The sequence below is a fragment of the Saccoglossus kowalevskii genome, chromosome 5 (genome assembly GCF_978046115.1).
Source record: "Saccoglossus kowalevskii chromosome 5, keSacKowa6.1, whole genome shotgun sequence".
NCBI lineage: Eukaryota > Metazoa > Hemichordata > Enteropneusta > Harrimaniidae > Saccoglossus > Saccoglossus kowalevskii.
In genome coordinates this window covers 17,333,657-17,405,745 of record NC_140645.1, presented here as the reverse complement: position 1 = coordinate 17,405,745, position 72,089 = coordinate 17,333,657, and the positions used below count along the sequence as shown (strand labels likewise).

Genomic DNA, 72,089 nt, shown 5'->3' with positions numbered 1-72,089 from the left:
CAGGTGACACTACACTTGCTGGAGTTTGTGACCATTCTTCCTACATACCGTGTGATAAAACGCTATCCTAAACCTATATGGATTAACAGAGCAACTCCCATTTACATTAGACTTTATTCACGTTGATGAAACACCGTGTAATATATAACAACCGTCAACCATTTGTGTTTCTACACAAATACATTCGGTCTCAAACTACTCTCGTACTTCGGGAATATTATCTCATCACACTTACAGTGCTTGAACCTGACCTTGCCATTATATAACGGTATATCCAGTGAACTGTAGAGACCACTAAGAAGATTGCTGGTAATTTGGTTGAAATATCACGTTGTAGGTAAGTTTAATCACTGATGTAATATACATATTATACATCTGTCACCGCACCGCTACAAGTTACAGCGTGTCGTAATTTTGCAGTATTTTACGGGATATTTTCATCCTAACATATTAGGAAATGCGAAATCCAAATATGGAATGATTACACGCGTAAGCGTCCTCTAACAATAAAACAAACATGGCTGCCACCGGGTGGTTTGACCGGACTCTGGCACACGAGGGCGTTCGCTAACTCTGTTCTAATTTTTTTTTGGATTTCGGCATTTCCACGATGTGTCATCAGAAGAAAAGATTATAATAGTAAGGTTATTACGAGGATACCACAAAGTATGCACTCAGACAGTACGCCGTCGCTGCGCGTCGGTGGATACTGCTGTTGTAGTGTCTTCGTGCATCCTTTGAGGTATCCTCGTAATAGCTCTTAATATAAAAGTCTGCGCTGTTGAATATTTACCAACCAACACGTTCGCTTTATTAGTCGATCTGTCCAGTCATCTGACGATAGCTTCGTAGTGTGTGTCTAATTTTGATACGGATTGCAGAAACGCACCAATAATAATAATAATAATAATAATAATAATAATAATAATAATAATAATAATAATAATAATAATAATAAATTCTTTTAAATAACTACGTTATAATAAGATACCGATTGAGGGTGAAATTGGATTCACTGTTGAATTATAATAGCAAATTGATGATCATAAATCATCCATTTAAAGACCACGAAGTTTTCCCCAGTATATTTATCCAATCAAATATAACATATTAAAGATATCAACACAATTTTAGAAATTGTTTTTTTTTCTTTTATATGTTGAAAAAGGACGAACCGTAGAATTGTAATGTAAATTTGTAACGATGGGGACATACTTCATAGACTTCCGTTATACTGTCTCCGTGTATACTTTGAGGTATCCTCGTAATTACCTCATATTAATAAGATACTTCAAAAAAGAGAGTATTTTACTTAATAATATGTCATGTCATATGAATGCCCGATGTTTCTTATGCACAGAAATGCAATGTAACAGTGGAGGTTTAAAACTCTAATTAAAGATATGGGCGTAATGACATGATATGATGATGCCTTTTTGATAAATTACTCAAAAATATTTATCCCCGAGGAAAAGCGCATTTTGGTAACCGTAGTTTGCATACATCATGCTTCAGGACATTTGTAACTTATTTGACATTCTTCTATTTCCGAATTTCCTGCCATATTGCACTGCCATATTGTGTCTGGATGACTATCCCCGCAGAATTCCTGGCTCGTGTGTCTTTAAGGACTCGTCATACCAGCCATGTGCACATTCGAAAGATAAATTACCAAATGCTGATGGTCACTGACTTTAAAACCTGTCGTTTCATACAGAAACAAATATTCAATATAAACACCTACTATACATAAAAATCTCAATTAAATCTATACTGCTTGAATACACTTTTATTAATTTATTTTATTTTTATTTATTTTTTATTTACATAAGTTGCTTGTGTTCTGCAATTTTACAGTTCGAAAAACACAGAATAATTATGTGTTTGTGTATGATTGTATGTTCACAATACAAGCCAGAGCAAAAAGTAGTTACAGTCATCATATTCGACACACAGATTCTACATTTAAATGATTCCTGGTAACATTCTGTGAACAAAGGCTAAAGGTCAAGATTACATCACGTGTGTGTTTGTTCTACAAAATAAACTCCCCTGAATAAATTAGCCAGTGCCTTTTTAATTAGCAAAAATTAACACCGTCCGATTTGCAAGACTTTTTTTTATTTTGGGATCAAATTATGTGTTTCGCACGTTCGATATTAAACATAGCCAGGGTTTTTAAATCTGGCACACAAGTGCTCCATGTGACTACCAACACCTGGTAACATTTTTGAAATAAGGGGTCAAATTTCAAGGTTGCAGTGAACTGCAATGGAAATAGCTATAGGCAAGAAACTTGTTTCGCATGATTTTGTCAACCTTAACAAAAAGTGAAATATCAAGGTCACAGTGAGTGTATACATCTTTGTGGTATAAACACAAGTGGGAAATTGACAGTGCCTTTCACTTGACACACATTAATTAAATCACATTTAAAGAAAAACAAGTCAATGACACAGTATATGTGTAAGTTTTTAGTAGATTGCTACTGACTTAGCACAGAGTTCAAGGTCGCAATATTTGTTCATATATCTCAAAAATAAAATATGCACCTTCACAAAGTAATGAAGTTTTCTGCATTTGACTTGTAAGATTTTTAGGTCAAAGGACAATACCACAAGATTATCAAACATATTTTCGGTCATAACTATAGAACCCTAAACTGTGGGAATGACATTCGATATTGAAGAAATGTTGTGCCGGTTAACATCTTATCGCTGATTCTGTTCTAAACTTTTTGGATTTCGGCATTCTCATGATGTATCGTCGGAAGAAAGGATGTATCATAATAAGGTTATTGCGAGGATACCTCAAAGTATGCACTCAGACAGTACGCCGTCGCATCGCAGTTTTGTATCGTTGTGTATGTTTGATACTATCTATTCACATGCCATTATTGCATTAACTATCTAATTCTTTTTGCCAGAGTCGAAAACCATGCAATAGAAAGTAATTCTCACAATAATGACCATACTCGTGTTGGCAAGTGTTGTTTATTTCTCCATATACGCTTCACGGGTAAGTACATTCTAGTCACAGTCGTTGAGTTGATAATTAGCCTCTTGTTGCGTACACTCGATCAACATTCAAATAATTTCCTAGTTTAATAAACGTTACTGCATGGATATGATATTAGTCATTGTTTGAAATTATATTTGTTAGAGAATACACAATTAAAATTGTATTCGGATTGCATAACTTGAGTTCTAAAACACAACAAAACAGATAATAACATGTCAAAATAATAAACGGCATTGCTTTCAGCCATCTACGTCACAACACAGTCAGACACTACTGACACTAAAGGGCGTGCATCATTCGAAAGGTTCATTATAATATATTGTTCAACGATTTTCTACATATATAGAATAATATACTGTCAATCCCTTTTTTCCAGACATTGAGTACTTTTGAACCGCCCAAACAATCAAACAGTCACGAAGTATTCCGTACTCTTTACCGATCAGTTGAGTACATCGATGAGGACTACGAGTTCAATCAGAAAAGCGACAATGTGTGGAACATGTCTGATGCATTTGAAGGAAGTCTCGGTAAAACCAGTGCCAACAAATCTAATCTGGTGTTCCTGAGTGACCTCAGTTCTATTCACAAAGGGGATGTCATTACCATACAGATTCACGCCCGTGACGAGAATGGCCGTGAACGTATGTTTGGAGGAGATATTTGGAGAGTTGATATTTATAATACCAAAAACCGATTCGCATCTACATGCATGGAGAAACTTATTGACCACGACAACGGAACATATACCGCACATGTATATGCAGGCAGCTCTGGAACTATGGAATTACGAGTTACGTTGGTCGTGCAAAGAGAAGCAGTCAAATTCGTGGAGCGAGTCATATGGCCATCTCAACCGCGAACAACATGGCGTGGAGTATTTGAGAGAGGCGATTTTACTGAATCAAGCTATTGTTTTCTAATTCGAGATGGACTTTGGAAAAACAAATGTGAATTCCCTCATCCAAAGGCATTGGGAAAGACGACATTCCTTTGCGATCCACCAAAGGTTTTAGATTGTAAAGATCTCATAGAAATTACGAACGGCCCTGGTCCAGTCGAACAAGAATACGTCGAGTTAAACAATTTAAAAACACAAGAACAAGAAAATAAATATTTGTTTGAAAGGTAAATGTAAAGTGCTGATTTTAGAATCTTCAGAATATGTTAATAAAATGTATTTTCATGACTGTTATTGCATTGTGAATGAAGTAAAAATTAGATTCTTAACAAAATAGCCGAATTTATATCTGAATACTTTGTTAAACTAAGGTATTGTCCGAGACGTGTAGCGTCAAATGTCAAAGAAATCCAATAGTTCATAATTTTCATAATTATTAGATTCCGCGTCCTAATTTGCATAGTTCTTAAATAATGATACTGGATAATATTGTATTTTGAAGATTCATAATTTATAGTTAGTATAATAATCCCCCTTTTCATCGACGAGATTGTCACCACTCAGCGACACTATCACGTCATACCGAGAAGCATTTACAAAGAAAACGTAAAAACTCGATGGTTTATATGTGTTATTATATGTAATATTAGGATTTGAAGGCGGCTGAGTCCCCCCAAAAGTACACTAAATAAACCAAAGAGTATGCGTTAGAGGCATATCTATGTAGAATTTGGTTTGATGTTCATTTAGCTTTTGAGTTACTTAAAACAGGCGTTCAAAATGTGCTCCGAATGACCAAAACAAGATTTGTAACATCTCAGCTACTCTTTATAATCTTTAATAATTTTTTTTTTATCTATGCAGTTCAAATTCGAAAATGACGAATGCTCCAAGACAGTTAGTCATTCTTGCAAAAATCTTTATAGTGGAAATAATTTCTTGGTTTCACTTCAAAGTAACAAATTACATACCTTCAGTGAACGACATGAGAAGTGACATTACATTTTGTAATATTGTCTAATTGTTCTCTAATTTGTTAAATAACAAATAAACAATGAAAACAACCATTTCACCCCATATTTGTTTTTGTAATGTACGAATTATGATTTCACTTCTAGGTCGCAGTGAACATGAATCTGACTATGCGTTGTTTTCTGTTCCCCAATGTGAAGCGAACATTCAAGAACCTGTGAGCGATGGTTACTGGCTTGGGCCCACGTGGCACTCGCTCGTTTGTCAAAACAGGCAATGGAATAACGTTACAGAGATACAACAGTGTCTACGAGGTAAAGATGTATATTTCCATGGCGACTCCACAATGCGGCAGTGGTATCATAAGATGCTGCAGATGGCTGAAATAAAGGTCGATACTAAAAATTGGAGAGACAAACCCGAATCGGTACCTGGAGAGTTTGTTGTCAGTGGGGACGATCCTTACGCGATGATGGTTACGGACGTTAAAAATGAAATCAACTTTACGTTCAACTGTCACGCGATATCGCGTCACAAAACACATATACCAATTCATCGTTTTAAGTTTATGGCTGATATTCTAGATTCAATGCGTACTCCAAAATGCAACTACGTGTTTGTATTCAGCCTATGGTCACACTTTCACTGGTGGACAGTCGACAGCTACACTGAAAGACTTGTGAATATTAGGAAAGCTGTAGAAAGGCTAAGAAAACGTTGTCCCAACTCAATCATGGCCGTCAAAGGCACGCACTATAGAGGTGGCTCGCCGTATTTGGACGTAATGTACCATTACATGAATCGTATCATGAAAGAGATATTCAAAGACCAGGGAATATTTTTCGTCGATATTTGGGATATGAATTTCGCGTACTCGATGGCGAAAAAAGAACATTTCAATATCCATATGCTTTTGGATTTGATACAACAAGAGGTGAACATGTTTTTGTCTCATGTGTGCCTGCATAGGCAATAACCGGTACAATTTTCTGCGTGTAATATTTGATGTTAAATAGAAGGGGTCGTCACCTGCGTACGCGACGATAACAACGCATGCTAAAACACATGAAAAATAAAATCCCAGTTTTGGCTTTTTTTTGTATATTTATTTTATTTTATTTTGATCTAGATTTATTTTTTGAAGTTTTGGTAATTGCGAAAGCCAACAAGGATCTGACCCAATGTCTATATAAATCCCGTTCAAATCTCGCGTAAGTAAGAGCCAGGCTGTCGGTTGCTTACTTTTCAGTGTAGCGATACACTACGGGCAATCTTTCTGTACATTATATTTTGCCCACTTGAATAAACCATTAATAGAAAATTACTAGTATATTTTTTATTTACAAAAGAGATTCCACAATTTATAGCATTTTATTCACTTCACTTCTTTTCACTTTTCACATCTTTGCCAGAAACGGTTTGTTTATTCAGTCATCGCTTCAATCAAACACTGGGCATATTTTTCTAGAATGGAAGTAAAAAATAAGTAAATCGTAACACCGTAAACAGCTATAGTAAACAATGCAAACAGTCACCGGCCCACGGCATCGACACTGAATATTGGAGCAAAAATATTTTCTGATCAATTGCGATGTTTTCCAAATAACAAATATTTTATTCCAGTCCAAATCAGCTCATTTACTTTAATAAAGAGTTATTGTATAATGTACACAAGGTTGATACATTTTGATGAATATTTACAGCCACGGCTTCAATACCGTAGACGATTTTGGCCCGACCGTCAACAAAACATCTCCAGGGCAAGCGACTGGAAAAAGATGTGTTCGGTCGAAACGGTGGGAAAAAATCGTCACTCCCGGAATAACTACGCAAAATAACGAGTAAACCAGAACCATTCAAGCCACAATATAAACATGAAAATAAAAGATGACTTTAGTTGCATTTGACAATGATAAACTTACCGAAAAACCGTGTTTTCCCGAACGTTTTCGTCGCTAATGACGGTATAATCCGTCATTTTATTTGAGTGTGTTTGCGACCTGACTCTGCCCGGTGACGTCACCGGGTGCGTCTGTGATTCATTGACTAAAATCGTCGACAGTGGGTCTCGTTGAAATCTCGATACATAGGCAGAGGCTCAGATGTGTGTAGGTCGGAAGTAAAATAAATCAAAATCAAAGTAAAAGAATAAAAATAAAAAGGCATTAATACCAAAAGTAATAAAAAATAAAATAAAAATAAGTTTATAGTCAAAATAATTAAAGATCACTACATCAGATAATTAGATTGGCTAAAAGGCAAAGGATCACGTTTAGAAACTTATTTCTAAATAACGACACGTTATGGCCGTCTGCCGCATGCGCAGGTGACGACTCCCCAGCTTTAAACAACGTTTTAGAACAGGGACATTTTAACTAGTTCGCTCTGTATTCATATTTGCTATTTCCCAAAATCTTTTGGTATGTTTTCTTCCGGGGGTCGTTATGCCTTAAATAATACTGCTATGCAAATATACTTGTAATTGCTGTAAGTTATAAAAACAATGATATGGAGTGCAAACATAATTTTTGTGTGTGAATTGTTGCTACCTGTGTTTGTGTGTTGAACATTTTTTTAAAGTGGGGATGTGCGTGCGCATGCGTCAGATGGCCATGACGTGTCATTGTTTACAAACAAGCGTATACCCATAAGCCTTTGCGTTTTAGCGTGTGTTGTTATCATCGCTTGGGACTCAATTCTCGCTCGTGCGCAGGTGACGCTTTAAAACTAGCGCAGTGACTCAGATTGCCTTATAAAATATTTCTTCGTCAATGACGGACCTAAATGTTTGAACTAAATTTGTAAATTGTATTCTGTTATGAATGATATTGTATTTCTTGTGATTGTGTTTTAATTTTAGTAGCGTTATTTGAATACGCTAATTACGATTGACATGGATTTTGGGTCGGGATTTTATTTTTTACTTCTTGAACAAGATGCTTGATAGGTCAAGGGTTCGACTGGCGATATGTTGGCGCACACATTTGGAATGCTGATACCTGAAGTCAGAGAAAATTGCATTATACGTACGTTAAAGAATCACGTAATAATATAATGAAAATAACGATAATATTTGTCGAGACAATTGTTAAATTATTTCACATCATTCCATTTTTAGGAATTCTGTGGTTCTGTGAATCAGCGCAGAAGGAAACAGTAACCATTGAAATATTGTGCTAGGGTTTACAGAAGACACAAACACCAAATTGGTGGCAATGTTCGCTCGACGTGAGATGTAGGTACACGTGTCTTAGAATTAGGGTTAGGTCCGGTAGGGGTTAGGGAAGAGGCAAACACCAAATTGGTGGTAATGTTTGCACCTGTCTTAGAATTAGGGTTAGGTTAGGGTTAGGTCAGGTAGCGGTTACGGAAGAGGCAAACACCAAATTTGTGGTAATGTTTGCACCTGAGATGTAGGCGCGCATGTCTTAGCATCAGGATTAGGTCGTATAGGATTTATGGAAGACGCAAACATCAAATTGGTGGTAATGTTCGCACCTGAGATGTAGGCACACGTCATAGAATTAGGGTTAGATCGGGTAGGGTTTGCGGAAGAAGCAAACACCAAATTTGTGGTAAGGCCACACCGACTTAATTTTATGGATGACATCCACGCGCGCATTAGTTTTTGCCTGTTCTCAAAAAAAAAAAAAAAAAAAAAAATCTCCGACAACGAGTCTCCACAGATCGGTTTTCTGTCCGGAACTTGCCGACTCATATTGTCGCAAAGCTCTTTTTGGACTATCTAAAAACGTGCCAATTTTGTCGTAAATGATCTTCTGCAAATGCGTATTGCGTTGCCGGGAATACGTGAGCATAAAAGTTCAGAAGAAAAACTGTGGGATTGTTGTAGACTGGTACGCAATTGACGTCGGCCAGGGAGATGTGGCGTTTACACAGCTATACGAGAGATTGGTTAAAGCTAACCCCTACTGCGTAGAGAAGAGCAAGCAAGGACATTTCTGTATCATTGCAATGTTTTGTTAGTTATTGTCATAAAGTAGTGATATGTACATTCCGCCTTGACTTGTACTGAAAATGATGTTCATGTTGTACCTTGAATGCAGTGTTTTTGACTGAAGGTACTTCACCATGACTACATGTACTAGAGCTTGTCTGAAATGGTTATACCTGTGACAGTAATACAGTACGAGATGTGTATATCAACATGTGCCTCCTACAAATAAAGACTTCTTGTTGTTTTTTGATACATTGTGTTCTGTGGTTCAATTCGTAATAGCAGCTCCGCAGTCCTGTGGTTTTAGCAGGATTTTTTTTTCGCCCTCTCGCATTAGTTTTGGGGTCTCCAGAGGATGTCATCCATAAAATTAAATCAGTGTGGCCGAATGTTCGCACCGCCATGGCCGTATGACGCATGCGCAGGTGACGACTTCCCCGCTTTAAGGTTCAGTGTTATACAATTCATGATAAATAAATGAAAAAAAATAGACATGTGTTTTCAACGATTGTTTATTAATATAGTCTTGTAAAGCAAATTTCTAAAAAAAATTAAAAATATGTATTAAAATATGCTTAAATGGGAAGTCAATGCTAACAACATAATACTACCCGATGAAAAAGCTCGGCAAATGTAAGAACATGCAATTTACAGTTTTTTATATCACTTCTCATTCTATAGATATTCAACTTTTCATCAATTTATGTAGACCGCCATCTTGATTCTTCAGCTAAGGATAATTGGTAAAGTATGACATCATAGAGTCTGTTGTCAGAAATATAGAAAATTATTTCATCTATAACTTCAAAAGTTGAACTTCAAATTGACTGAAAGTTTGGTAGCATACATGTACTGGTGCCAAACATGCTTATAAAATAGTTGTCATGAAAATAGAACTGAAACTATTTTTTATGTTTTTCTACCAAATGCTCAAATTTCTTTATATTGTATACAATTTACCGATGTGAGTAGGTTATGTAGGTGATATATTACCTGTTGACCACTAAAAGGAGACAAAAAAAGTGTCATTCTATATTTCACGATGAAAATAACGAATTTTATTTCTTTAACATTTTAGGCAGTATCTTAACTTTATGTGTATTTGTAACATTTTAATTTACATTACTATAATCATATACATGAGTAATATGCACAACGAAAATTTGAACTAATTCGCATCAGTATTTCTTCTGTTATAGATGAAATCATTTTCTCAATTTCTGACAACAGATTCTATGATGTCATACTTTGCCGATAATCCTTTGCTTGCGAATCAAGATGGCTGACTACATAATACTGATGAAAAGTTGAATATCTAGAGAATGAATAGTGATATAAAAAAAATGTAAATTGCATTCTTTTACATTTGTGGAGCTTATTCTTGGGGGTCATTGTGTTATTTGGCTTGACTTCCTCTTTAATTATAAAGATGATATGCTAGGAACTTCTCTAGTCGGTGACCACAAACTAACCTAGTAAAACAAGGTCATCCATAACAATTACCTGTATATTTTTATAAACAAAATGCTTCTATACACACGACTATATTTAAAGCGGGAGGGTCGTCACCTGCGCACGCGCGGGAATTGTGTTCCAAGCGATGTAGACGCTTATTTGTAAACAATGACTCTCTATGACCATCTGGCGCATGCGCAGATGACGACTCCCGCTTTAAACGATAATATAAATTTGTTTTGGCAAAGTAGCAATTTTCAGAATATCTCAGTTTATGGCTAATCTGTAATTAGTGTGTTATTATAAACTGTTATTCTTGTATTGAAAAAAAAAACACACTGCTCTACGGACAGGAAAGAAGGTTAAAAAAATGAAACATAGCTCACATAACTGTGTGCAAGAGTACATGAAAGAATAAAAGACAATCTCAATAAATCTCCATCAATCTTATTAATTCAGTAATTTATAAAATATTTGATTTGATCCAAATCTGCATTACAACATAACACTTAATAAATGATTTAAAATGCAAAGTATGCTGGCCTGAATCGTAAATCAAGACCAATCATGATTAAATCCTTATATCGGAAGACACACCCCAAGCAGTGTATTCAGAGCAAATGTGTTCCAGTGCACAGTCTCATACCTCCAATGAAGAACGGCTCTAAACCCTCACATGTATGAAACGCCATTGTTTTAGACATGTGTGCCTAATGATGAGGGTCCTTGTATCAAAACCGGAACCTCCAGCCAACCAGCTAATGCACCAACCAACGAACCGACCGACCAATAGCACGGCAGTCAGAATTAAAACAAATGATCGAGCACACATTGCATACACCGTTGAGGGTGCTAAATAATTACACTCAAAATAATGGGAAATTATACACTGGCACTTTAACCATGGCACAACCAGTTGCAATGGTAATACTTAGTGGCTTATTGTTTAAACAATTTAACTTCTGTACATTCAACTTCAAATACAATTTGGCATTACAACACTGACACACCATCGAAATGAACAAAATAACATGTTAAAATGCAATAAAGTTGTAAAAAAAGCAAAAATGCTATTAGTCATTGTTATAATAACCAGCATTATAATAATTGAATGAGTGACACAACAAAAGTCCTCCAATTTGACACCGGAGATATGTAATACAACAACATGAACAACAAGAACAACAGGGAAAAATTAACAAGAACAACAACAGTATCAGCAACAACAATATTGTATACAAATGTGGGTATAAGCACACAACCAAAAATTAACTCAAATCATTTCTTTAGTTACAGTTCTGTTTTCACTTATGTTCTAGATAACTTCATATTGGGAAAGTGTTGTCCATTTCCATTTAGGAATTAATATTATCTGTAAGACATCGCCGTAAACTGACTATCGTGTGATCTGATACTTTATATAGGTAGTCCAGCAGAAACGTCGACACGATATAGCTGTCCGGGAAATCAGAATCTAAACTCAAAATGCCTCCTTTATCAGCCAGTGCATTGTGGATAACAGCCAATGCCTTCGGTATTCTCTCAACATCTCTGTACTCAAAGTATGAACTGTATGTCAAAAGATTTTCTGCAACGAAAAATTATGTTCAAAAAATGAATTATTCAAGGAAACTATGAATACAATGCAACGATTTATTGTGTCTGTAAAAATATAAAAAATATGTTTTTTTTTTATATTTCTATCAGTATACCCCTAACTCGAGCCAACCTTGTAATTGTAAAAAATGGTGAATTTTCCATAATATATTCGAGCACACTCTCCTTTTTATATGTACATGGATACCGAGCGACATTATTACACCCGGCCCATAACTATGTACGTTCCCAAATCCTAAAATTCACAAAATATTTATTGTTTATTGTCATACATAATTCTTTTTTATTATAGTCATGAACAGTATATAAAAACGTAAAATTCATGCAACCTTGAAACACTGGTCTTGCTCACAATTTTATGCGGGTTTTAATTAAATATGAAAACAATCATTTTAAATATAATCATGTATACACTCACCATCTTTAGGTGGAAAACGAATAGTTGAATCGATTGGTCGAAGATTTCTGTCTTTAGTAACGGAAACGACGTTTTCACTAAATCCAGTTGGTAGAACATATTTTGCTACCAGTTTGAGTTCCATAAGTCTAGTCATGGCACTCACGATGGATAAGCGAAGGAGATTGTTGTTCTGCAATTCCCATAATCCGTTTGGCATTGGACTACTTCCTCGAATACCGATCTCGTAATGTAAGCTCCATTCCTTGATTAGCTCTGGATGCTCTTCAACAAAGTCACCATATACAAATAGAGTCAGTGGCACGTCTTTCGCATAAGCTTTCAATGTTTCCACAAGAAGACTTGCTGTCTTTAGATTCATACCGATCTCGAGAACAATCGAGACAAGTGTTTTTCCATTCATCGTAGGACACTTGTCGTTTATTTCGCCAACTGCACCAGGAATATTGTCTTCTGCCTGAGGTAAATGTTGAGAGATATACAAATAAGTGATTTCAGTTGAAACTTGATCGGCAGATTGTCAATTATGAAATGATACCTAAATAATGTTTACCTGTGAATGTGAGAAAAATAAAATATTGAAAATAAACGAAAAATAATGATATGAATAGCTCAATTAAATAAAGCTTCTGGTTCAACATTAATTACATAACATAACATTTAGAGGTTGATTAATTCTAACCTTGTGGATGTGGTATATAAATCAAAGGTGATTACCTGTAACTTGTACAATTCATCAAAATCGGAAAACGATTTTTCTTCTCCAGCCCATGTAATTTGCTTTACTCCTATATCTTTTAATTGTTTATATATCCTTTTCCTTGCTTCCAGGTCGAATCCAGTTGGCTGTGAAGAGTGGTATTCTCCGTAAAATCTGGAAATTAGAGTGACATGACAAACAGCAATTAGAATAACTGTGTAAAACTCATACTACCTTCAATCATTGGGTATACAGCAATTCGACTGAAATAAAACGACATTGAGGTTCAGGAAAAGTGGCATATTATTGCTCAATATTACTCAATGTGTATATTCATTGCTCGAACAAATGGAAGTGATTAAAATGGGAACACTCTGTATTTATGTTTTCACACCAAATACCGTTGATTCTGATCTTGTCTATATAATAAAAAGTAGTGATGCACTAAGAGATGTTATGACCTTATTCAAACAAGTGTACATGACAATGTGGGATTTTACATTTACGTTTTGCTTCTTGTTGGCCGTAAGACCATAAGTTTTTTAAATGCCAATGTCACAATATACGTAGCTCGCAGTACAACCACAAGAGACAGATAGCTATAGTTTCAAAACATTATGAATATATTCCTCATGTTACCCAAAATGATATATGTAATATTTACAAAAGGTTCCCCAGCATGAGTACCTAACACACGTTAACCCTGTGACCATGCCATTAATGGATGTTAGGATCAAAGGTCAATTAATATAAAGGGGCCACTAAACACTTTTCTGAGCATAACAGAGCAAGTTGATTGTAGGGTATGGATATCGATTTTGAAAAAAAGCTCTGGCATAAATTCATATCTCATTCTACTACTGTTAAGTTGACATGATAAATATATTCAAATAAATATTGACAATTGAACTGAGACTCGTATTTTTTTCTTGGGTTACAGACCTCAGGGCTTGCAGCCAAGGAGTGTTGTCAGTAACGTATTCGTCATTTATCATTATGATTCATATTTCAAAACTATTTTGTCATAAACCTGTGTATTGCTTTTGAAAATTTTCATTTAAAATATAATAATTAATATAATATGTTTTTATTGTTGATCTAAAATAAATACAATGTAATCGGTGTTCTAAGCAACTGTTCAAAATAGGTAGATGTTCAAGCAATGCACTTACTTATCAATCCACTCAAAAGTTTGATCCTTCAACATTTTTTGGATTATTTCAAATTCCGCGCCTTCAACATCCAATTTAAGAATTACGTAATCTTCTTTTCTTGTGTTCTTCTGAATCCACTGAGATAGGTCAACAGTAGGCACAGTCACACGATGGGATAGTTTTCGATATCCTCCATCTTCTGCATTTTTTTCTTCATCTTTTACGAACAAGGTGCCACCACCCCACTGCATGTCCTTTTTGTTGTTCAGTTTCCCTGGATACCAGGTTCCTTCTAAGTAGGCAGTGAATCCACCTGCAAATTGTGTATTTTGATAGCAATTAGTTAAATAAATATAGCATCAAGCTGCGTGAGTGAGTGAGTGAATGAGTGAATGGGTCAGTGTGTGAGTGAGTGAATGTGTGCGCGAGTGATTGAATGTGTGAGTGTGTGAGTGAGTGTGTGAGTTTGTTGGGTGGGTGGATGTAATGAGTGTGTGTGAGTACCACTTACCATTTTTGGCAGCAACACCCAATGGAATATTAACGTTAATGCCACTTTGATGTTTATATGCAGCAAAGTATGGCCCTAATCTGTCATCAATTTCGAAGGAATATATTTCATATTCCTTTCCGTTAGGGTAGATTTCTCTGAAGAGCATTACTGATGATGCCATATTAGCTCCACAGTCAAGAAAGATTTTTCTTTGATGTTTGCTTGGACTTCGGGTTCTTACACTGGAGCTACACAAATAGGAAAATGGAAAGTTATTCATTTGTCATCAGTAAACAGTGTGATAAGTAAAATACATTTAAATTTAAAGTTATGCTTATTTTAACAATTTTAATTGAAAGTTTCTTTTATATGCGTTCGAACAAACAATGCATAGAATACTTAATGAAATAAAAATGATAATGTTAATTTATTTGAGAGCACCATTGTCACTCAAGTGTTGTACCAGTTAATAGGTTACATATTACAAATTAATTAAACCACTTATAAAAACAAAAGCAGAAACATTTTATTTTATCCAATACTATTGAGAATAAATAAACATCTCGAATTTGAGTAATCAGTTAATATGAACTTACGAAGTCCATCTACGTCCCAATATATAAACTGCCACACAGAGTACCACTAAAATAAGCACGTTATACGTCTTGGTCCTCTTGATGTTCATTTTGGCACTTTTCTATCAATGTAAAATGAATATTTGTTATGTTTTACATCGACCCATCCTGGTTTCCTAATTTCCAGGTTTGCGATGTAAAATTGATTTCGAAAACGCTCAAATTGCAGTTTAGTATAAATGCACAGTAGCTTGAAGGGTGAAAATACAAATAAATCATTCAGTACTTGTTTCATTATTTCTGCCCGTTTTTTTATCGCCAGTACTATAATAATACTGAAGTTATGAAACTCTGTCGGCGTGAAATCGACACATCGATCATCATGACAAAGAGAGCATCTATAGAAAACTGTACAGTTGATTTGATTACTGCAATTACAACATAGTTTCTATTGACATAGAAGTCACGCTTTCATCTCATTGCATGTGACTCATCACAATGGCATTCAAATAGTAATTATTGGTATCATATGAACAAAAATGGCGAATTTGAGTGCAGCGCATCTCAACAACGAGACGTTACTTAGGTTTAACGACGTAATTCTAGGTATAAAGAAAAAGTCGTTATTTAGTGTCCATCGTGTTCAGGTAATTTGTTGTATACATGCTTGCCATTTGGAGAGCGACCCGACGACCTCCACTAATGAAGGAACTTTACTCCCTCTAATGCGCTATCGTGTAGATTTTAACGTTGTTAAAATAGTATAATGCTACAGTGACGATCGTGCAAAGCTTTCCAACCAAGGGTCCCATAATGTAATCGTGTCTCACGATATTGTGTTTACGCTATAATGCCAAAAAAAGGCTTCCAGACTAAAGTCCATTTTGTGCGTGCGTTGCATTTTTATTCCCCGTAATGCTATCTCGTGCACATCCGGACTTACATTTAATACATGGACATAATAGGATGCATAATATCTCACGGATTACTATAATTCACAGTGCCATGATGCATAATCCCATGGTAATTCCATATAACACAAATAATCGTGCACTTTAGTACTGCTGGCCACAGCCCAGTTTAAGGTAAGAAAACAATAGCGACGAAAACCAGACAAAAATAAGAAAGAAATAGTACTGATCGATTTATTTAGATTTTTAGCTCTCAGGTAATGTTATCTACATTCGGTGTTTCTTAATGTTCTTCTATTTTTAATTTAGGTTGACACCATTAAAACTTATTTCCTTGACTTTAACGATATGTTTTTTATGCTGTTGCTCACAAAATCTAGAAAACAATGTATGGCCATGAAAATTGACATCTATGAACCGTTTACCAATGGTTCATATGGTAAAAAAAGTTACGTCATATCTTCGAAATAAATAATATGTAGTTATAAGATGGTTTTTAGAGTTGTCCCGAATTATTGGGAAATTCCAACGAATACTGTTTATATTATCATGAAATTTAGGAGTCGATGACTCATGTCCTAATCAATAATGATAAAAAAATTAAAAAAAAAAACAAAAAAAAAAAAACGTGATAATTGCCCACACATGTCATACTACGTGCCCGAGCAGCGCCTCTATGCATACATGTCGAACAAGCAAGTGGTTTATGAATACAAACCGGGGTGGTTTTACTAATACAATTAAATATTTTATTAATACAAATGGCGATTTTACAAGTACAAATGAAAATTCCTGATAAAAATGATGGTTTCACGAATACAATTAGTGATATTACAGAAACAAATGTAAGTTTAACCAATACAAATTGGCGTTTCAAGAATACAAATGCTTATTTTTCGAAACAAATAGCGATTTTAGGAAGAAATAGAAATAATAGTTGTTATTACAAATATGGTAAATTGTTTTTAAAAATTATGGTTGTTATTACAAATATGGTTTGTATTACAGAAGGGTTTATCGTTAACAAATAGGGTTGATTGTTACTACAAATATGGTTGGTATTGCAGTAGTTAAATGGACATTCTACCATACGATTAGGATCAGTGTAAACTGCATTACAGGTATAAGACAAACGAAAGTAAATAACGAACGATGTGATGAAAAGATAACAAACTATAATATCACGATGAATCACAACACTGTTATTCCTCGCTGTCTAATTCCCTAGTATCGATGGAACAGTAAGTGAAAACGTAACATTGCACACACGCACACACAAACAAGCACCATTAAATATACCCCCATTATACCAAATTTGTGGTTGGGTTGATCATTATGATTTATAATATTCTGAACGGGTTCTCCATGATTCACTACTATGTATCAAAAACTTTATTATTTTTATGAACTATATTTATCGGATTATGTTTACAGCGATAATTTTGATTGTGTTCAATATTTGGCTGATTCAACATGCGTAAGTTGCATTTACGTACGTTGTGTATTTTAAATGTATACTTATTTTGTTGATTATATCCAGTGCACCTGTGTATGAACTGGGCTAATTAAAAATATCTCGTAACATGCATTTGCATGTTATAACTCACCCATTCATATTTTATATTTTTATTATATACTTGGCCATTCGATGACCAGAAACCACGCAAGAGTCGAATTATGTTTGAATATACAGTTTAAGGTAGAAGCCAACTCATAACTTTGGACAAAATTGGTCATAAATCGCATAACAATGTTCAATAGTTTATTATGTACAATCATGAAGCTAATGTCCCGTGGTACAATAAAATAGCATTATTTTGTGTGTTACAGTTATGTTTTTTGAGAAATGTGTCCAAATTTTCCTTGAAATTCCCATTTTTAGAACAATTCCATAGAACTCAATGTTAAAGAAAAATTGCAATTTTTGACACTTTTTAAAACACAGATTTTTAAAAAAATTCAGAACAACCAAAAGTACTCCATCAAAACCAATATATGATTTTTTCAGCCTATGTCACCAGGCTAGATTTTGAGATATTTCATAATACCTCTGCCATAGGAACCTGTTGTAAAAGTGTTATAATGGAGTCAAAATGGCGACTTTTCACTTAAATACAACCATCAATTTCTCGAAAAAAAAAAAGCTGGTAACCCCCAATTATTTTAGGTCAATATCCTTATATTGCCTCAGAGTACAATTTATTGCAAAATGAATAAATTTTGGTATTTTTTATTTATGAGTAGGCTTCTACCTTAACATATATTAGAACCTCTTGACTGCGCTTCTTATCACGCGATGCGAACTTTGCAACAGTGTCGTGACCTCGGTTTTATTGAAGACACTAAATTAAAATGAAGGTATTTTAACATTGCTCGAATAAAAAGGGCGGTGGTCCTCGCGTAGCGCGTATTCGAAATTCGTTTAAATAAACAATGTATTTAGCATGTCGTACACGTCCCCATCTACAGTCGACAATCTCTAATTCCGGTTAATTTAGTCAGATGACTCGTTTAGCTGAGCAATACATGCTATTAGGACAAGTGGATTATTTTTTTTACTACAACCAGCACTTTAAATAATAATACGTACCTGTAGTAATTAACGGAAGACATGCATGACAAAATTTGCTAAGAACAAAAATAAATTTTACTAGGGACCAGTAAAAATGTCAGGAGTCATTGAAATCAAACAGGAGAATAATTTGCATATGATTGTACTGCACATCGAATCAACAATAGCAAGTTATGGAGGTCAGCTTCAAGTTACCTGATTTCTAATATGCAGATATGACTAATTATCTCGCACTGAAAAATTATATAATTTGTTCATGGAATGAATAGTGCAATTTAATTTGATATTTAATAATCTTATCTCACATTTTAAAAAGTATAAGTTTGGTTGACATTGGAATGTGGTTACCACATAAGCTAAGGAAATATGTCACAGTGGCATAACCTCCAATAATAATTCATTGAGTAATTAGACGCTAGTCGAAACTGACCCCAAGTTGTGAGAATCGGCGGCAGTACAAATGCAAACACCAGAATATCCAAACAATGAGACAAGCTGGTAGGCTGGTTGACAATCGGCTATATTGCAGTAGGGTTGATTATTAATACAAATAGGGTTGATTATTATTCCAAAAAGAGTTGATTGTTATTACAAATAGGTAGATTGTTATTTCAATTATAGAGGGTATTACAAATAGGGTTGATTGCTACTACACATATGTTTGGTATTGCAGTAGGGTTGATTAATATTACAAGTAGAGTTGATTGTTATTACAATTATGGATTGTATTGCAAACAAGGTAGAATGTTATTACAAATAGGGTTGATTGTTTTAAAAATTATAGTTGTTATTACAAATAGTGGTGGCTGTTATTACATATATGGCTGGTATTACAGTGGGGTTGACCATTATTACAAATAGGATTGAATGTTATTACAAATAGAATTGATTGTTATTACAATTATGGAGGATATTGTAAATAGGATTGATTGTTATTACATATAGTCTTGATTGTTTTCAAAATTATGGTTGATATTACAAATAGGGGTGGTTGTTATAACAAATATGATTGGTATTACAGTAGAGTTGATCGTTATTACAAATACGATTGATTGTTATTACAAATTGGGTCGATATTCATAACAAATAGGGTTGATTGTTATTACAAATAGTGTGGATTTTTATTTCCAAAAAAGTTGATTGGTATTACAAATAGGGTTGATTGGTATTACAAATAGAGTTGATTATTATTAAAAATAGGGTTGATTGTTATTACAAAAAAGGTTGATTTTCTTTACAAATACGGTTAATTATTATTACAACTATGGCTGATTGTTATTACAAATATGGTTGGTATTACAAAAAGGGTTGCTATTACAAATATGGGTGATTGTTATTACAGAGAGGGTTGATTGTTATTAAATAAAATGGTTGGTATTAAAAAAGGGTTGGTATTACAAATATGGTTGACTGTTATTACAAATATGGACGATTGTTATTACAAAGAGGGTTAATTGTTATTACAAAGAGGGTTGCTGGTTATTACAAATAGAATTGATTATTAGTACAGATAGGGTTGAATGTTATTACAAATATGGTTAATTGTTATTACAAAGAGGGTTGCTGGTTATTACAAATATAGTTGATTATTATTATTACAAATAGGGTTGAATGTTATTACAAATATGGTTAGTATTACGAATAGAGTTGATTGTTATTACAAATATAATTGGTATTACAAATAGGGTAGATTGTTATTACAAATGCGACTGATTGTTGTTACAAATACGGTTGATTGTTATTACAAATACGGCTATTGTTATTACATATATAGTTGGTATTACAATTTGGGTTGATCGTTATTACAAATATGGTTGGTATTACAAATAGAGTCGATTGTTATTATAAATATGATTGGTATTACAATGAGGGTTTGTTTGCAAATATGGTTGATTAAAAATACGACTGATTGTTGTTACAAATAAGGCTGATTGTTATTACAAATATGGTTGGTATTACAAGGAGTGTTGATTGTTAATATAAATATAATTGATATTACAATGAGGTTTGGTATTACAAATGTGGTTGATTGTTATTATAAATAGAGGTGATTGTTATTCCAAATAGGTTTGGTATTACAAATAGTTTTTTTTTGTTCCATTAGAGTAGACCCAACCGTCACGATCTCTAACACCAAACTCACCACTCGCGATGCCGCTAACACCCTATCATCAACATCTACTTGTATTATTTATAAACATTGTTTGATTATATTATATTCATTGTTGTTGAATTTGAAATACGTATAAATACATACACGTCTTGTATGTGTGTGTTTTTGGATTAGCTGTTATTCATATTAAATTTGTGGCAGTATTTTCTTGACTGTCAGAAAATTGTTGGTCGATATATTGAGCAACGAAATTACAGTTAAATGGACATCCCACCATACGACTAGGATCAGTGTAAACTGCAATACAGGTATAACACAAACGAAAGTAAATAACGAACGATGTGATGAAAAGATAATTTCATAATAATTCACTAGTAATTTGCATCCCCGTACACAGTACTGCCACACATACATGGATGGTACATTGGTCTGAGATGTGTCCAAGACAAGTCCAATCTTCTTGATTTGTAAAGACTGGTAAATACATAATCATTGTTTTCAACTATAGCAATTATTTTTGATCGCACAGTAAATTTATATTTGAAAAAAATGCATCTAAAATATTATTTACTCAGACTACGACACACAAATCAAGTTATCTGTGCACTCGCTTAGATGAAAACCGTCAACCTCTCCAAAAAGCATCATACAATGGTTCTACAACAACCGTAGCAGCTATGAACATGACAAACTATAATATCACGATGAATCACAACACTGTTATTCCTCGCTGTCTAATTCACTAGTATCGATGGAACAATAAATGAAAACGTGACATTGCACACACGAACACACAAACAAGCACCATTAAATATACCCCCCCCGATATACCAAATTTGGGGTTGGGTTGATTATTATGATTTATAATAGTCTGAACGGGTTCTCCATGATTCAATACTATGTATCAACATCTTTATTATTTTTATGAACTATATTTATCGGATTATGTTTACGGCTATAATTTTGATTGTGTTTAATATTTGGCTGATTCAACATGCGTAAGTTGCATTTACGTACGTTGAGTATTTTAAATGTATACTTATTTTGTTGATTATATCCAGTGCACCTGTGTATGAACTGGGCTAATTAAAAATATCTCGTAACATGCATTTGCATGTTATAACTCACCCATTAATATTTTATATTTTTATTATATACTTGGCCATTCGATAACCAGAAACCACGCAATAGTCGAATTATTTTTTAATATACAGTTTAAGGTAGAAGCCTACTCATAATTTTTGACAAAATTGGTCATAAATCGCATGACAATATTCAATAGTTTATTATGTAAAATCATGAAGCTAATGTCTCATGGTACAATGAAATAGCATTATTTCGTGTGTTACAGTTATGCTTTTTGAGAAACGTGTCCTACTATTTCTTGAAAATTCCTATTTTTGGAACAATTCCATAGAACACAATGTTAAAGAAAAATTGCATTTTTTGACACTTTTTAAACCCAGATTTTTTAACAAATTCAGAACAACCAAAAGTACTCCATCAAAAACAATATATGATTTTTTCAGCCTATGTCACCAGGCTAGATTTTGAGATATTGCATAATACCTCTGCCATAGGAACCTGTGGTAAAAGTGTTATAATAGGCTCAAAAAGGCGACCTTTCACTAAAATACAACCATCAATTTCTCGAAAAAAAGGCTGGTGACCCCCAAATTATTTAAGGTCAATATTCTTATATTGCCTCGGAGTACAATTTATTGCAAAATGAATAAATTTAGGGTTTTTTAATGTATGAGTATGCTTCTACCTTAACATATATTATAACCTCTTGACTACGCTTCTTATCACGCTTCTTATCTCGGTTTTATTGAGAACACTAAATTAAAATGAAGGTATGTTAACATTGCTCGAATAAAAAGGGCGGTGGTCGTCGCGTAGCGCGTATTCGAAATTCGTTTAAACAAACAATGTATTTATCATGTCGTATACGTCTCCATCATCTACAGTCGACAATCTCTAATTCCGTCTAATTTAGTCAGATGACTTGTTTAGCTGAGCAATACATGTTATTAGGACAAGTGGATTATTTTTTTTTACTACAACCAGCACTGTAAACAATAATACGTACCTGTAGTAACTAACGGCAGACATCCATGACATAATTTGCCAAGAACAAAAATAAATTTTACTAGGGACCAGTAAAAATGTCAGGAGTCATTGAACTCAAACAGGAGAATAATTTGCATATGATTGTACTGCACATTGAATCAAGAATAGCAAGTGATGGAGGTCAGCTTCAAATTACCTGATTTCTAATATGCAGATATGACTAATTATCTCGCCCTGAAAAATTATATAATTTGTTCATGGAATGAATAGTGTAATTTAATTTGATAATTAATAATCTTATCTTACATTTTAAAAAGTTTAAGTTTGGTTGACATTGGAATGTAGTTACCACATAAGCTAAGGAAATATGTCACAGTGGCATAACCTCCAATAATATTTCATTGAGTAATTAGACGCTAGTCGAAACTGACCCCAGGTTGTGAGAATCGGCGGCAGTACAAATGCAAACACCATGAATGTATTAATTAAAAATGTTAACAGAATATACAAACAATGTGACAAGCTGGTAGGCTGGTTGACAATCGGCTCCGCTGAAAAAAACTAGCAATATGTTTTCGGCTGTTGCCATGGTAGGACATGAACGTGAAGCTAGCGTAGATTTATAGCTAAACTCGGGCACCGTATACGAACATTCAGTCGTTAGAAGTCACTTTATTTTATTGCTAGGACGTATTATGCTGTTAAACTTATTATTTTCCAATTATTTTGCGATAGTATTTTCTAGATTGAAGGCAACATTTACAGTTCATTCAAAGTTCAAAGTTGCGTTGGGATTAATTTGATACAGTGTAACAATTTCGGTGCCGGTGATCCCTTACCAATGTGAAACGCAGCCAAAATAAGAAGCATGATCATTTGTACACTTCTATTACAAGACTGGAAGGAGGTAATAAATTTGGGGCGAAAGTATTCCAATTAGTGACGGCACGACAGACTGCCATAGGAACCTGTGGTAAAAGTGTTATAATAGGCTCAAAAGGGCGACTTTTCACTAAAATACAACCATCAATTTCTCGAAAAAAATAGCTGGTGACCCCCACATTATTTAAGGTCAATATTCTTATAATGCCTCGGAGTACAATTTATTGCAAAATGAATAAATTTTGGGTTTTTTTAATTTATTAGTATGCTTCTACCTTAACATATATTAGAACCTGTTGACTACGCTTCTTACCTCGCGATGCGAATTTTGCAACAGTGTCGTGACCTCGGTTTTATTGAGAACACTAAATTAAAATGAAGGTATTTTAACATTGCTCGAATAAAAAAGGGCGGTGGTCGTCGCGCAGCGCGTATTCGAAATTCGTTTAAACAAAAAATGTATTTAGCATGTCGTATACGTCTCCATCTGCTGTCAACAATCTCTAATTCCGGTTAATTTAGTCAGATGACTGGTTTAGCTGAGCAATACATGCTATTAGGACAAGTGGATTATTTTTTTACTACAACCAGCACTGTAAACAATAATACGTACCTGTAGTAACTAACGACAGACATCCATGACATAATTTGCCCAGAACAAAAATAAATTTTACTAGGGACCAGTAAAAATGTCAGGAGTCATTGAACTCAAACAGGAGAATAATTTGCATATGATTGTACTGCACATTGAATCAAGAATAGCAAGTGATGGAGGTCAGCTTCAAGTTACCTGATTTCTAATATGCAGATATGACTAATTATCTCGCCCTGAAAAATTATATAATTTGTTCATGGAATGAATAGTGTAATTTAATTTGATAATTAATAATCTTATCTCACATTTTAAAAAGTTTAAGTTTGGTTGACATTTGAATGTGGTTACCACATAAGCTAAGGAAATATGTCACAGTGGCATAACCTCCAATAATATTTCATTGAGTAATTAGACGCTAGTCGAAACTGACCCCAGGTTGTGAGAATCGGCGGCAGTACAAATGCGAACACCATGAGTGTATTAATTAGAATACACAAACAATGAGACAAGCTGGTAGGCTGGTTGACAATCGGCGCCGCTGAAAAAAAACAAGCAATATGTTTTCGGCTGTTGCCATTGTAGGAAATGAACGTGAAGCTAGCGTCGGTTTATAACTAAGCTCGGGCACCGCATACGAACATTCAGTCGTTAGAAGTCACTTTATTTTATTGCTAGGACGTATTATGCTGTTAAATTTATTATTTTCCAACTATTTTGCGATATTATTTTCTAGATTGAAGGCAACATTTACAGTTCATTCAAAGTTCAAAGTTGCGTTTGGATTACTTTGATACAGTGTAACAATGTCGGTGCCGGTGATCCCTTACCAGTGTGAAACGTAGCCAAAATAAAAAGCATGATCATTTGTACACTTCTATTACAAGACTGGTAGGAGGTAATAAATTTGGGGCGAAAGTATTCCAATTAGTTACGGCACGCCAGACTGCAAACAATTCCCGTCCAGTGGGCATGCCGTTTTCTACTGGCAATTGCATAGCTTGTTGACTTCCGTTTTATTAACCGTGGTTTTCTTACTGTTTATATTATCATGAAATTTGGGAGTCGATGACTGATGTCCTAATCAATAATTGTGACAAATTTCAAAACCAAAAAACGTGAGCAGCGCCTTCTGTGCATATATGTCCAACAAGCAAGTGCTTTATGAATACAAAATGGGGTGGTTTTACAAATGCAAATAAATATTTTATTATTACAAATGGCGATTTTACAAGTACAAAGGAAAATTCCTAATAAAAATTATGGTTTCACGAATACAATACAATTAGTGATATTACAGAAACAAATGTAAGTTTAATCAATACAAATTGGCGTTTCAAGAATCCAAATGCTTATTTCCCGAAAACAAATAGCGATTTTAGGTAGAAATAGAAATAGTAGTTGATTCTTATTATAAATAGGCTTCGTATTACATGTATGGTTGATTTTCATCACCAAGAAGGGGATTGCTTTTACAAATAGGTAGATTGTTATTCCAATCATAGAGGGTTTTACAAATAGGGTTGATTGTTAGTACAGATATGGTTGGTATTGCAGTAGGGTTAATTATTATTACAAATATGGTTGATTATTATTACAAATAGAGTTCATTGTTATTACAATTATGGAGGGTATTGCAAATAGAGTTGCTTTTTATTACAAACAGGGTTGATTGTTTTAACAATTATGGTTGTTATTTCAAATAGGGTTAATTGTTAATACAAATATGGTTGGTATTGCAATAGGGTTGATTGTTAATTCAAAAAAGATTGATTATTATCAAAAATAGAGTTGATCGTTATTACAAATACGATTGATTGTTATTACCAACAGCGTTTCTATTACAAATAGGGTTGATTGTTATTACAAATATGGTTGATATTACAAATAGAGTTGATTGTTATTACAAATAGGATTGGTATTGCAAATAGAAGTGATTGTTATTACAAATATGGTTGATATTACAAATAGAATTGATTGTTATTACAAATATGGTTGGTATTACAAATAGAATTGACTGTTATTACAAATAAAGTTGGTATTACAAATAGGGTTGATTGGTATTACAAATGTGGTTGGTATTACAAATAGAATTGATTGTTATAACAAATATGATTGGTGTTACAAATAGGGTTAATATTAAAAATAGGCTTGTTATCACAAATACGGCTGATTGTTACAAAGAGGGTCGATTGTTATTACAACTATGGTTGGTATTACAGGTTGGGTTGACCGGTATTACAAATATGACTGTTATTACAAACAGAGATGATTGTTATTACAAATATGGTTGATTGTTACTACAAAGTAGGTTGATTGTTAATACAAATGGAGATGATTATTATTACAAATATGGCTGGTATTACAAATAGAGTTGATTGTTATTGCTAATATGACTGGTATTACACAGAGAGTTGGTATTACAAATAGGGTTGACTGTTATTACAAATACGGCCGCTTGTTATTACAAATACGATTGATTGTTATTACAATGAGAGTTGATTGTTATTACAAATATGGTTGGTATTACAAATAGAGTTGATTATTATTACAAATATTGCTGGTATTACAAATAGAGTTGATTGTTATTGCAAATATGGCTGGTATTACAAATAGAGTTGATTATTATTACAAATATGGCTGGTATTACAAATAGAGTTGACTGTTATTGCTAATATGACTGGTATTACACGGAGAGTTGGTATTACAAATAGGGTTGACTGTTATTACAAATACGGCCGCTTGTTATTACAAATACGATTGATTGTTATTACAATGAGAGTTGATTGTTATTACAAATATGGTTGGTATTACAAATAGGATTGATTGTTATTACACATAGGGTTGGTATTACAAATAGTGTTGATTGTTATTAGAAATAGTGTTGATTGTTATTAGAAATATGGTTGGTATTACAAATAAAGTTGATTGTTATTAGAAATATGGTTGGTATTACAAATAGGGTTGATTGTTATTAGAAATAGTGTTGATTGTTATTAGAAATATGATTGGTATAACAAATAAAGTTGATTGTTATTAGAAATATGGTTGGTATTACAAATAGGGTTGATTGTTAATACAAATATGGTTGGTATTACAAATAGGATTGATTGTTATTACAAATAGGGTTGGTATTACAAATAGGGTTGATTGTTATCATAATTACGGCTGATTGTTATAACAAAGAGGGTTGGTATTACAACCAAGCTTTAACTGTTTAAAATGTGAGATAAGACTATTAAATATCAAATTAAATTACACAATTCATTCTATAAACAAATTATATAATTTTTCAGGGCGAGATAATTAGTCATATCTGCATATTAGAAATCAGGTAATTTGAAGCTGACCTCCATCACTTGTTATTCTTTATTCGATTTTTTCACTAAGTGCAGTAGAATCACATGCAACATAATACTTCTGTTTATTTCACTGACTCCTGACTTGTGTTACGGGTTTACTGGAACCTAGTAAAATTTATTTTTGTTATAAGCAAAGTATGACAAGGTTGTCTATCGTTAGTTACTACAAGCACGTTTTATTATATACAGAGCTATCTTAGTAGAACAATAACCCACTTGTCCTGACAGCATGTTTTGCTCAGCCAAATGAGTCATCTGATTTCCCCGTATTTAAGATTGTCTGCTGTAGATGGCGACGTAAACAACATGCTAAATACATTGTTTGTTTAAACGAAACCACCGCCTTTTTCATTCAAGCAATGTTAAAATACCTTCATTTTAATTTAGCGTCCTCAATAAAACCGAGGTCACGACACTGTTGCAAAGTTCGCATCGCCTGGTAAGAAGCGCAGTCAAGAGGTTCTAATATATGTACAACTGTAAATTCAAAGATAATTCAACTCTTGCGTGGTTTCTGGTTATCGCATGACCTAGTATATAATAAAAATATAAAATATTTATGGGTGATTTATAATATGCAAATGCATGTTACGAGTTATTTTTAAATAGCCCAGTTCATATACAGGTGCACTGGATATGGTCAACAAAATAAGTATACATTTAAAATAAACAAATAAATGTGGAATCAGCCAAATATTAAACACAATCAAAATTATAAACATAATCTGATAAATATAGTTCATAAAAATAATAAAGTTTTTGATACATGTTAGTGAATCATAAAGAATCCGTTCAGAATAATATATATCATAATAATCAACCCAACCCCAAATTTGGTATAATAGCTATAGTTGAAAACAATGATTATGTATTTACCAGTCTTTACAAATCAAGAAGATCGAACTTGTCTTGGACAAATTTCAGACCAATGTGCCATCCATGTATATGCGGCAGTACTGTGTATTATTTACCAGACAAATATTGTTGGTATTACAAGTAGAATTGATTGTTATTACAAATATGATTGTTATTACAAAAGCGGCTGGTTGTTATTACAAACATGGTTGGTATTATAAATAAGATTAATTGTTATTACAAATAGGGTTGGTATGACAAATAGGGTCGTTTGTTATTACAAATATGGTTGATATTACAATTTTGGTTGATAGTTTTTACAAATAGGGTTGATTGTTATTACAAATAGGGTTGATATCACACATAGAATTGATTGTTATTACAAATACGGTTGGTATCACAAACAGGGTTGATTGGTATTACAAACAGGGTGGGTTATTACAAATAGGGTTGATTGTTATTACAAATAAGATTTGTATTACAAATAGAATTGATTGTTATTACATATAGGGTTGATATTACAAATAGAATTTATTGTTATTATAAATATGGTTGGTAATACAAATAGGGTTGATTGTTATTACAAATATGGTTGATATTACAAATAGAATTGATTGTTATTACAAATATGGTTGGTATTACAAATAGAAGTGATTGTTATTACAAATAGGGTTGATTGTTATTACAAATATGGTTGGTATTACAAATAATATTGATTGTTATAACAAATATGATTGGTGTTACAAATAGAATTGATTGTTATTACAAATATGGTTGGTATTACAAATAGAATTGATTGTTATTACAAATATGGTTGGTATTACAAATAGGGTTGATTGTTAATACAAATATGGTTGGTATTACAAATAGGGTTGATTGTTATTACAAATAGGGTTGATTGTTATTACAAATAGGGTTGATTGTTATTACAAATTGGGTTGATTATTATTTCAAATATGATTGTTATTCCAAAATGATTGGTACAACAGAGAGGGTTGGTATTACAAATATGACTAATTGTTATTTCAAATAGAGTTGAGTTGCTATTACAAAGAGGGTTGTTATTACAAATAGGTTTGGTATTACAAATAGGTTTGTTTGTTCCATTAGAGTAGACCCAACCGACACCACCTCTTACTCACCACCAGAGCTGCCGGTAACACGCCATCATCAACATCTACTTGTATTATTTATAAATATTGTTTGGTGTTAAATTATATTCATTGTTGATGAATTTGAAATACAATAATAAATACATACACGTCTTGTATGTGTGTGTTTTGGATTAGATGTTATTCATATTAAATTTGTGGCAGTATTTTCTTGACTGTCATAAAATTGTTGGTCAATATATTGAGCAACGAAATTACAGTTAAATGGACATCCTGCCATACGATTAGAGTCAGTGTATTATGCATTACAGGTATAAGACAAACGAAAGTAAATAACGAACGATGTGATGAAAAGATAACAAACTATAATATCACGATGAATCACAACACTGTTATTCCTCGCTGTCTAATTCACTAATATCGATGACACAGTAAGTGTGAACGTGACATTTCACACACGCACACACAAACAAGCACCAATAAATATACCCCCCAATATACCAAATTTGGGGTGGGGTTGGTTATTATGATTTATAATATTCTGAGCGAGTTCTTTATGATTTAATACTATGTATCAAAAACTTATTATTTTCATGAGCTAATTATGTTTACAGCCAGCATAGCTATACTGTTGATTGTGTTTAATATTTGACTGATTCTACATGCGTATACTACATTTATTTGTGTATCTGTGTATCAACTGGGCTAATTAAAATATCTCGTAACATGCATTTCCATATTATAAATCACCCATTAATATTTTATATTTTTATTATATACTTGGCCATTCGATAACCAGAAACCACACAAGATTCGAATTATCATTGAAAATACAGTTTAACATATATTAGAACCTCTTGACTGCGTTTCTTACCACGCGATGCGAACTTTGCAACAGTGTCGTGACTTCGGTTTTATTAAAATGAAGGGGTTTTATCGTTAATCGACTAAAAGGGTTGGTGGTTTTCGCGCAGCGCGTATTCGAAATTCGTTTAAACAAACAATGTATTTAGCATGTTGTTTACGTCGCCATCTACAGCAGACAATCTTTAATACGTGTTAATTTAGTCAGATGACTTGTTTAGCTGAGCAATACATACTAACAGTACAAGTGGGTTATTTTTTGTTACTACAACCAGCACTGTAAATAATAATACGTACGTGTAGTAACTAACGACAGACAACCTTGTCATACTTTGTTTATAACAAAAATAAATTTTACCTGGGACCAGTAACACAAGTCAGAAATCAGTGAAATAAACAGAAGTATTATGTTGCATGTGATTCTACTGCATTTAGTGAAAAAATCGAATAAAGAATAACAAGTGATGGAGGTCAGCTTCAAATTACCTGATTTATAATATGCAGATATGACTAATTATCTCGCACTGAAAAATTATATAATTTGTTTATGGAATGAATAGTGTAATTTAATTTGATATTTAATAAACTTATCTCACATTTTAAAAAGTTAAAGTTTGGTTGACATTGGAATGTCGTTACCACATAACCTCGGGAAATTTTATTTTACAGTGGCATGACCTCCAATAATATTTCATTGCTGAGTAATTAGACGCTAGTCGAAACTGACAACATTCAATGGGGACTGTACAATTGCAAACACCATGAATGTAATAATTCACCCTGTTAACAGAATACACAATAATGAGACATACTGTACCGAGGTTGTCATTTATCATAATGCTATCGATAAGGTGTTTGGTCAATACCACCATTTACACATACTATATCATGTGTGTGGTTTCTAAGGGACGGAGACGTACTTACATATAATTCTATACCTGAATACATAGATGAAAACACTGTTACTATACAAGTACAGTTAGCATGTATTTATTCTACTGGTTCGAGTAAGTTTACATTCTAAACCTCGCATTTGTGGATAGAATATCGTAAACGCGAGATTTGAAATCGCAAATCCACGAAAACCCGTATATTCACCGATCCATAGCACGAAAGAGCAATTACAAATTACAATTTTATAATGAACATTGCTTCTTTACAAATGGATCGTTAACTATCGCATCTGTGTTTTATTTATATCATTTTTATGTGTGATTGGTGTGCATGGTGTAGTCAAAACACAGCGCGTCAAATTTCTGTTTGGTACTAGATGCGTACACCAGTTCTTTTGGTTTGTCTGTTCGGAAATGACAAATATGAGTACGCTAAATGTAAAACCCAATTTTGTTACTTTACGAATGTAAAAACTGATTGAGAAATCACATATCACGAAAAGCTGACACAATAATAACGTTGATATGTTATAACGTATTATTATACATCTGTCACCGTAACGCCATAAGCTACAGCGTGCCGTAATTGTGCGGTATTATACGGGGTAATTTCATCCTACCATATTAGGAAATGCGAATTACAAATGTGGAATGATTACACACGTAAGCGTGCTCTAATTATAAAAATAAACATGGCTGCCACCAGAGCTTGACCGGACCGGGCTCCACAAAAATGGCGTTGTGGTGACAGATGTATAATAATCAATATAATATAATATAAGATACTATAGAAGTTTGCGCTGTTAAATAATCAACCAGCGAGTTCGCTTTAGTCGATCTGTGCCACGTACTGTCCAGTCATTTGACGACAGCTTGGTTGTGTGTGTGTGGGGATACACAAGCAGAACACAAGTGCGCGACGTATCAGATATTATAGCAATGATTAAACTTACCTGCAACGTGATATTTCAACCAAATTAACGGAACCCTTTTAGTGTTATTTACAGTTGACTAAATATACCGACATATAAGAGCGAAGTGATGTTTAGACACTGTAGATAAGATGAGACATTATCCACGAGGTACATGTGCCGTGCGAGTCGATAGTATTTGAGGAAGTTCAAAATATCAATGGTTGAACGATTATATTATGCGTGGTTTAAGTGTGAATAAAGTTCATCGAGTTCAACAAGCTATATATATATATATATATCTCGAAACCGGAGTTACTCAGTTAACTCATACTTGGTTAGAATAGCTTTTTAGTGCTTAAGATAAATTCTATGAAAATGTATGTATGAAGTATAATCACCAACTACAACAAACTTATAACTAATTACACGATGGTTCAATAATGGAGGTACCCATAGACATTTATTTACCTACAAGATTAAATATTAACAACACCTAAGTCAACGTCTTCAGAAAAAAAGATAAATATACAACCCACGCGTACGTAGGCGCTGCACTAGCAAAAATATCAAAATATAGAACTGCCTTAGTAATCATATGTTAAACTGTAGGAACACGGAATATTTCTTGTTTTTGTGACAATTCCCAGAAGTATGGGTCGACAGTAATCACATGGTAGTGTAGGCCAACACTAATTGCAGAAATGAAAAGACAGTGCTATGGTGACGTGTTTTGACTCGAACTCATACATGTCTTGATTTCTCGACTTGCTTAGACTCGATTGCGTACAAATCCTGATGCGTTTTGAAAACTTTGAAAAAAGAATGTAGGACGTTTTGACACGTCTCCAACTGCCCAATACGCCATGTGACCACATAGAACATGTGACCTGCATTTATTTGTTTAGTGCTTGTACCACGTACCACTCTCTTCCGTGCATTCTTGTCGTTTATAAAACTAAAGAACAGACTATGTCAAATTATATATGAACTCACCCATCCGGGCTCAATATCGAATGTTCGCATTATATTCTATAAATTTTTATGATGCATGGTTGTTACTAGATGCGTAGCCGCCGTTCTGTATCTAATTAAAGTTAGTGTCATAACATCCAAAATGATTTCTTCCGGCGATAACAAACGACATAGCGTTGCTGTACTGCCGCTTATAATGCGATGTTAACAACTTATCCGACTAACTCAAAAACTATTTAAGTAGAACAATGTAAGTGTGTACACTTAGAAAATAAGCTCATGTAATGTAGACGTCTTTTAGTCATTGCGCCACCTAGCGGCGACTTTTGATATTTTTTGTTGTTTTCTATATAACCATAGTTTTGGTCCTTTGAAGTATTATTTAGTTAATTATTAAAACTTTTGTAATTTTATTGAGTAAAAATATTGAATATTGCGAAATTCGACATAAAAAACGAGACCCGAATCACGTGATCGGTCGCGAAAACACCAGAAGACCGACACTCGTGCAGTAGTGTGACAATCGTAAGCAAGTCAAGACGTACACAATCGTCTTTCTGTAAAATATCGGCAACGGAACAGAAAATCTGTAAGATGTGCACTCAATGAACACTACAGTGACTGTGATACAGTTTGACCACGAACAAATCGACTTCGAAAAGTGTCTGAAATCTAGCTTTCTCTAAATTTTTAAACCACATGAAATTGCCGTGTTTTGCGAGATGATGTCAAGTCCCGCGAGATTCAATATGGCGGCTTATACAAGTAATTGAAACTTCATAGACGACAATGTTAACATATGACGAGATTGCTTTTTGAAAATGATAAACAAATTTTAAAACGTGGCTCAAAAATGGGAAATCAACATGCCAGTAATCAACCACATTAAAAAATTAACATGTTGGCCAGCTCAAACTCTTTTCAAATCTTAGGTGTTATTCTGAGTGTGTATGTTTCTGCAACTCATTGTATGGTTGTAGGGCGCCACCAAGTGTTAGATTTTGATAAATAACTCGCAGGCTATAATTTTGTTTTGCATATGAAATTACTCGTCTAATGATATTCCATCATATACAAGATCAGCAAGTACTTCATAAACATAGTCATTCCAACACCATACTATGTACTGCCAAACACTCCCCCACTAGGAGAAATGTCGTCCTAACATTACACCACCAAATTACAAAATGACAACAAATGTCCAAAATAAGTGCTGTTTTACTCTTTGGTAACACTATCTATTATATCACTACTACAATATAGCACTACCCAGAACAGTTTCAGAATCCTGATTCCTCACTGCATAAGAAAGTCTGCTTTCGCCATCCAATCAGACGTTGCAGTCACCATTTGTTGAGAATTGGTCAGTCGGTCAGGAGGATAAATCGTTCTTATTGATCAATTGAGTGTCAGACACCTATGTATCCAATACATCAGATTCTCTGGCCTCATCAGGATTACACTGCACTCCAGGGTTGAAGTCTCTGATTGAGTTTCCATGCTAGTTTGTAATGCTGGCTCTGTGACAACCAATTCACTATCATTTTCCTTCTGTTCAACAACTACTTCTATACCCAAATACAGGTCAATCTGTTGTCTAGGGTGTCTCCCGAACATCAAGAAATATAGAGAGTAGCCAGTAGTGACGAGCTGGGTGCAATTATAGGCATGAACAAGCGGCGCGACATATGATTTCAAATCCTTTTCTGATAATCACTGAGGGTAACTAGCATTCCTAAAAATGTGCGATTAGATTTCTCCACCTGTTCGTTTCTTTGTGGCTGATATGGAGTTGTTCTGGTATTCTGTATGCCAGAAATCTTGCAGAGCTCACAAATCACCTCACTCTCAAAATTTCTGCCCTGGTCCGAGGGTAAGCGTTGGGGAAAAGCATGAGGGGTGATGAAGTTTTCCAACTCTTGTGCTCTTCAGGAGTCAAATAGTTCATTCACACGAGCTACATGGGTTGAGAACGGTGGATACTAACCATTGGCGCTATTGTTGGCTATTAATATAGCTTGGACGATTTCTGATCGTCTCATCCAGATCATGCGTCATGTGTGGCCAATAAAACCTAGAAAGTAGAAGATCTAAATCTATGTTATCATGAAGTCCCTCCATGGCTACTTGACGGTTTTCTGGTGGGAGGATTAACTGTTTTTTATCCGTTACTATCAGTACGTTGACAATATCATAGACCATCTCTAAACTAGAAGTGGTCCTATTCCTTCAGCATTAACTGCACATCTGCACTCTCAATAATTCTGTCTGCAAAGTTAAAGCACCTGTTCTGTCTGAGATAGTGGATGACTCTCGCTATTGTAGGCTCTTTCTGTTTTTGATTTTGCCACTCTTTCATGGTGATAGATGGTAAGAGTCTTGTGCCTTGAGGTGGATTCTCAACTGTTTTGTACACTCCATCAGGATCTTTGCATACTTACTCAACTAGTGGTAGTGATTCGTTTAGAGCTTGTCTATAGTTGACGCTACAATATGGTATTGGCAAATCGCTTTTATGACATCTTGTAAGACTTTTTGACTGACCGCTCTGTGTTGGTCACAAGGATGAGGTCGTCGGGAATACCCATCTACATCACTACATCTTCCCGGTCTATACTAGAATGTAAAATTGTATGTTGACACTGCTGACATCACATAGGTTAATAGATTGTTATCCATAACCACCTTAAACTGGTTACCATAGAGATAATCATGAAACCTGTCTGTAATTACTTCTGTAAATTCTGCTGGGATAAGCAAAGACTCCCTTCTTTCTTTCTTGTTCTTGGTATAACACCCCACCCAGTCCTGTGTAACTGGCATCTGTGTGGACCTCGAACAGCAAATCACAGTCAGCGAATGCCAAGATTGGTGGTGATGTCAAACAATCTATTAGCATGTCAAATGCGTGTTTTCATACCTGCGTCAATTAGAATTCCTGGGGATGTATGTCTACACTTTTTTGTCTTTTGTCTGCATTTAATATTTCTACAATGTTGTTCTCCCGTGAGAGCATGACAAACCCTCTACAAAGTGCCTATTATATCAACTTTTCTAAACTAATATCAATCCCAAGGTAATGGACCTGATTCGACAATCAAGCATATGCTCTTTATGTAGTCACCTATGGGCCAGCATCAACTAGACTGGTACATGATACACCATTGACAAAGGCAGTCTCTTTATTTGGATTACCAACAATCTTTCTCAGAAAAGATTTATCGTTACCAAGCAGAATAGATTTAGTCTCTGTATTCCTGATACCCTGTAAATTACTTGTTGACTTAAACTTCTAACTTTGTTGCTCTGTGGTTGGGTTTCTACAGCCAGTAGCTACTACATGCTTTCCTTGACCACAGTTGCAGCATTTGATGAGCCCATGCGGCCTTTGCTGTACACCCTGCTCCCTTTTGTGTTCATGAATATTTTCTGCACTATGTCCCTGCCAAGGTTGAAGATTCTGCTTCCTTTCAGATTCTCTAGCTCTGTCTGGCTCCTGACTGCCACCGAACTCCAACCTAGCTAGTCTATCTTGTAAGGTCTTCATCGTAGCAACTAGTTCCTGGACCATTGTACTGTCCTCAGATATCATGGAAGTGGTAGTCTGGTGTGCTTGGCCCTGCTGTCTTCTATTAGCAATTGGTGTGCTAGGTTGCCCATGAACTTCTTGTTCAGCAACTTGACAATTCGTAACAATTCATTGAATCCCGTTGCTGCCTCATAACGATGTCTGGAGATGTTTTTAATTCTGTAATCTCGTATGCCTTTCCAAAAAAACTGTCCGTAGTACATCATCAATGGCCAATACAGCAATTCCACCTGGCTCATAAGCACTGTGGATGTCAGACCCAAGTCGACAACCATATGTAGCTATTATTTCTCCCTCCTCCTGCTTGCTATTGTAGAACCTCTGTAGAGCTCCAGTATCTACTACACCATATATACTTTCAAGCTTGTGTTCCATTGTTTACATGGTGCGGTCAGTTCCCATATGCATGATAACTTGTCCAGCCTCACCTCTCACTGATTTGCGAATAATAGGAGTGAGCAGTTCCTGGCTGTTTATGTATGCCTTATCTTTCAATAAACAATGTATCTCATGTTTCCATGACTCGAAGTTTGTGTCACCCTTCGCTTTAGGATCACAGAGAATAATAGAGGGTGAACCAACAATTGTCCCCTGTTGCCCAACGTGTAGACTTGGCTCAATATTACCATTACTTGATCTCATCACTTGAGGTGGCGGTGTGGGTGGGTTTCTGCCAGGATGTACATCAAAGTCTATTTTAGTATCACTAACAATAACCTTATGACCAACCATCTTCAGGAGTTGGATAATTTTTGCAATGTTCTCCTGTGACAAGAATGGTGTAACTTGGCCATCACCAGCAGATTCTGCCAATGCAAAATCACCAGATGCACCCACAGCACCACCACTAACTTTGTGTGCTGGTGAAAAGTGAGACCACATAGTAGCCGGACGCTTAGAAACAGACAACTTCCCATCACCAACCTCCTTGGCATGCAATGCCCTAATGGCACGGTTTGCAATTGCCTCATCCTGATACTGGCAAAACCCACAGCATGTATGTCTACTAGTCTCGTATTCAAAGGTTAATACAGACTCAACTTCACTAAACTCTGACAACATTTTCACCATCTGATGATGATCCAATGATGTAGGAATATGATCCACCATAACAGTAGAGGCCGCATCCTCAACGGTCATTGTTACTTGAGAAGCCATGATGCTAATAGTCACAATAGGAACCGTTTCCTATGTTGATAAAAAGTATACAGATGGTTAAACATAAGGCTTGTATGAACCTATAAATTACAGGCAGTATTCACAGTGCTCAAAAAATGAATAATTAATTATAATATAAAATCTTATACATGTACTGAAAAAAACAACACTAAGAGTCCTGACCAGATTTGCCAACAATAATGTGTACTACAAAATGTCTACTCTAAGAAAATACACTTGTAAAGGTACATAACATGTATCTAAGTGATACAAAATGTCTGCCGTCCCCACGATAGGCGCCATAATTATATAAGCTACACACACAGTAATGGTGGGATACAAAGTTAATTAAGTTGGTTGTACTTAAAGCATTTGTATCGAATGCACACATACATAGTCGTATAGTTTATATCAGTTTAGGAGAACCCATTCGTTCGTCACCCAACTTTGCTATACATGTATATAATACGGACATTAATGACAAAGTAGCTGAATCATACGTGACAAATATTCATGTTACCGACGATATGATAGAGGGCGTCAAGTTATTTTTGTCTTGGTGTTTTTTTTCTGTTTTGGTTTATTTTCATGTATGGATTCGCCCTTCTTTTGCATGAACTATACACTACAGATGTGTTTTATTTGTACTACAACAATATTGTCCAACAGTATAAGTACAAACAGTTTGTGGGTCATATCAAGGGCATTAGGTAAAAATGTTAGATCAGTGATACATTCTGCTTTAAGAGTTTTGTGGAATAAAATATATGTATGTGTACCAGTTGTATACCCTGGTTTTTGCTAGTAACTAGATATTAATGATATATAAATAATACAAATACACGTGAGATGGATACTGCGTCATTTTCTCTCTATTCTATTTCTTCACCGATTTTCTACATAGTAAGCAGATATCCTCGGGGGCGGACATCCGGGCAATATCTACCGCCTGGCAACCCTCGCGGTGAAATCAAAGACCAAAAACTCACAGAAAACGGTACTTTGTGATGATTGTTGAGACTCCTCTGAACAGGGTAACAAGATTAGCCCTACGTGTGTAACATATATAAATTTGGTTGTTCGGGATTGCTTCAAAGTTGAGTTTGTGTTGTTTTCTCGAATTTTCACCGGCTCGACCGGCGCTCCACAGCAGCGCGCACAGAGCCCATAGAAATGCACGTACAGTGGTGCGCGTCGTAGCAACGTGGAACGTCTTTTGACGTAGCTCCGCCCCCGAGGATATCATTAGCAGCGTACATAGAGTCGTAGGAAATATTTAACAGCGCCACCACCGATGAACAAAAAATCGTGCTTCACTATCACGTGCGCGTTTGTGTTTCGCTATAAATAAGTAATTTCGATAATCAACGGGATATCACACAGTGCTTTTTATTTTCAGACCACTGCGTACCATCACCGAACACTAAAATAACGATACTCTTATCATTTCATTTTAGTGTCAAATATTAGGTATTTTGTGCCGATTTGAAAGAAATCGTTACGAAATACAGAAATATTTGTTTTCATCTAATACTGAAAATAATTGAGTCTATTCGCTAAGTGTTCACACCCTGGCGTCGACGGTAAAAACATATTTTGTTCCGCAGTAAGATAGTTTTTTTTGAGTTAGCCGGGTCAGTTGTTAACATCGCATTATTGCTGTAGTAAAGCAACGGTGTGTCGCTTTTATAGCCGGTTAGATCATTTCATACGTCAGGTAGTGGCTGGATGCCATATCTATTAAGTAAGGTGTCTTATAACATCTATGGGTAGTGCTTATCCTCAATATGGCTACAACCAATTGAACTTAAACAATGTGGATCTTTTATTCAATCCTAATCTATATAACTCATCACATCAGTAACTCAACATAAAATTGGCAACGGCCCATTAGCCCATTAACTGTAAGAAACAAATACAGGATTTTTAATATAATGCCGTTGACGATTAACCAAATCAGACAACTTCACAATGTTGTCTCTAAATATATGGCAAATATGGAAAGCGGGGATGAAAACGTCCTACATTCAAACGTTTTTAGAAAATGTGCGTTCATGGCTTGTGCGCGCTAGACGTACGTAAATCGGAGTCTGAGCAAGGCGAAGAATCTATAAATGTATGATATCAAGTCAAAACACGTCACAATGGCATTGCGTGTAGTACTGTCCACAGTTCCTCTACAGGGACTGTGTACTGTCTTTTCATTTCGTGCTCTGCACTGTTTCTTATAATTTGTTTATCCTAAGACTGAAATATGCACGTTTTATTTATATTTCATCTCTAGTATTGTATTGACCAACGCACCAATTTATAATTACTAATTAAGATTAACTTTTTCTTCCTACACTACCGTGTGATTAGTGTTGTCCTGTACTTCCCGAGAAATTGTCAAAAAACAGGGAATACTCAGTGTTTAACATAATATATACTGAAGGTAGTATTGTATTTTGATATTTCCTCTAATGCCTGGCTAATATATTTATCTTAACCTTATCTTGACCTTTTTCTGAAGACGTTGGCTTAAGTGTCGCTAATATTTAATCTAGTAGGTAAATAAATGTACCTCCATGGATTGAACCATCGTGTAATCGTCTCGAACGGCTCTCGTACCGCGTGGATATTATCTCATCACACCTACAGTGCCTGTACCTGACCTTGTCCGTGTATAACTGTATATCTAGTAAACTGTAGAGACCATTAAAAAGGTTGCTGTTAATTTGGTTGAAATATCACGTTGTAGGTAAGTTTGGGTTTAATCATTGCCATAGTGTAATATAAAAGTCTGCGCTGTTGAATAATCAATCAGCAAGTTCGCTTTATTAGTCGATCTGTGCCACGTACTGTCCAGTAATCGAACAACAACTTAGTAGTGTGAGTGACGGCAAAACACGAACAGATTAATAAAAACCACTAATAATGATAATCAGACATAAAACTAACATCAATAAAACACAGATACGATAGTTAACGACTCATTTGTAAATTTGTATTTTTTGCAAAGAAGCAATGATCTTTCTTTTATAATTGTAATATTGTTCTTTAGTGCTATAGGTCGGTGATTGTACGGGTTTTTCGTGGATTTACAATTTTATATCTCGCGTTTAATATTGAATTCACAAATGCGAGGTTTAAAAGTGTAAACTTACTCGAACCAGTAGAATAATTACATGCTAACTGTACTTGTATAGTAACAGTGTTTACATCCATGTATTCAGGTATAGTTTTATATGTAAGTACGTCTCCGACCCTTGGGAGCCACACACATGATATAATATGTGTAAATGATGGTATTGACCAAGCACTTTAACGACAGCACTATGTATCCTGTTAACAGGGTGAATAATTACATTTATGGCGTTTCTGGAGGTCATACCACTGTGACTAAGGATATGTCCTACAGATATGCAAATACGTGCTACGAGAGATTTTTATATAGACGGGTTCATACACAGGTCCACTGGATACTGTCAACAAAATAATTAAACATTTAAAATAAACAAATATATGCAATGCATATCAGCCAAAATTATAGCTATGGCGACTATAAATAAAAGACACCGTTCACAAGGCACCGCAGATCATTGATATAGTGGGGGAAAATGTGTACGGGGAAGATAAATGTAGGGGCTCGGCACAGAAAAGATACATGTGGTTCATCAATATAGTCACCAAGACCGGAAGCAGGGGCCACAAAACCAGGCGGCACACACAGGCACTTTAACTCCACAATCTTTAATGCAATCTACTTCAGTAAAATAAACAAAGGTACAATAATTAGCATATGCATATAAATATGTGAGATAGGATATCCTTAAAATATATCAAAGAAAGAAAGAAAACCTAACTTAGCTAATTAGATTTCGAAATCAAATATGCAAATCAGTCCCTCAATGAATAATAAAATCAGCTAATTTGTTCCAACAAAGCCAATATCATCAACAATAAATTAACAATAACCACCAATCATTAAAAAAACACAGGTGTGATTAAGGAACGAACACATGAATGCAGCATCAGTTCAGCACCTGTGTTCACATCAGGTCACGGATCATTCACAGTCAGCTTCAGTGCACGGTTCCTGATATTTGATATAATATACCGTTGAGGGTGCTGCTCTGCGAAATCGGGCGTGCCCAGGGTGTGTCCACAAATTATCCAGACTGGACGTTGAGGGCGCTGCTCAGCAAGAGCGGTTGTGTCGGCAGGTTACCCAGGTTCATTGTTTAGGGCGCTGTTCAAAAACTTGTTTGAACTTGTTATCAAAAGTTCAATCGCAGGAATTCTGAAATAGTTCACTGTACAGTGGGACACAACTTGAGTACAGATCCCAACTTACATTACAAGTGTTGTTCAGCAGACAGTTTGAAAGTAGAAAGTTGAGAGGTAGAATTACTATACCCTATATCATCATAGTTAAATAAAATTCCCCGAACCCTATATGGAGCATCTTGAATTTTTAGGGTGAAAATGTTTTGGCGAAACTCTCCACTATCACTTTGAAGTATCTCATTATGACTATGTGTATGTGACAGTGCCCTCAGAGTTTAGAATCAGTTTGCCAACTGCCAATCATATTGCTTCTTTCGCCAAGCCATCAAAATTCTCGGGCGGAGCTAAAACATAAGACGCATCTTTTCGTGAAAGACGCGCACTACTCTACCATGTATTTCTATGGGCTCTGCGCGAGCTGCTGTAGAGCGCGGGTCGGTCGAAAAGCCGGTGTAAATAGCTAAAATCGAGAAAACAGTAATCCTAAACAACCAAATTTAAATATGTTGCATATGTAGGATAATCGTTTTACACTGATCAGGAGGGTGTCAACAACCATACCAACGTACCGTTTTCTGAGAGTTTCTGGCCTTTGTTTTCACAGTGATGGTTTTCAGGCGGTAAAAATGTCCGCCCTCGAAAATAATGTCGCTGCGCACAGTGGAAGCTGTGCTGGCTTGGATGCAGAGACAATTCAGCGACGGTATCTATACATCATGCAACTCACAGATATTCAGACCAAAGCTATTCAAGCTATACTGCCGAGTCTGATGTGTTCGTTTTTAGTCGCAATAGCAATGGTACATCATTATGCTTTACCGACCTTGCGACCATCGAGTGTGGTAATAGTGTTGTTACCACTGCTGAGTAGATTATATATATATATATATATAAGAGTAGGTGTTATACCACAAAGCTCATGTCACTGCACCATATGCAACAACCGAAGATGAACACATCAGAAATGCAAAGCTCCAAGCGCTTTGGCAGTCATTGTAACAAAGCTTTCTATTTGTCGGTAAACTTTCCATCGCGTAACCACGTGACATACACGATTATGAATGGAGTTACCGCACGGGGTTGTAGAACGTAACAACACTGTGCAAGCGGACGATGTATATGGAATGAAACACAGCTCTGCCAATAGTTTATAGCTTTTGAAATCTGGAAAATTGTGCGTGATTATCATTAGCGCAAAAAATTAAACCTAAGGAAACTTAGTTAACCTATTAATTTCTTGAATTTGTCGGAATTTTCCAATAATTCGGGACTGCTATAAGAACCATTTTATAACTAAATATTATTTATTTCGGAGATATGGCGTAACTCTTTTACCAGAGGAGCCAATGGTAAATGTCTCACAGATCGCTATTTTCATGGGTGTTTGTGAAAAGTGACCATACATTTTTTTCTGGATGTTGTGAGCAACAGCATAACATAAAACCGTATTGTAAAAGTCTAAGATCTGGCGCTAAGTTCTAATGGTAGCCATCTACGTTATAAATCCACACTGAATGTGGATCTCAATTATGAATGAATCGATATAATAATGTGGCACTAGTGCGTTAAGACATACACTATTCACTAACCAAATAGTTTACACTGATAGAAAAGTGACATTGGGAAAATGAACATCAAGAGGACCAAGACGTATAACGTGCTTACTTTAGTGTTACTCTGTGTGGCAGTTTATATATTGAAACATATATGGACTTCGTAAGTTTACTTTAACAGCTTCCTCAAATACGAGATGTTTATTTATTCTTAATAGTGTTGTATAAATAATTGTATTTGATTTTTTTAGTGAAAGTGGTATAATGAATTTGCAATATGAAACCTATTTACTGGTCTAACCATGAAATATCGATGGGGAATTTTAGTACAGTCTTCATGTACATGCTTTGAGTACACCTTCAACATAATTATGTTCATGTTATTAAGTATGTTATGCATTGTTTGTTCGAATGCTTAATAAAATATCACTTATATGGAGTTTATCGTTCTATTAAAATTGTTAAAATAACCATAACTTAAATCTAAATTTTACTTATCACACTGTTTACCGATGACGAATAAATTCTTTTTTGTTACGATTATTGCGCAGCTCCAGCGTAAGAAAAAAAAAGTCCAACCAAATATCAAAGAAAAATCTTTCTTGACTGTGGAGCTAATATGGCATCGTCAGTAATGCTCTTCAGAGAAATCTACCCTAACGAAAAGGAATATGAAATATATTCCTTCGAAATTGATGACAGATTACGGCCATACTTTGCTTCATATAAACATCAAAGTGGCATTGACGTTAATATTCTATTGGGTGTCGCTGCAAAAAATGGTAAGTGGTAGTGGCTGACTAACTGACTGACTGACTGACTGACTGACTGACTGACTGACTGACTGACTCAATCACTCAACTCAACTCAACTCAACTCAACTTACTCACTCATGCAGCTTGATGCTATATTTTTTTTACTAATTGCTATCAATACACAATTTGCAGGTGGATTCACTGTCTACTTGGAAGGAGCGTGGTATCCAGGGAAACTGAACAACGAAAGGGACATGCAATGGGGTGGTGGCACCTTGTTCGTAAATGATGAAGAAAAAAATGCAGAAGATGGAGGATATCGAAAACTATCCCATCGTGTGACTGTGCCTACTGTTGACCTATCTCAGTGGATTCAGAAGAACACAAGAAAAGAAGATTACGTAATTCTTAAATTGGATGTTGAAGGTGCAGACCACACGTTTGAGAGGATTGATATGTAAGTGCGAATTAATGCATATTAATCAAATGATCTAGTTATTTTGAACTGTTACATAGGACACCGATGACATAATTGTCCTAATTATATATCAACAATAAAACAGATATGTAAATATTTTAAATGATATTTAAATGATAATTGTCCAATGAAATACAAGGGTTTACGACAAAATAAATGTTGGAATATGAATGTCATTGACAAATGATGAATACATGACTGACAGCAACCCTTAACTGTAAGCCCTGAGGTCTGTACCCCAAGAAGGACCATAGTTCAATTTTCAATATTTAATACATTTTGGGTTGACGTATTTACTTGAATATATTTATCATATCAACTTTACAGTAGTAGGATGAGATATGAATATATGCCAAAGATTTTTTTTTCAAAATTGATATCCATACTAGCATTCATCTGAACAATCAACTGTTTTTGCACAGTGAAGTGTTTGGTGGGCCACGTTGTATTAATAGACCTTTGACCCTAACATCGAACCATGGCGTGGTCACAGGGATAACGTGTGCTAGATATTTATGCTGGGGGTTCTTTTGTACATAGATACCTTTATTTTTGCCTCTTTGGTCCTGAAACATGTTATTGGGTTAACATGAAGAATATATGTATAATGCTGTGAGACTGTAGCATTTTGTCTCCTGTGGTTGTACTGCGAAATACGTATATTGTGGCATTAATATCTAACTTATGGTCTTACGGGCAACAAGAACCAAAGCATAAATATAAAAACCCAAATTGTCATATACACTTGTTTGCACAAGGTCATAACATCTGTTTGTGCATTAGTACCTTTTATTATATAGGCCAGATCAGAATACACGGTATTTGGTGTGAAAAAATAAATACAGGGTGTCGCAATTTTAATCACTTCCATTTGTCTGAGTAATGAATATACACATTGAGTAATATTGAGCAATGATGTGACACTTTGCTTGAACCTCAATGTCGTTGTTTTTTCGGTATTCAATGATTGAAGGTAGCATGAGTTTCATCACTGTTATTCTAATTGCTGTTTGCCCTGTCACTCTAATTACTAGATTTTACGGAGAATACCACTCCTCACAGCCAACTGGATTCGACCTGGAAGCAAGAAAAAAATATTTAAACAATTAAAAAGATACAGGAGTAAAGCAAATTACATGGACTGGACAAGGAAAATCGTTTTCCGATTTTGATGATTTGTACAAGTTGCAGGTAATCACTATTGAATTATATACCATGTCCAAATTGGAATTAGTACACCTTCAAATGTTATGTTCCTAAATATTCAATGTATGTTGAACCAGAATTCTTACTTAATTGAGCTATTTATTTCGTTTTATGTCGTTTATTTTCAAAATTTTATTTTTCTCACACTCGCAGGTAGACATTATTTAGGTATCATTTCATAATTGACAATCTACCGATAAAACTGTTTCAAATAAAAACCACATCATTGTATATCTCTTTACATTTAATTCAGAAAGAAGACAATGTTCCTGGTGCAGTTGGTGAGATAAACAACAAATACACAAGTTACGGTGAATTGAAAAACACGATTGTCTCGATTGTTTTTGAGTTCGGTATGAATATAAAGGCAGCAAGTCTTCTTGTGGAAACATTGAAAGCTTATGCGAAAGACGTGCCACTGACTCTATTTGTATATGGCGACTTTGTTGAAGAGCACCCAGAGCTAATCAAGGAATGAGGCTTACATTACGAGATTGGTATTCGAGGAAGTAGTCCAATGCCAAACGGATTATGGGAATTGCAGAAAACAATCTCCTTCGCTTATCTATCGCGAGTGCCATGACGAGACTTATGGAACTCAAACTGGTAGCAAAATATGTTCTACCAACTGGATTTAGAGAAAACGTCATTTCCGTTACTAAAGACAGAAATCTTCGAATATTGAAAATTATTGTTTTCATATTTAATTACAGCTCGCATAAAATAATGAGCAATATCAACACACAATATTCAGTATTTCAGTTTCATGAATTTTTGGTTTGTATATACTGTTCATGATTATATTCAAAAATAATTAAAATTGATAATTGCAGTTACGTATGTTCTGATATAAAATATTTTGTGAATTTTAGGATTTGGGAACATACATAGTTATGGGTGTAATAATGTTGCTCGGTATCATGTACATATATGAACGAGAGTGTGCTCGGATATATTATAGTGAATTCATTTCTTACAATTGCAAGGTTGGCTTGAGTTAGGGGTATACTAATAGAAATATACAAACATATTTTTTATATATTTTTTTTACAGACACATTGTATACATAGTTTTCATGGAATAATTCATTTTATGACATTTTTTACAGAGATGTTGAAAAAATACCGAAGGCTTTGGCTGTTATCCACAATGCACTGGCTGATAAAGTAGGGATTTTGAGTTTACATTCTGATTTCCCGGACAGCTATATCGACTACCTATATGAAATACCAGATCACACGATAATCAGTTAACGGGGATGTCTTACAGATAATATTATAAATTCCTAAATGGAAATGTATAATACTTGCCCAATATGAAGTTATTTAGAACATAAGTGAAAACAAAACTGTAACTATAGAAATGATTTGAGTTAATTTAGGGTTGAGTGCTTATGCCCACATGTGTATACAATTTCTGATATTGTTGTTGTTGTTGTTGTTGTTTTTGTTGTTGTTGTATTACATATTTTTGGTGTAATATTGGAGGACATTTGTTGTGTCACTCTTTCATGTATTATAATGCTTGTTATTATAACAATGACATTTTTGCTTTTTTGCATGTTAACATGTAATTGTTTTTATTTCGATGGTGTGTCAGTGTTGTAATGCCGAATTGTATATGAAGTTGCAAAACGTTGAATGTACAGAAGTTAAATTGTACAAAAATACTGATTGTGCAATGGTTAAAGTGTCAGTGTATAATTTCCCATTGTTTTGACTGTAATTATTTAGCACCCTTAAAGATATATGCAATGTGTGCTCGATCATTTGTTTTAATTCTGATTGTCGTGCCTTTGGTCGGTCGGTTTGTTGGTTGGTTTATTGGCTGGTTGGTTGGAAGATCAGGATTTGATACGAGGACCTTCATCATTAGGTAAACATAATGTCTAAATCATTGGCGTTTCCTACTTGGAAAAGAGGGTATGCTTACCAGTGATAAACTACATGTGAGGGTTTAGAGCCTTTCTTTATTGAAGGTATGAAACTGTCCACTGGAACATATTTGCTCTGAATACACTGCTTGGTGTGTGTTTAGTGTTCCGATAAAAGGATTTAGTCATGCTGTTTTGGTCATGACTGTAAGATTCAGGTCGATATATTTTGCATATGAAATTGTTTATTAAGTGTTATGTTCTAATGCAAATTTGAACTCAGTTTAATTACTTATAAAATTGATGGCGATTCATTTTGTCAGGGGGGGTTATCATTTATTCGTTCAGTTCATGTACACAGTAATGTGAACTATGTTTCATTTTGTTAACCTGTATTTCTGTCAGTAGAGCAGTGTATTTTTTCCAATACTAGAATAACATATTATAATAGCACACTAATTACAGATTAGCCATATACTGAAATATTCTGAAAATTGACTCTTTGCCAAAACAAATTTATATTATCCTTTGAAGTGGAGTAGTTGTCACCTGTGCATGCGCCAGATGGCCATAGTGTGTCATTGTTTACAAATACGCATCTACCCATGAGCCTTTGCGTTTTTAGCAAGTGTTGTTATCATCACTTGGACTGCGCAGATGACGACCCTCCCACTTTAAGTAGTCGTGTGAATAGAAGCATTTTATTTATAAAAATATACAGGTAATTGTTATGGATGCCCTATTTTTACTAGGTCAGTTTGTGGTCTCAGACTAGGGTACTTCCTAGCATATCATCTTTGTAATTAAGGAGCATATTTTAATACATATTTTAGAATAAGGCTTTACAAATCAAGACCATATTAATAAACAATCGTTGAAAACACATGTATTGTTTTCATTTATTTGTTATGAATTGTACAACACTAATCATCGCAGTTTGAAAATATCGTATAATGGAATCGTTTAAAAAAATGACAGCCTTTTGAAGGAATACAGTAGAACTCAATTTTCCTAAATGTTTAAGTGCTAATTTAAGTGCTTGTGGTAGTCTATAGTGAGAGCGCCATCTATAGTATGGCGTTGCAATAACTTTGTTTTATAAATAAGTCTGTGCGTCCCTATATCGGTAAGCATGGCGATTTAGTGTGTAATGTTCGAATTATTTCCGTCTGTGTGGGCAGGTCGATTCTCCTGTTTGGTATTCACTTAAATCGAACTATTTCTGAGGTATCCATAATTTGGAACTTTGATCTGTCTTGCATGTTTAAAACATTTTGTATTTTGAAAGTTTTTATTATTCAGTAGTTGAATTCAAGCGTTATTTTATTGAATACCTACCTATTTTCTGTTGATGTAAACTTTTGAATATCCTATTTCAGTAATCGTGTAGGAATTAATTGTACTTCTTGACTGTTACAGTATTGTTGATAACTGCATTGGTTTCGTATTATTTAAGCACACAAGCCTCATTACGATAGTGCTACTAGTTAAGGTAGAAGCCTACTCATAAATTAAAATACCCAGAATTTATTCATTTTGCAATAAACTGTACTCCAAGGTAATATAAGCATTTTGACCTAAAACAAGTTGGGGGCAACAGCCTTTTTTTCGAGAAATGGATGGTTGTATTTTAGTGGAAAGTCACCATTTTTACACCATCATAACACTTTTACCACAGATTGCAATGGCAGAGTGTTATGCAATATCTCAAAATCTAGTCTGATGAAAAATCTGGTGTTAATGACAGAGTACTTTTTGTTGTTCTGAATTATTTAAAAAATCTGGGTATTAAAAAGTTTCAAAAAATGCATTTCTTTTAACATTGTGTTCTCCGGAATTGTTCTAAAAATAATAATTTAAAAAAAAAATATTAGGACACATTTCTCAAATGGAACATTAGCTTCATGAATGTGCACAATAAACCAATGAACATTTTAATGCTATTTATGACCAATTTTGCCAAAAATTTAGACTCAGCTTCTACCTTAAGCCAATGTGTACTGTTGCATTCAATACGTCCTTGTTACTATAAGACTAGATAAGTAATCATAGTATTTTCCTTTTATTTTTCCTTACCTTTAGTAGCCATTTGTATCTAATTAAGTTATGATTACAGCGTATGCAATACATTCTTTTCAGTACTTCGTATTGATATAATGGCCTATATTGTTGTAGCAGTAAGTGACATCACTGTGTATAGATAATCCTGGTAGTCATTATAGTAACCACGTAATGAGTAGTATGTTGTGACACATTATCGTTTGTTACTGTATCCATGTAGCGATCATTACGATTGTGTTTTTGCTTGGTACCCGTTTTGGAACATTATAAATTCCAATGACTGAAACAGAACAATATGGATATTCTATACAAGAGAATTGAAATAACTCACAATCACACAGTTGTATATGATTCAACTGCTTTATTGAGTAACTCATAAGATGGTAGTCAACTCTCCACGGGGATATTGTCTGATAACTGTGATAACCTAGCTCCAATACACAGATCTCTATCCTAACGTAGGTGGCGTCCTGCAGAGGCATCAATGGCAAGCAGGTTGGAGTTTTAGACTGATTTGTTTTGGAAGAACACATTCGAACCACGTTATTGGTTGAATATATTAAAGGAAAGCCAATCAAAAGTGTATATTCCTACCTGATTTATGCATGACCGCTGCAGATTTCATCATGACCATATTTACATAGCACATATGGTTAGAATAAATTAAAGCGGGAGGGAATCCTAAGCGACGATAACAACACATGCTTAAAATGCAAAGGCTCATGAGTAGACGCTTGTTTGTAAACAATGACAAGCTATCTGACGCATGCGCAGACAACTCCCCCGCTTTAAACACTTTATGCCACATAACTATTTAACCACCTGACCACTATGGCGACCAACCATCGTCAATAAATAACACCCAGCAAACAAGTACAAACTTGTTTAATTAAAATTAGTGAATACAACGTTATACGAGTCAGCGTTTAGATTGGTCATCGGAAATAATATATTTAAAACAGATTATTGATTGCTGGTTATTTCACACGCATGCTCATTTGTATCATGCGTTGTAATTGTCATCACCCAGCAAACATAACGGTGAAATAGTATGAATAAAGCACATATTACAGATATACACACCGCCTGGTGTGTTTTTATCTTTCTCTTGTTTTGATGTATTTCCGTGTTTTTAGTGCTATTTAGTTTTGTTTTTCAACACACATTTACCATTAAAGCGGAGGAGTCGTCACCCGCGCATGCGTCAAATGGCCATAGCGTGTCATTGTTTACAAACAAGCGTCTACCCATGAGCCTTTGCGTTTAAGTGTGTGTTGTTATCGTCGTTTGAGACTCAATTACCGCGCATGCGCATGTGACGACCCTCCCGCTTTTAGCTAGGGAGACGCCCCATACTTTTTGTATAAAGTGTTCAGACTTGAATTCTTGGTCATTCATTACCATACTTCTAGTAGTCGGCAGGTGTGTCATAGTTCTGGTGTTACCACGTGGCGTGTAGTACAATTGTGTGCCATTTCACCGCATGCATTTCAACTGTCTTGTCGCACGTCACCAATGCTGACTATCTGCTTTACCATTCTCTGCCGAGATCAGTAATTATTTTAAGCGCGTGTTTGTCGACTGACTACTTCAGCCCTACAGCTAAGAAAGCACAAAGTCCGTGAACATCGCCGATTGATTACCTGAACCCTATGGCTAGAGAACTGAAAGGTGCGTGAACGCCATCGTTTTAAATCATTGCTGCGTTACTATAGCCAAGGGTATTTCTTATGGAACTGACAATTTTCACGAACTGAACTAAAGCGTTTGCGTACATATATGTATTTATATCAAATGCCCATTATTTATATTTGTATGATTGCATATTGAAAATTGATTAATTATTTTAAGGAGCAAGCATTCCGAATATTTTTAATATTATTGCTATTGAGTTAAGACGTTGTTATAATATGAATGTATTAGCGTATTGGGCCACAATCGAGTGTAATTTATGTAGTAATTAATGCGGTTTGGTGGTATTTCTGATGCCACTGTTACAATAACGGAATTGGAGTTCGTCGTTGTAAAACCCAGTAGTAGCCCGGTTTAAAGATATTATATTCATGTGATGTTCGAACGCTAGGTCTTCGTTCGTAACGAATTTAACCCGGCGAGAATGCCGGTGATATTATATGCACATTTCTATTTTTCTGTGTTAATGTGTGCATCCATCATATGTGTATTATACTTGTATATTTATAGTGCAGTCACAAACTGAACTAATAGTCACAAGATCTTGGTATTTGAGGTATGTATTATATTTGATCAATATAGAATGTATAGTAATTCATCGTAAATAACTTTTATATACTGTACAATCCTTGGCGCACAGAAAAATGTTGTTTTTTTTTATTTTTATGGCGAGTTAACATTTTGTTTGTCGATTCTTGTCTTTTTCTGGTATTTGAAGGTAACATACGTTTCTTCCTAGCATCGGCACGTGACACTTGATGTAACATTTGAGGCGATGTTATATAATTTGCAAATCGTCGATATACCTGACGTTCTTGTGATTAACATTCATTTTAATTAAACAATTTGTTTGCATACGTAGTTTCTGCCATTTATTTGCACCAACTGTAGTTGCTTGTCCCATACAAAGGCTATTACATGCCTTCATCTGCCCGCCAATCAAACACACACTTTAGAATAGGAATATCCGGGGATTTTAAGGTCGAGTAAGCCATGTACGGGCCGACGTCAATAGCAACAGAGGTCCAATGATTAAAGAAATTCCCGGAACTACTTTCGTTTGCTTGGAGAAAATTTATGAAAAATAAAAAGGACAATCATTGTGTTAATACTCAATATTTTAATAAACGTTTGCAACAACACACATCGGATACATGACACAGGTGTAATGTAATTGCAGGCAAATTGAAGTGAAAATCTATATTGCATGTATCTCAAAAGGTTGCCTGAAAAATTGAAATCGAATGGACGACACATTTATGAAGATACATGTTGATTTTTTTAAAATGACAATATGGGATACTTGGAAGTTAATTGTAGTAAGAAGGTTTGCTGTAATTTATTACATGATATGGTTAAAAGATAAGGTGAGCATGCAAATAAATTGTTTATTACTTATAGTAATGAACTGCATTTAAATATTATTACATTAAAAATATCATATAAACTATACGAGATGTGCAATGATATGCATTAAACATACACACTAAATAAGAAATACAAGACGGGAAAAATGTGTATAAGGTAATGAATGTAGTTATTCTGCCAGCAACCTGTGAAGATAAACACTCTTCATACATTCTTGAATGAGTTAAATATTTATTATTGCATTTCTGAAATATATAATTTGTTTCAGCATACGTCACTAACCTAAAATTTGAGATATGACACATCTCTGACATATGAAGCGTTATAATACTGCAAAAATGGCAACTATCCACTAAAATACAAGCATCAATTTTCTCAAATTAGGCTTGTGACCCCCAATTTTTTTTAAGTCAATATCCTAATATTGCCCGAAAGTATAATGTATTGCAAAATGAATAAATTATGGGTGTTTGCATTCATGAGCCGGCTTATACCTTAATAGTACGAAAGCGACACGCCAGTATGTTAATTTGTAGAATATTGCTGAAGCTCTTGGTCATTTCCTTAACCGTAATATAGATAGATGGACTGTGCTGTACTGCAAGTGCACAACAACTTCCATGACACGTGACCGAATTGCTTATAGGCGTTTAGGCCCGGTGTATATTCTGACCACAGGGGCCTGACGATCTATTAGTGTGGTTCACGTGGTAGCTGACGTCAATACACGGACGGACATGAAGGTGTGTGGTATGACTATTTCCCGGTACATGGTCTTGTTATTACTTAAAATAGGACATAGTTCTGCCGCATAGACGGCCATGTACTGCCGGCAAAAACAAACCATACGAATAGATCGCCAGGCATCTGAGCCTCCAAACTATCCGCATTCACAATTACGTGAAACTATGGCTAAAACAAGTTGCGCCTGGAAATTGGCAAACCAGGATGCATCAGTGTTGTCGGTGATGTTGTATTCACGTGTGTACGTGTGTTGAATGAATAACGAAGAGAGCCATCTGCGCTCACCTTGTCGCATATGATTATACGAAAACAAAGAGGTTGACGAATATAAATGGCAATTTAACAAATACAACTAATAGATTCGCGATGATTGGCTTCCGCGATGAGTGGATTTAGCAGTGAGAAGCTTTCGCTCTTGAGAATTATTATTTTACGTGTCATGAACAACCAGTGTTAATGTTGGAATACCATCCACAAGAGATGTTAATTTGTCCTCGTGGTTTGTGCAGTTGTTCTGGCAGGAGTTCCTAAATAAGATCCACGCTTTTATGTTGCCTCTATTTTGTTACTTTGACAAAAAACCGTTTATGCATTTATAGAATGAGTTTAGCGCCATGCCTCTTGTTATACTGCTTAGTGACATAAATAATTATCTTTATTGGTGTTGCAGAAGGAAATTTGAATATTGTTTGTTGAAATTATTAATCTCCAATACAATTCCCACTTATATATGAAACAAATGTATACCTCTTTCTCAGCAATGAATTATAGAATTGCAAATTTAAATTGAAAGAAATTGCAATATAAAATATTCTATCTATTTTAAATAGCTGCACCCCTAACGATAATTGATAAATATAAATAAGCCTTGTCTTGAGCAGAATTCATATGCTAAATAAATAAATTAAATAGAAATATTGCACGAATATTTGTTTACAATAAAAAAGTAATTGCAAGGCATTATTAAATAGGAAATCTGCTCCCAAACGATTCGCGTTGGGTAAACTGTGGTGGATAATTATACAAGTATCAGCATATACACATCTAGTTTTTTTTATCTAGTTTGTGATGAAGATAATCGTTTTCTAACCCTGGTTAGTAAGTGGTCTGACACGCATAGACTGTGTTCAGTTCACAAAACTGTAATTCATAATGCTTGAAATTGGTTCTGTCCTTTTCTAAACCTGCTAGATGAATCAGGTGAAATGTAATTATAGAAAAAGTGAAAATCTATATTACATGTGAATAAATGTGACTGAACTAATAATACACATGAAAACGTTAAGGGCGCTTTCACGGTACGCATTTTGAATTAATTTCACTAATGAATAAAACAAATTAGCTTCAAAATGGCTTGTACCGTTTTTCATGTATATGATGCATTCCGGCAAAAACTTTTCATAAAAGCCCAGAAGAATAATTACTTTTGGATTTCTTTTTAAGAGGAAATTCATTTATTGAAAGGTTTCCCGGACTGTCAGGCGTGAAGAGCGGCATTGATGTATGAAAAAGTACAGTTGTGAAAGTTGTTCAATAGTAGCGAATAAATAATAGACAGCGAATAAAAAATGCACTACGTAAAGGGGCAAATATTTCGATATATTAAATATGGAAGAACCTCTGTACTTGTTGACAAGATGTATTGATTATATTCGCGATTTTGTGAAGATTCTCTTTGTCTTCTTCGAGTTTACTATTATAAATCACTAGTTACATACACACAGCCGAAATCAGTTTGAAGTCTGATTTTTTTTTTGGATTTTGTTATTATTTGGAGCAGAACATTATCAAGTTAAATTATTTTTGGCATGTAATTTTTGACACGCGGATTGATTTATGACGCAATCGTTCTCATTGTTGACATCGTAAACACGTTTTGAAATTTAATAGTATTTCATATTTGCATGTGACAATCAGGTATTTTCGAAACAGGCACATTCAAATTGTTATTGGTCATTTTGAATGAGAGGTTAAAGTGTCAACATAATGATTATTGTTGTACCATTGTATCTATGGCCACACAAAACATAACCTAAAGTGATACTAAAGTGAACTACATTGTAATTTATGGAACAATTCGTAAATACTTGCATATAATTGAAGAACAATAATTAAATATGTTTCGTTCTGAATGAATTACGTTTATATATATATATATATATATATATATATATATATATATATATATATATATATATATATATATATATATATATATATATATATTATATGGCCAGCTGTAGTGTTTTAATGGCAATGTTAAAGTAGTATCGACCAGCTATCGGTCATAAAATAACACCAATCAACTGACATTTTTACGTCATACTTTCATTTGAAAAAATCTTCATAAAAACCATATGTAAAACCATATAAATCAATGAATAACACACTTACATGTATAATACAAATAACTACGGTTGAAAATCTATTGCTCAAACAATAGAGGGCGTACGTATTCGGTGCAAGATGTTACTGTGGGATTTGACATCTGATAACGTATCGGCAATCATACTATTCCTAGTAGTGTATATTTACTTTGTCAATAACCCCCTGACACTAAACAAACTCTAGTGGGTTATTGATCTCAACACATTGACTACAACACAGACATAACATCGACAAGTAAAATATTGACAACAACGTATAACTGAGAAGCTTACACACATGCATTCATACAAACACAATAAGGAGATGCAATTGGAAATTTGAAACATCCGAAAATGAAATTATTTCGAATTTTCAAATTTTACTATCTTTTTTTTTAAAAACATGAATCAATAGCCGTTCCATTCCATCACTTCAAATAACCTTAGTTCTCGGGGCAAAGATTCAGTGTTGACTAGCCAAATTATGAATTGGACAATATTTATAGTTACAGAGCATAACGTACATGTTATTAACAGTACGTTTAAGTTCAAAATAACGCACATTTCACAATCAATACTCACGAATGAGAAATCGGTCGGTCTTTTACTAAATCAGTGTCAAGTTCCACTGAATTATTGAACTGTCGCATGTGAAAGGTCAAACTGTATTTTCGTTTTAGAATACACGGGTAACAAGTGTAAATAACTACTTCCCAGCGATGTTATTGTCTAGTGCATTAGTGAAAATGGTACGTGCACCAAACTACTGCTGTAAGCATGAGCTAATCTGATTGTATTAAATGGCGATGGTCGACGCGTTTCTGTTCGATATGGGACTCGTAGTGACGTACATACGACCCGTGTATCAATCTCTTCCTAGTTTGATTTTAGCTCACCTATTTCACATACTGTTACCTGAAAAAAACATCAATTTTACAAAATATATTTTCAAATATTGATATTATAGTTGTAATTATAGTGCAGTCATTTATGTAATATATGCATTGTTTGAATTTCAATATTACTCACACCACTATCTTTTGAATCCAATTGATATGCTATGCCTTCCGCAACTACCACTGCCATGCCACTTTTCTCTAGACGAGTTGCTGCTGATTTGCTACTCCACAGTAGCAGAAGTTTATGGATTTGTTGTTTATTTTCTTCATTTGCCAGAAATAATTTGAAATCACTGGGCTTTCTTGTTTCTGGGCCTTCCATGATATATCGATGTGAAAAGCCACGGCGCAATCTCTTCTGAGCTTTGATTGAGTCAGCATGATATGAATCAGTTGAGAAGACAAAATTCGTTTTAGCCACCATTTGATCCAGAGCTTTGAGACAAATTTCTCCAAATGTTGGGGGAATGTTTGTCAATGCATGAAACAATGCATTTTATCCTGGATGTAGAGGGCATCATGTGGACAGGACAACTCGCTAACATTGTCTTCTACCATAAAATAAAGTGCTGCAGCCTTGTTAGTCTTATTGAAGAAGCCATCAGCTGTGCCTGGGCTGTGAGGCGTTAGTGAGTACCGCATCAACTCATCAAGGTCAATAGGCTCATCCATCTGCTGTGACTTAATGAGTAGGACGAATGCAAGGTCACTTTGCTCACGGTACTGGATCAGCTGAAAAGTTTACAACAGAAACAATGTCACATGTCACATAGTAAAAAATACGTAATATAACATACTATCTAATAATTGACTATTTATATTGTACATTATTAGAGCTATGGGGTGGCATACCTTTCCTTGTGAAGCAGTTAGCTTCACAGTTTTATTTGATGCTTCCATTGTCTTCAGTTTACATCTCTTAATTGGATCAACATATTGTATTTCAGAGGAACCATTCACAAAACGATCTTGGATGAAAGATTTCTTGGCCTTCCTTCCAATAACTCGACATGAATAACATCATACTCTACTTCTGATACACCCTTTTCATAAAGAGGGCGCTTGTGCGAACTATGACCTCAACGTCATCAAGGCGAAACGAAAACGAGGCCAATAAGCCGGAAATGTTTAAAGGTTATCGTTCACTGTGTGTTGCTGTGCGTTACTCGGTAGACTATACTTTATTTCGAGGTAAGATTTTATGTTTTTTTTCAGCGATTTTTTTACAATATCAGTGGCACATATTTCCATGCTATTATTGTGTTCGATGTGTTTATAAATGAAATTCACCGCCATTGTGTGAAGCTTTTTCATCGGCGATATACGATTATTTCTGTTCAGACCTTTCCAAAATTATAATTTATATACGATCAAGTCCTGACCGATTGCGAATTAATAATGATATAATATCACCCAACATTTTTATTTTTTTGGTTTGTACCGTTATCTAGCATAGCATAGGGCGATCAATATTCTACCAACATTTCATGAAAATACACGAAATTAATTCGACAATTAATTAGTCAGCAAAAACGAGCATCGAGTACAAACTGGAAACATATTGTATATATTATATTAAGTCTTAGCATAATCATGTTGTATAGTAAACTCATACTATACTGAATCGAGTGACCTATGATCAGAGTTCAAAGTCTAATTGCAACTATCACATTTTATACAACATATATTTTATGCTAGAGCCTGTCGTTTAGTGCAGTCATATAAGAAGTATCTTTGACTACACTTTCAACTGAACGGTGAGTAAGTTCCCCCAAAATCGCACTTTTGTTTCTAGCTGCTGTGTAAGACAGAGCTCGGATGCATCGCCGTGTCCTAAACGGTACACTCTTCCACTATCGTGGATTTACACCGGAGTTGAGGGACTGTCAGTCCGAAAATGCTCATTGAAAACGCTAAATCTGAGCACACTCCAGTGAATCTCCCTATGCTAATGAGGTGGGTTCGGACATGATTAGTTACGCCTGCTCAACGTGGAATTGAAGTGGCCCCCACAAAAATGCATGATCTTAAAGTTCTGAGTAACTTATTAGCATTTATTTATGAAGCGTCTATTGACCTTCCAAAGGGCAGTACTAGCTATTTTACGCTGGAGTCCAAAGTCGCATTTTGCAGGGTATGAACACAGACAGACAATACAGAGCTCTTATAAGCAGTGCTACTTGATCATATTGAGTGTTCGGCTTAATAGCTTTGCAAGCACATATGTCGGTGTCTGTCTTGCCTCACTGCAGCAGACTGGTAATGTCTATACTGCATAAATATTTTATATTACCACCTATGTCTATAATTAATATCTAGACTGCTATTGGGCCGACAATGTGATACAGACTCACTGTAGATCTAATTTCAAACGTATTGGTAGTTTCAGGCATTGCCGTAAGATGAGTCATCCTCCTCCAGATGCTTGGAAAGATGTACAAGTTTTTTCAGGATAAATTTAAATCCTTATTTAAATTAAATTCAGTATTACTGACAATATTTATACATTCCATTGTGATGACCTGCTCTGGTGCTGCCTGTAAGCCGGGCATAGTGTCATTCGCTTGTATTGTTCTGTGTGTGTGAGCACTATGACACGAAGTTTTAAAAACGAGTTTTCGAATTTAATTTATACGAGACAAATGAAATATTTGATAATGGTTCAACAATCTGGTCCAAGGCTTTTGGTCATTTTTTGTCAAAATAATGGCGCCACAATCATGTTACTAAATTAACTTGTTTTTACTCTCTGAAGGAGTTCAGTTAAGAGATGCAACATTGTAAATTTCGAAGAACCAGAATGAAAGAGCCTTCATTAAAAAGTTTAGAAGAAATCCAATATGGCGACCAAACCACATACTAAACCCAAATATTCCAATTTAACCTGCTTTACGCGTATGTTCAATATGTTCAATATGTTCAATATGTTCAGAAGAAGACTGAAATTATTGTCTTGAAAACTATACTATACCTTAGGAACATATTCATATCCTATATGTCAAATATACCGTTTCATTCGATTGTACAATATGTTGCAAAGAGCTTTATCTAACAAATCCCAGTGTATGAGTATTAAAGTCGGTGAACTAAATCACATATACATTTTCGCGGCTTTGTTTGCAAAAATATATATTGATATTTTGCTGTTTAACTGAGCTTTCTGGTAAAGTGTCAGGTTCTCCACAATGAAATATTTATGAAAAATAAAAAGGACAATCATTGTGTTAATATTGAATATTGTTTTGTGGAACCATCCAGTTTAGCGAGTCCATGTATCATATAATATAAACTACTTTATTAAAACTAATGTGCACTTCCCGTTAATGACACACACCAATGTATTGTAAAAAGTTCCATGAATCACTGCACATTCGTACATAACATAGTGATATTTACAAATACATAAACAAAAAACATACTCTTCGATAAACCATCGACAAACCATATCTACTTGGGTCTATTATCGTGTATAACCAAACACACGATGCAGCTCGTCAGATTCAATGGCAAGTGTGTTCCTCGTTAATGTAGCACATCATGTATTACCAGTATTAAATTGCGTAATTTTTGTTTGAACGTTGTGATGTGAAAATTTGATAAACTGTAAGACTAGCTGCAAACCACAACCTAGTTATCGCCGATTATATATAGTATGACTAGTTTGCAAAGCATGTAACCATTGTGCAATATTTGACATCACCAAATCAACAGAATAATCGAGGGTTTGTCTTTATTCATGATTTCAGTATTCAGCTTCTTGCGATACACCTCTAACAGCCAACAATACTGTTAACTTCAAACACATTTCCACAAATGGACGAAGTTTTTGAAGAATTTCTGTTGAGGGTCGCTAAGGAGATTGACAAGGGTGAGTATTTTTGTTACATTACAGTCGTCCAATGTCATGCGTAATTACATATCTGTGTATTGATACATTAATTTAATGACATACATTTCTTAGAGAACCTATTTGAATTGACTGTGAGATGTATTAAAGAAAGAGGTATACGCAGTAAAATTACAAAACCATACGACCTAATGGAACAACTGTATGATCGAGGAGACATAACACCGGATAATTATGATTATCTCAAAGACAAACTTGTGCTGGCGGGGATGGTGAGATTAAAAAACAAACTTCCACAAATTTGGAAAGAATGTATGACAGGTACGTGCAATGGATAAATAATTTAATATCGTGACTTGTTCAAAGTTAAACAAATACACATTTGTGTCAAAACTATCACGGTTTACCGTATATAAAATTTAATACAGCATTTTATATATTTAAGGTATATGTTGTTGGGAGGTTTCTGACCATTGTAAAAATTTTGTTCAATTCAACGATAATAGTGTCACATTTCATTCGAAACGTGGCACGAGTTACAACTCTACTCTGTCTTACAATATGTTGCATTTACATTTCAAATACTAAATGCCCAAATATTAATACTAATTGATGACAGATAGACGCTTCTATAAAAATTAGTGCCATGTGATGATGTGGCATAGACACAATGTCAAAAAGCAGATATTAAACAAATATCGTAGAAACATATCTTACACATCAACTGAATATGTAACATGTTTTGCAGTCCCTGTGTAAATCTTAACCCGCGAACTCAAACATGTAACATTTCATTAATGGTTGTACACACATGCATTCACCAATATACAATGAGTGTTTTATTATTAGACAAAAAATAACACAGAATCAGTAAATACAGTGGAGCCATTTTGATTGCCTCAATGTAAGAAAACTAGTTTCTACATAGAAGAATAGTTTTAAAACGTGTCATTTGATTTAGGCATAAACGTTTTTTTTTTAGATTTAACGTATCAATTATTAAGATATTATATCAGAATAAAAGAAAACACCCACAAACAAAACAATTACAAATCAGACACTTTACAGAATATTTCTGTTCCGATAATAGTCTAAACTTATTTGAATAGAACCTTATTTGAATATTGAACTGAGCGATCGTCAAAAAAGTTATACAGTGAATGTTGCTATATATCAGATATACATTTATTATTAGTAGACTGTTTAGCTAATTAATGAATACTTAACAAGATTCAAATTATTACCAAAGTACAAATAGAATTAACTATGTTATGTTCATCACAAGTTCATATACTAATTTATAACTCTATAGAGAGGCTGATTTGTACAGATCTCTTTACCCAAATGAGCTAATCAAATAAGCTGTAGGACGAGCGTTTTGTGCAAGCCCGCGTACCAGTATTGTACCCCCGCGTACTAGCTGCACGCTTACCCCCCGAATGCCTTCTGTATAAACTATTTCTAGAGCAAAATGTATGTGAAAAAGAATCATGCAATATCAACCCATGGGGGGGGGGGATAATACAATAAACTCGACTGCGTATTTGGGCACAAAGTATGAGTTAAACATTTATACTATATCTATATTTACTACTATAATGTATATAACATTTTCTATAGTAAACATTGATGCATTTCACTGAAATCGGCTGGGAATTGGAAATAGTCTTTCAAAGGAAAAACTGAAAAAAAGTTTGATTACATATATATGAGAATAAAACCCATTTTATTTTCCTGAATCATCATAGTACATGAATTGTTTGAAGAAATGTTAAGGGACCAACCCACGTTCGTGTTTTTTATTTTTATTTTCTAATTTTAAATCAAGTTATTCAAATAATAGTGCAAGATGCAGAATTACATTACGTTTAGAAATTTGGGAAGTATTATACAAAGACAGATGATATTTCTCAGGATCTATCGCCTTGTCCGTACTATTTGTGATTCAACTTAAAGGTCCGCGGATTACAACAGCTTACAATAAGCAGGATTGTGGAAACGCTGCATTTCGTTTGGCACATGCGCATGCCAATTTATGTGAAAGGAGCTTGAGTGCGCCATATTGCTGAACTTCCGTATTTGAAAATAAAACATTGCTGGTTACAATACCTGGAAATTTTCGAAAACACAAACGTGGGAGCCCTAAAACTTAAACAGACAAATCTCATATTGATGAAAAATATAATGACGGGAATAGAATATTCGTGTGAAAAAAATATTATTAGGCGACTTGAAATAAAAGAAATGCAGAAGGTCTTCGAGCATACCGATAATTCTGCGATAAAATTGGACGTTACGGCGACTGACTTGCCCATGTTCCAAAAAATTCTCGATCATAGACTATATGTTTCGATAGCCGAAGAACCTGGTGCCTGTCTTTGAATTTCTCATACTTTAAAACCTGCATAGTAATTCTTTTTGCCAAACGACCAGATTCAAGTTGCCTGTGGTCAAAGGAAGTTTATAGTATGTTTCCGTCGTGTTGGGCAGAAGTCTAATTATTCACTTTCACACGCTAGTAGCATATACTTTTTTCTAAGTGTGCGCTGATTCTGCTTGTACCTTTTGATAGGTTGTTCAGGCATAACCAACCACGTTGTAACTTCAGAAATCAAGGCTGCATTATCCGGGAAACGCTTCATGAATGGGAAAAGATGAAAGTCAGAGGGTGCAAGGTCAGGAGAGTAAGGCGGAAGGGGGTGGATTTCATAGCCATACGCCCGTGCTTCAGATTTGGCGACATGCGAGTTGTGGACTGGATAACTTTGCTGATCTTGCCCGCCTCTTGATTTTGATAGCTTCTCTTAATTTCAACAAAAGTGAAGCGTAATAGGCTTCTGTAATTGTGGTACCCTTTGACAGGAAATCTGTCATCACTACTCCGACTGGTCCCAGAAGACTGTGAGTATGACCTTGCCAGCGGAGGGCTGCACCCTTGCCTTCATTGGAGGTGGTGAGTTCAAGTTATTCTACTGCATTGACTGGGCTTTGTTCTCTGGATCATAGTGATGGACCCAAATTTCATCATGTGTAACCAGTCTTTTGAAAATTTTGGACTCATCTTCTTGGCACATCTCCAAATTCATCCTCGGGCACTCAATGCATTCTTGCTTTTGGAAAGATGTGAGCAACCTGAGGAACCATCAGGCTGACACCTTTTGCATATGCAAATGGTCATGGACCTGTACTAATCGTGACCTGTTGGGCAAACAGTAATGCGTCTATCTTCTAAAATCGCTGCCTCAACTTGACGGACAGATGCCTCATCAATGGCAGAAGAAGAATGACCTGGTCCATGAGCTGTTTCCACAGACTTCCGGCCATGTTTTAATTCACGATGCCAGCGTTTCACAATCTCATATGATGGGGCATCATCACCATAAGTTTCTTTGGTGTGCGTCCTTTCAAATACAAAAACTGGATCACTGCTAGACACACAACTGACTCCATTTCACAACTGACTCTGTTCAAACACCTGTAAATGAGAAACAACCATTAGTTTAGAGCTCTTTTCGCAACATAATCCATAGAGATGTAAATCATTACACATGCAAAATGTCATCAGACAACTGAAAGTGGGTCAGGACCATTACTTATTGAACGCCCCTCATATATATTTATAGAGACATATACAAGGAAATCGCCGAGACAATCTCTCTCATGTCACATATGCTAATGGTTCGAGTGACAAATAAAATCACGTAGATCGACACTACACACACTCACAAACTCTCACATACGAAATCGCCCAAACTGGTAACAAAATATTCTCTGAAAGAGGAACTGAATCTGAAAACGACATGCAAATAGATATTGTCGAAGCCGATACGAAAACTATCAAAATATTAAGGCCAATGACATATGTAATGTAAATGAAGGCGCAAAAAATAACTCGGTCAGCACTACCATAGCAACGCCATTTATAATAGGTGATGCTTTCACTGTGAATGAAGGCAACTCGGTCAGTGAAACCATGGCCATTGGCGAAAGTTGATAATGATACTGCTATTGAAGATTACACTGAACTACAATCAATGAGGAGAGGGTATGCCTCCCTCCCTCCCTTCCTTTGTCATCTACTCCGTCCTTTTAATATTCTGGCGAAAAACCCATGATTCAATAGATGTTTTGAGCCGCAAAACTACTACTTGTTCTGAAACGCAGGGTTACGCAGACGACACGGAATCCATCGCATCAGATATATCAGACCTGTCACAAGTACTACACGGAGACCACGTTAAGGAAACGGAAACACTACTTGATGATGACGATATACAGGAATTTATTGAAGAATCATCTAACTATTTTTGCTCCTATGGCAAGTCTCACAGTTACAACATGGAACGTACGAGGCTGTCGGGACTCTTATAAAATATACAAACTATTTAATTTAAAGTTAAAGAAACGCACACAATAACATCTGATGAAGCTAGATGGCAAAATGTCTGGGCCAGTTTTTTTAGTTAATTCTAAGAAAAGGTCAATGTACTGTCGAAGGTCGACTACTCCATATTCATGTTGAGGATAACAGTTCTCGATTCCATCTTGTAAATACATACGCTCCTACGAATGGAACAGAAGGACTGTCTTTTTTTATTTAAAGTAGTAAACATTTATTAAATGGTCTAAATTTATACACAATTATCATAGACGGCGACTTTAATTGTACACTGAACTCTAACGTTGATCGGGTGGATGGCCTTGAGTCACACCCACTCTCTTCACTGTTCCTGTCCGACATTTCGAGACGTTTGAAGCTCCTTGTATGTATGCCGACACGCTCATCCTCATATGAGGCAATACACCTGGTCCCATAATTACTTGACACATTTTATATAACTAAGTCGATGACATCAAGGACTAAACATGTACTCATTCAACTTCACTATAATTATTCTGATCATTCTCTAATCACACTTACCTTGTCATATAAATACATTAGCAATCGGTCAAGTCTTTTACACGGTGAAGAATATTTTAATATTCTATACAATTATTGGTTGCTATGTAGAGAGCAGCAGCCTAGTTTTTACCCAATTAGAAGGTCGGACATGGGAAACAATTAAAATTAAAAAGCTGACCAAGCAATACACAGCAAAACTGAGTAACAAATATCGTATCATCAAACGTAGACTCAAAAATAAAATTGTTGAACTTAAGAATAATAATATAACCAACGACCCCATAGATTAAAAAGAATTGAATGAGAAAGAGTCACTACCCGAAAGCTTCAATATATCAGAGACGAATGGGGCTGCGATAATATCACGCAATCAAATACTCAAGAGAATGAGGCCCCAATACCTTTGATTGTATTCATCAAGAATACCTAATTAAAACACTGACAGCATTTGGGTTTGATGAAGTCTTCATAAAATATATCAGACTTTGCGAATTAACAACTCACTAACGAGCCCAGCAACTTTCTGCATGGTATCCGCCAAGGTTGTTCGTTACCCAATGACTTATCTTATGGATAAAAAAAAAGCTTGATAAAAATATTAATACTGATTAATGACTAACAATTTTTACATGTCGTTGTAGCCCCTGCAACACTCTATATGAAAATATAATAACACTAATGTCAACGTTAATTAGATCACATGACTGCTAAATAAACAAAATCGATTGTTTATTTTTACTGCTACTCGGAAACGAAAGACTACAATGTTCTCAAACGTAATGTAAAATAGATAGTTTCTGAACTGTTTGGTTCTTTTACAAAGTGGAGGACAAGAATTCTGTAATAAATTAGAGTGCTCTGTTTTCACAGGTCAATTTGTCATGAAATATTACTGATACTTGGAAAATATTTTACATTTTGTTGTCAATTGATCTTGAGTTCAAACGCGCATTTAAAACATCTCTGAAAAAGTCAATGAAATCGGACAACAACTTTTCACCTATTCAAAGGGCTGATAAGACCCAAACAAAAACCAAAAGTAGCACAGTCGAAAGGATATTTGCTGTTCAGCGCATCGTATTCGGTTATTTGTTGATGTTTAAGATAGCTATTGTGTTGGTTTTATAAAAATCAAAACAACCCATTTGGTACTTGGCCGATAAAGTTATAAAAATCGATAATTTGAAAAAAAAACCGGGAAAACGTATGGCCGCCCTTGAATAAACAGTGTAATCCCGTTATCAATTTAAGTTTATTTGCTTGACAAGCTTAGTTTCGAGTGTTATACCATAACACAACAATCAATTGTTTATGTACACAACGTGACCGGTAAACTTGAACACTGTCGTGTCTACGCTACCTTTAAAGCAACTTTCTCGTAAGCCACGGCTTCTGAACCAAGCGAAAATTTCATCAGAGCAGAACAACATGATGAGATGCTAGTACTCGGTTAAGCTACACTTTTTTATTTTTACTAAATACCGGCGATGACAGTTTTGTTGTTGGATATTAATTACAAATCGTAATTTAAGTAACAAAAGGGCCTACTATTTGCTGACTGATTCCGCTTCGAAGCAAGTCAGTCAAGCTTGCTGACAGCACTGTCGTGAATTACAAGTCTTCGGTTTTGCTCTTTAACTCGTTACAATCGGGGTTTCGTTTAGTTTTTTTTAGTATTTTTGTCGACTTGCAGTACGATTGTTATACAGTCATTACCAACACAAAACAGTTTTCATTTCCAAGTGCTATGACACAATGGACCTGATTAGTCTATTTTTGATTACCTCGCATTCTTAGCCAATCCGCGTGCATGTGTTATGTTCGAAAGGCCACAACTGCACAGGAGACCAAGGTGAGATTGCCAGCCATAACGAGATTCTTAATGGGTATATATTTTCCCCTTTTTACACCTAGAACATTTACAGTGGTCAACCAGATTCGTAATAAATATATCCAGATCGCTGGCGATATTTTTCTTTTCGACATGCTCATCATGTACGTCGTGTCGTTCAGCCTCCAGTGACATTATAGTGGCGTCATCATCGTCAACATTCGAAATGTTTACGATGGTGTCTTCAGTCTCCGGTGTGGTGGAGCAGATGTCACTTAAGTTTTCACTCGACTTGTCTGTTGTCGTCTCGTTCGACTTTGTTTCGTAGAGGGAGTGTGTTTCGTAGTAAAAATACGCTTTCTGCTATTCATAAAATTGCGGGTTTCGCTTGTCATTGGAACGATCTTTTTTCCGATTTTTTTTTCCGTGCCATCTTTCAAAATAAACTTGGTCAATACGAAATAAATGAACAGTAATATATACATTGTAGTAGAGAAAAGCGATGCGATGAGCTATCGGCAACGAGTGAGTGCATCCGGTCATTTGACTGGACGCGTACACGCCATGTTTACTAAGATTAAGATTAAGCTAATTACAAATGTTATTGTTTTGGCTCAGAGGGACTTAGCCGAAGTGCACATTCCCGGGATTTCCGTTACTTGTAAAGTATATTTTATTTTTTAAGAAGCCGTTTTTTCTTGAAATAAAAACGTGATTTACTAAAAAACAAGATTGTATGGCTGCCTATAAGTATAAGTCACCATTTACTAAAGAAAAACAAATTGGAAAAAAAAACACGAAAGTCTACTACATCCTTAAATTGTAATTGAAACACTCTTACACAAATTACTAAAAAATACATAACGCCGGGGTAAAACTGATTCATCTAACGGCCAATGTAGAAGACGTTAGTTTTTTTTCTGATTGACAATGGCGATTTCACAAAGCTTGACAAGTGGTTACAATTCTATAAGGGCGCTAGCAGTCCGCATATCAAGTAATCCAAGTCGCTGGGCCTTTTGGTCGGCAGATGGAAAAGCCGTACTGACAAACGGCTCGATATCAGTTAGAATGATGTGGGACTGAAAATCATTGCTACCTACATTGGAAACAACTCATCATTGTTTGACAAGAACTGAAAAGAAATGCTAAATAAAGTCGCATCAAAACTGAAATAGTGGGAAAAATACGCACCAAACATGTCAAATAGAGGGCGCACTTAAACCAGATTATGGTGTCATAGTTTCTCCATAGGTTTATGTCCATCTGTCGATTCAATTAGTAATATACAAGAACTATTTTTGAAGTTTTTTGGCGTGTACGTCATTGTGTCTGTAATGTTTTCAAGTTGTTGAAGGCGTTCAAAGTCTTGCAGATCTGCCAACACGTATTTCTTAGGATATATTTTCAATGTCACCAAAATGCAAACCGAATATTCGCGATTGTTACATCTCGCCTCTATCTAAAAAGACAGCAGTATACAATGGAGTCTGCTACACGGCGTATATCCCACAGAAGGCTTCCTCTACTCTACGACTGTCGCATCACAAACTCAGACAAACAGCCATCGTTTGCTTTGCTACCTGCTAACAACTGCCAAATTAGCGAACCATGTTACGCGCTTTAATAAACTGAAGGAGCTTGATCTCACAGACGCACTGCTATGTTTCATACTACGTGTCAGCAATGAGTTTAAGCACCACCTACTCAACCACTCTACCCAGACATTCATCAAACAATATTGCATCAAAAACGCAATCGCTACAGTCATTGGAGATGACAACATTACGTGAACGCAAAGCAGTTTGTTGTATCATTATTATTGACATTCACAATGTAATATTTCTACCTATCTTCTCATGATTACGATATATTTGTTCATATACTCGAATAAATATTGTTAACTCGATAAAAAAATCCCTATTCGTTCTTTTTCACATTTAACCCTTTTAAAACTTGAAATATGTAATATTTGTTTAACTGAGCAATATAAAAAAAACAGAAATGAATGAATGAATGGGAGAAGTGAGAAATTGAAAATGTAGTTAAGGCCACACTGATTTAATTTAATTGATGACATCCTCTGGAGACCCCAAAACTAATGTGAGAGGGCGAATAAAATATCTGCCAAAAAAATGCTGCTAAAACCACAGGACTACGGAGCTAGTATTACGAATTGAGCCACAGAACACAGTGAACCAAAAAAACAACAAGAAGTCTTTATTTGTAGGAGGCACATGTTGATGTACACATCTCGGACTGTATTACTGTCACGTGTATAACCATTTCAGACAAGCTCTTGTACATGAAGTCATGATGAAATACCTTCAGTCAGAAACACTGCATTCAAGGTACAGCATGAACACCATTTTCAGTACAAGTGAAGGCGGAATGTACATATCACTACTTTATGACAATAACTAACAAAACATTGCAATGATACATAAATGTCCTAGCTTGCTCCTCTCTACACAGCTGTGGTTAGCTTTAACTGTGTTGTCAGGTGAAATGAAGCCTACATGTTAACCCTTCAAGTATGTCTAGTGTCTGATGTCTAGGGATCTCAACCTCAAGTATAAAAAAATAAAAATGATCTCTTGCACTCCTCTACACCCCATACATCGGTGAATGATCTCTTCAACAACAGATCTCTTCTTCCTTATCATCTATCACATCCCTACAGAGAAATGTAAAAAATATTTGTTTATTACTTGACCTTGGTAGATGTAAAATGTATTAGTACACTTTACAGTTACCCTGTACTTAGGGCACATGGACACAACAAGGTACTTGAAAAGATGTGGATTTCACTTAAGATAAGAATTTGAAGGTACATTGTAGATTTATATGTAGTTAAAAACATATCTATCACATAAATAAATAAAATACAAACAGTACCCACCTGTAAGTCAGAAGATCATTTACGACAAAATTGGCACGTTTTGAGGTAGTCCAAAACGAGTTTTACGACAAGCCGACGCTTTGTGACAATATGATTCGGCGAGTTCCGAACAGAGAACCGATCTGTGAAGACTCGTCGTCGGAGATTTTTTTTTCAAGAACAGGCGAAAACTAATGCGCGCGCGGATGTCATCCATAAAATTAAGTTGGTGTGGTCTAAGGGGGAGATATGATATGGCATGCTTGCTCGGCGTTCACAATCATGTTCGACTAATTGTCTAGAATATTGGTGAAAACATGGTTAAACAGGATTTGTTCGCAACGAATCTTACTAAAGGAATGTAATGTACGGGGCTCAATTCAGTTTATTTAAAATATTATTTATCACTTGCCACGTTTTGTTAATATAGCCGAGCGCGGACTTGAATTTATTTGAATAATAGACTTTCTTTGCTTTCTTTGAGGAGTTTATTTAAACGGTTTCCATATGTTTGACATTTGGTTGCCAGGATTGTTTTTGATCTTGGCAAATAATTTGTGTTTGGTTTGGTTTAATTAAATCTTCCGACAACTAAGATTGAGGTTTAGACCTGTGTATGCATACACAAAATTCGATAAAATAAGTCATAACGTGTATCATATGCATCATTAGGGTCGGAGTGATCATAAAATGGCTGCCCTGATATCTCGTCCAAGTCCACGAGCTTTGGTCGTAATTAGTATAGTCATATTTAAAGATAGCCTGATGTAGGTATGACTGGCGGCTCGCCAGCTAAATGGCATCATATCACACTGACGCTTGACAAGCAAGATCAATACTGCGAAATTACAAAGTTCACGCCTTCTTGCAATGAGTTTCCAAGAATATTCCTTTTGGTTGTCATGCTAAAGCCGTTAATCGAGGTTGTGTTTGCATTGGCAACACAATCTATTTTTAACAAAATGATACATATTTGGCGGGAATTTGCCAGCACATTATCACACATTATGTCAATAAAGAAATAAACTCTGCTGTGAGTGGTTATTCTTTGATGGATGTCACTATCTAACGTTCCTGAAATTTGATTGGTACCGACAAAAAATCGTCGGGGAAGTGAAAAAAATAATACACCGTTCTGCCAGTCATATGTTGATTTTGGAGCATCGCGAATGGCGCAACTCACGCGACTAATCTAGACAGTGTCCTCTTTATTTAAAAAAAGCGCTGAAAATTTTAA

At 35.0% G+C, this 72,089-nt stretch overlaps 1 protein-coding gene and 1 pseudogene across 1 annotated transcript; one reads left to right on the top strand and one right to left on the bottom strand.

The window, feature by feature from the left end:
• Positions 1-11,662: 11,662 nt before the first annotated feature.
• LOC100372596 (uncharacterized) lies at positions 11,663-22,998 on the bottom strand. The gene is made up of 7 exons (XM_085498760.1): positions 22,953-22,998; positions 15,286-15,386; positions 14,708-14,937; positions 14,215-14,509; positions 13,073-13,216; positions 12,343-12,812; positions 11,663-11,895 (listed from the first exon to the last, which is right to left on the bottom strand). Exons 2-7 carry the CDS (start codon positions 15,372-15,374, stop codon positions 11,663-11,665), a joined length of 1,461 nt encoding a protein of 486 aa, XP_085354886.1. The 5' UTR covers positions 15,375-15,386; positions 22,953-22,998.
• Positions 22,999-43,021: 20,023 nt separating this feature from the next.
• LOC144356078 (uncharacterized) lies at positions 43,022-46,970 on the top strand (annotated as a pseudogene).
• Positions 46,971-72,089: the final 25,119 nt, after the last annotated feature.

Excerpts from the sequence above, each read along its gene's own strand:
- LOC100372596 (XM_085498760.1), bottom strand. The coding sequence starts at position 15,374 with ATGAACATCAAGAGGACCAAGACGTATAACGTGCTTATTTTAGTGGTA. Across the intron at positions 14,938-15,285 it reads TTGGGACGTAGATGGACTTC|CTCCAGTGTAAGAACCCGAA; the intron begins GTAAGTTCATAT and ends CTATTTGTGTAG. Across the intron at positions 13,217-14,214 it reads ACTTTTGAGTGGATTGATAA|ATTTTACGGAGAATACCACT; the intron begins GTAAGTGCATTG and ends TCTAATTTCCAG.